The sequence below is a fragment of the Dermochelys coriacea genome, chromosome 16 (genome assembly GCF_009764565.3).
Source record: "Dermochelys coriacea isolate rDerCor1 chromosome 16, rDerCor1.pri.v4, whole genome shotgun sequence".
Lineage (NCBI taxonomy): Eukaryota > Metazoa > Chordata > Testudines > Dermochelyidae > Dermochelys > Dermochelys coriacea.
The window spans coordinates 12871681-12942197 of record NC_050083.1 but is presented as its reverse complement, the minus strand read 5'-3'; the positions used below and the strand labels follow the sequence as shown (position 1 = coordinate 12942197).

The window sequence follows — 70517 nt, the reverse complement described above, 5'->3', positions numbered from 1 at the left end:
CTGTATAATTGATAGAATAGGAAACAAAGCCAATTTTTCAGTTTACAGTAATTTACATTACACAGTAGATTTTCAGATGCTGTAATCAAAAATATTTTCTTGGCCAACAGCCCTTTAAAGCAAAATAGAACTTTATAAAAGTTAATCCACAACAACAGTAGATCAGACAAAACTATGATCAGAACAGAACAACGATCACACACACCATGCGTCACAGGAGAAGAAAATGAGAAATCTTTAATAGAAAAAATTCACAATCTCCACCCCATGGAGTACAAAAAAACCAACTGTTATATTTGTCATGCTTGTATTTGTATTTACGCTCTAGAATCTATACACATACACAGCCCTCAAAACAGGCTGTTTTTTGGCACAAATAAGTCATCACTGCAACAAAGGCAAGCAAATGAAGAAAGTGACTCCACTACATGCATTTCATAAGATACCTGGACTTTGAGTTTACGAAACGATAACATGATGGAGGAATGTAGAGTCTAAAAGGGAGGTGGAAATCAAGATAACATACCACGATCTACAAATGTAGTAACATAGGTCAAACAAATGCAACTTCTGACAAAATATACATTCTGTTAAAGTAACACCTTTCTACTTCCCCTCCTCACCACATGTAATTTGGAATGATTGTTTTGTAAGTGGCTGCATGCAACACAGTTCCCCTGCCCCATGCAACAATGTTAAGAATATCAATAATCAAATGTAATTAAAACAATTGAAAATTGACTTAAGATGCACAATTTTCCATTTAAAAAACATTAAAGGAAAAAAAAATTACAAGTAAAGAAAGTGATCTCACTCGATAAACTACTCTTCCATATATAAATTCATCAGACAGGATGACTTAAAATACAGTCTCAGAAATTAACATGCTTAACAAGCAAACTTTAAATATAAATCTCCTCCAAAATACTTAAATTCACTTCCCATGTAAAATATATGCAGTAAATAAAATCTGTGACTGAAAGTATTTTTTGGGGATTGCTGTTCAGGGATTATTAAGTATGGCTGATGCACTGAATTTTAACATCTTCAGTTCCCTGCATCCCCTAGTCTGCATTTTCCAGGAGTATACTGCAATCCATGATCCTGTACAGGGATAACTGCAGTTACGTGCCTTTGGGTTTTCTGAAGCAAGTGCATAACTAGCATGGCATTATCACAGCTTAGGGTAGATCAATTACAGCAGTAAGAAGGCAGATTGCCACTTTATTTGATACATGGCCAGCAACGGGCACATGGTGTTGGACTGAATTTAGCAGTCTACTTCAACATCATCTGCAATCTGCTCCACCCCATTATTCTGGTGCCTGCTCCAGAGACAAATTGTCGGGGGGAGGAGGAGGGGAAGGAATACTACTATATCAGGGTAAGAAAAGGCTCAGCTTAAAATTACTTGCCCCAGACTGGTGGGCAAGCAAGCAATTCACACCCCAAGAATAAGTCTGATTTTATCCAAAATACATATAAATAGAAGAATAGCATACAAAGTTATTACACAGGTAAAATTAAGGCAATGCAGAATTTAAAAATTATTTTCAGGAAGTGATGAGTGGGATAGTTTTAAAATTGACAGCTTGCAATCGGAGGTGCCAACCTGTCTGAAAAGACTGAGACTGCTCTTACCTTGCTTGTGCATAGGGAAAGATGGTAAACAAGACTTAGTCTGGGATGGGGTTAATACCACACTTTAAAATAAAATGTGTTTGTTAATCTCACCAACTATGGAGCTCACAGAAGCACACCATCTATTACTTTTTTATTGTTGAACCTTGGTTTGACCTTTCCAAATACAAGACTTCTGTTACAACCGAAATGGAAATAAATTACCCCATGCGAGCACTATAACCTCTTATCTTAATTCAATGATTTTACACAGTCCAGTGGTTCCATTACTACACTTATGAACCCTTCACAATGCTGCAGAAGTCCTCCTAGTTTTCAATCCTTTTGTTCGTTCTTTTCGGAACACATTTTATAAACACACTGCTATTCAATGCAAAATTCACAGCAAGGCTGATTTGTTAATTGCATTAAAATGCATAAGACTATCCAGTGATTTTTTGTTTTAAACAACATTTTATTTTGAACCAGTATGAAATTCTGATCAAGGCCTCTCACAAAAAGAAATCAATAGAATCTTCTACCACTTTGGTGTGGACAGAAAACCTTAAAAGGAGCATTCTTGGTTCAGGACACATTTTTAATCAGAGAAAGAGAACCATTCCCAGGAGCTTTTTTCTGCATCCCATTCTTCACATCAACACCCGTCTTCCTGAGCCTATTTAAATCTGAGTGGCAAATTGCTCAGTAGCCATGTATATTTTAAGATCAAATGACTGGAAAGTACAATCATTCACTGAAAAATGGTATTAAAGAACCTGACTAGAGAATAAAGCTATTATAATATTACTGCTGCATCCACATGGACACTTGGAATACCAAACAAAAATAACTGTTTCAAATATTAACATAAATGATCACACTATTTATAAACTGCCATAAGTATATTTTTTTCTTTTACTATACATGGATAAGCTCTATTCAAACAGAACAAACATGGCTGACATTCCCTTGATTTATCAGAAATATGTTATGATGTGTTCCGTAATTGCAGGAACAAGGTGAGAAAGCCAGGCCAAAATCCTGATTTATCTTGTAAAGTGAGCCATGATCCTCCTCTTTCCCCCCTTATGTCAAGCATCTGGAGTATTGCAAAGTCACACATTTGGAAGGAAACACTATCATTCATTTTAGGGGATTAATTTAAGGCTATTTAAAAGCCTTTTCCAGTTAGGATGAAGGATTTTGCTGTGTGTTTCAACCAAGCATTTAAAAATTCTCTCCCGTAACAGTTAAAGTCCAGGGTTATTTAAAAAAAATATATCTTTATATTGGGGAAGAAGTTCTCCAGCCACCGCCTAGAAATCCAGAATCACTCCCTCACTTTTCTGCATCTCCTGACCTTGGACAGGAGATGGGCTTGTGAAAGCTCAGGGAGGGAAGCCATTGCTGCGAAATGGTTATTCCCCACAGTCAGCCTCTCTGTGATCAATTTTTCCTTCTCCAGATTTTCCCCCAAAGCTGGCGGGAGTAATTAGGCTGCAGAGCTTGCTTCGCGGGGGGATGCAAATCTCCCCTGCTCTTTTTGTGGGGAAGGAGATTTGCTGGCACTGTTATTTATCAGGGTGTTTATTCGCTCCTCAGAGCGGTGAATGAAATTCCTGCTATTACTGCTAGGAGCTACACAGGGCGGATCCGCCTCGCTCTTTCACATCCACACAAATCGTCTGTTCCTCCATCCCCAAAACCTCCCTCCCGTCCCGACCCCATCAGGAAAGAGTAACAGAAATGCAGCCACTCATTACACTACTGTCGTATCCGCCCTGAGCTCGCCTATACTCAAGCGAGCCCAGAGAGACCGGGGAGGGGGGGGGGCGGGGAGGGAGAGCGTCTCTCTGCAGAGACTATGTTAATAGCGATGACAAGAAGCGAGCCTGGGAGGAGAACGTCAAACCTCTAAATCCAGATTTTGGGAAATCGAACATTAGCAAGGATCCCTCGGCTGCCGCGAGCGAGCTTAGGCGAGCCCCAGGGAAACGAGAACGTACGCGGGGCGGTGTCGCGAAGCAGGAGAGCTTTCCCGGGTGAGCTTCCACCGCTACCCCACCCATCCTCCGGGAGCCCTGAGGCGAGCCTCGGGGAAGATAGGGATAACTTTACACCTGTCCCCGCAGCGCCTCTATGGCCAATGGGGACTGGGAGGGGCGCACCGCACCGCACCGGTCTCTCGCCACAGGCTAAGGGCCCCCGCGAGAGCCCAGCTGAGCTCGCCTTCAACTGGCCCACCCTGCCGCCCGCCGAAGACACCACCACCCCCCGCCCCTTCCTTCCTCACCAAGTCTGTGCGAAGGGTCCGGCGAGGCGAGCGCAACCCCGTAGCCTCCGCCCCTCAGACAGACTCCCCGCGCGCCGGCCCCGGCTCCCGCCTTTATAGAGGCTGGCCCGGATATGACGTCAACACCGCAGAACGGTCGCTAGCCCCGGAACTAGGCGAATGGCTCCGGCCGGAAGCGAAGGGAGAGGGCCCCACCCCGCGGAGGAGGTGCCCTGTGCACGGAAAAAACCGAGTGAAGCCGAAGGCGCCTGCCGCAGTACGGAGAAAGCCGAAGGGTTCCGGAAAGAGTCGAAAGAGGCCAGCGGAGGCTGGGCTGCGGGGAGCCCGCTGGAGGCGGCAGGGGCTTGGCCGTAGCTTCCCACAAGCTCCGTTTTTCTGCCCCCAGAAGCAGGGCCCGGGTTGGCTCTCAGCCGAGGATTAGTTTAGACCCTTTCATTTGTTGGGGGAGCCAGAGGGGTTGTAAGGAAAGATTAAAAACTGAAAATAAAGGTAAAAAAAATGCATCCACTTTTTCCATCATGGAAGCAGTTTATTTTTGGTCTCTTTGTGCTAGTCACTTTCAGGCTGCTGCCCCGAGAGCATTCCCTCGATACCGGTGCAAAAAAAAAAAAAATTTACATAAAAACCGTAATATTTAGCAAAGTTTAGATTTTTGTACTACTACTAAAAGCAGGCACTTTAAGTTTACATGAATATTAAAGATAATGTAGAGGGTTCCTTTCTCAAACCCATATGTAAGGTAAAAATGACAAAAGATCACAGTTTCAAAAGATTTGAATGCCTGCACAAGTAAGAGGTTTTTGTTTTTAGATAACAGAGCTGGTGCATAGACTAACAACTAAAAATGAATCTTTCTTTAAATAGGAACACTAGGATGGTGTAATTATACCCCTGAAACTATGTTGTATGGAGCCATCCTATATATTTAAAGCCCCAGTGAGATAGCAAATATATAAAATTTCCCATCTAGGAACAGAGTTTTGGTGGTTTTGTTCTTTATTTAAAAAAAAACCCCACAAACATACGTTCTCTTTCAGCTCCAGTGCAAGTTGTTAAAGCAATTAAATAGAATAAAAATAGTCTTCCACAGACATTGCATCAGAACCTGGAGGACTGCAACAGAACCATTATCTCTAAGGAAGTGCATGAGTCACAGCAATTTAAATTGGATCAGGTCATTAATGTACAACAATATTTCATGTCAGATGTTCCCATTTACACTGTATTTGAAATGAATGTGACGCATACATACTTGAAACAAATCCTTTAAGTGCATTTGGGATTATATAAATGCATTCTATTATACTCTGCATTGAGAAGTTCTCCAAATACCCTGGTAAGGTAAGATGGCCAACACTCAAATCGACAGAAATGGAAAAAAACAGTTGTAACAAAAAATGAGACTTCAGTTACATTAGACACCACTAGACACAATTATGAACTACCCCTGGAAAGGTGGTATGTATTACATTTTGATTATGCAAATACATTAAGTGGAAGTGTTTTAAAAAATAAATTTATTGCTATATTTAAATATAGTTTCAAAAGATCATGGCAATCCATTGCAGTAGTCTTTCATAAGTTAGGCAGAAAAACTCAACATCCTTATGGTATTTATAAAAACATACACCTTCATTAATATCCCCAAAATAACTAAAATATACAAAGCTTCCTGCCTTGCATATTGTCATCAAAACATGATCCCCACACATTTTAGAACGTAAACAAAATCTATAATATTTAACCAAAATATCCAATATGACAACAGTAAGTATTAGATATTCAAGATGTAATTAAATACTTCAGTTTGTTCATTATAGCAAGGGTTGCTACCTTAAACATAGGCACAGTGAGAGAAATTTTACAAGGCACTAACAGGACTTGAGTATCTAACTGTCCTTTGCGCTTTTGACAATCTCCCCTTGTATCCTTTCAGTAGCATTCTAGAACAGCTATCAGTATTACCAACTCTAAGCAATCAGACTTAAAAAAAAAAAAATTCTTTTTATTTTCCTTCTTGTATCAGGGACAGTGTTTTTACATGTGCTTCCTGGGAAAGTTCAACATACAAAACTTCAGCTATAGAGATACACATTATTAAAAACACTGTAGCATAAGCTTTATCAGTAGATTACTTCATCACAAATACTCAAAATCTTGTTATAATATTGCTTAAATAGTGTTTGTGGCAGTGTTTTGTGAAACTTTGCCTCAATGGTCATTTCTCAAATACATACAATCATGTTCTTGTCTGAGTTTTTACTTATTTTCATTTAATTTCCTCTCTCTCAAAACTTGCTCTTCACTAAGAATTAAAAACATTTTTGAAGGTCTCAGTGACAAAAAATGCCAATAAAACATAAAAATGAAAAATGCTATTAATTTTGTTTGAACAATCTTTACCTGAACTATTTCTGAATTAAAAGGGTCTTCATCAAATATACAAAGAGAGAGGGAGAAAAAAAAAGAGGAAAGGTCTAGTTGATTCTAGGATACTACTTCAAACAGAGCCCAGATCAACAGCAAGCAAGTGGCTACCATCTGATGGCTGTTAAGTGGACTACAAAAAATGAATGTCCAGCCCAGTTCCTAGTAATTAGGTATCCAACTCACTTTAGCTGTCCCCTCTCACTAAAAGGCTGTCAGACCTCAGCAAAGAGGTCAAAGATTGAACAAGTATGCAAACTGAATTACCCCCTCAATACTAGATGTGGCCCCTCCAGGCTGAAGTAAAGCACATAAGCAGGGCAGTGAGGGAAGGTGGAGGAAGATTCTGGATTAAAAACTAAAATTCCATACTATGTGCAATGATAATAGAAGCATCTCCACAATGCCCCCTTCCCTTCCCCCAACCCACCTCCCTATCTGACCTCCCATAACATATTGGTAAGACACCCATTAAGGATTCCCAGAAACTTACTTGGCACCATTGCAGGCACCCAGAGAGAAGTGAACTGCATCAGCTTTAAGTTAAAAAGAGTCTTAAAATTTAACATTTTTTTCAAAGAAGATTCTAGAATGAACCATTCTTAGAATAATTCACCATTACACTATCTTAGTACAAAATTATTACAGTACTTATACACAAATTGCTGTAAAACTCATACAATCCATGTCTGCCCAAGTTATAAAGGCTTTTTTCTACACAGGTCAATACCACAGTTCAGTTCATCTTTAGACAAGCCAAGGGAACTCTAACTTCTAATTTCTTCATGAGATAGCACATCATCAGAACTGAAGAAGACACAAAGCTGTTAAGTGCCCTTCCACCTGCTGTTTTTTTGTTTGTTTTTTTTTTTATTGGTCATACCGATTCTAAACTAGATTTCATATGGTGGATCATGAATGCACAGTTCCTTCTAGTTTCATAAACCTCACAGTAAAGATATTACATACATACAAAGCCTTTTAAAAAAAATCCAAAAAACAAAAAGCAGTGAGCTGTTCTTTAGCAGCCATCATGTTGCCTACGTAGCTGTAAAAATCAAATCTAACCCAGGTAAATAAGGAATACTGTGTCATTAGGAAAAATCAGTATTTCTAAGTTAAAATGAAAGAGCTGTTGATTTTAAGACCTTCCCTGGGGAAAGATGAAAAGATCAATGCTGTCTCTGAGAACCAACTGACATTTGACCAACATCAAATCAGCCTCGTTAACAAAACCACCACTTTTGCTGCTTTGCACTTTTAGGCAGCCAGATACAAAATGAATTTTCCTATGGGCTCCAATGCGGTTAACAATGAAACAATAACTTTAAAATGCTAGACATATAAAATGCAAAAATAAAGTTTTACAGGATTTTATATTTAGACCTTAATATGACTAAAGTACTGAGGTATTTCTATTTGCAGTTTCATGTAAAACTATCACAGATTGATCAACTCAGAACAAAAATTCCCACCTGAAAGTCATTGCTTACTGTAAGTAAACTCTGAAGTGTAATGGAGCATTTAGACCAGTTTATGTATTTGACACATTCACTGTACTTGTTCAAGATGTGAAGGGGCCTCTTATATTCCATAATACACTGCACAATAGAGTCCATAAAGCTAATCAAATGCAAACAGAATGGCTTAAATTATTTGCAAAATAAGTTAGATGAGAAAAGTTACTGAAGCTCCAAATTCGGTTCAGCATAAAATAGGATCAAAGATGGGTAAAATGTTTGAATTGAAAATGTCCACAGCATCCATGTAAATACAAATGTAAGATTTACATTTCTATGTATTCTTGTCCCTGAATGTAACAAGAAGCCAGGTGAGGAAATTCTTTGAACTACTGTGAAGATGAAAATGGGAAGGAACTGGACTTATGACCTCCAGAAGGAAGAAGGCAGATAACCCTTTGGTAAAGGAATTTCCTTCCGCTGCAAACATTTCTAGGGGAAAAAAAAAAACAAAAAACACCCCAGTCATTTTAGAACCAATGCAAGCAATACCAAACAACCAAAAGAGATTGGCTACATTATGGAAACATCTGCACTCAACAGGACTCAAGTTATACAAGAAACTCTTCCACTGAAAAAGACTGCTATAAAAGCAAGAAAACGGTCCATCTAGCCCAGTATCTTGTCTTCTGACAGTGGCCAATGCCAGGTGCCCCAGAGGTGAACAAACCGGTAATCATCAAGTGATCCATTCCCTGTCCCTCATCCCCAGCTTCTGGCAAACAGAGGCTAGGGACACCATCCCTGCCCATCCTGGCTAATAGCCATTGATGGACCTATCCTCTGTGAATTTGTCTAGTTCTTTTTTGAACCCTGTTATAGTCTTGGCCTTCATAACATCCTCTGGCAAAGAGTTCCGCAGGTTGACCGTGCACTGTGTGAAGAAATACTTCCTTTTGTTTGTTCTAAGCCTGCTGCCTATTAATTTCATTTGGTGATCCCGAGTCCTTGTGTTATGAGAAGGAGTAAATAACACTCCCCTATTTACTTTCTCCACACCTGTCATGATTTTATAGACCTCTATCATATCCCCCCTTAGTCATCTCTTTTCCAAACTGAAAAGTCCCAGTCTTAATCTCTGCTCGTACAGAAGCCATTCCAGACCCCTAATAATTTTTGTTGCCCTTTTCTGAACCTTTTCCAATTCCAATACATCTTTTTTGAGATAGGGCGACCACATCTGCATGCACTATTCAAGATGTGGGCATACCATGGATTTATACAGAGGCAATCTGATACTTTCTGCCTTATCTATCCTTTCTTAATGATTCCCAGTGTTCAGTTTGCTTTTTGACTGCCGCCGCACATTGAGTGGATGTTTTCAGAGAACTATCCACAATGACTCCAAGATCTTTCTTGAGTGGTAACCATTAATTTAGACCCCATCATTTTATATGTATAGTTGGGATTGTTTTCCAACGTGCCTTACTTTGCATTTCTCAACACTGAATTTCATCTGCCATTTTGTTGCCCAGTCACCCAGTTTTGAGAGATCCTTTTGTAGCTCTTCCCAGTTTGCCTGGGTCTTAACTATCTTGAGTAGTTTTGTATCATCTGCAAATTTTGCCACCTCACTGTTTACCCCTTTTCCCAGATAATTTATGAATACTTTGAATAGGACTGATCCCAGTACAGACCCCTGGGGGACACCACTATTTACCTCTCTCCATTCTGAAAACTGACCACTTATTCCTACCCTTTGTTTCCTATCTTTTAACCAGTTACCAATCCATGAGAGGATCTTTCCTATTATCCCATGACAACTTACTTTGCTTAAGAGCCTTTGGCGAGGGACCTTGTCAAAAGCTTTCTGAATATCTAAGTACACTATATCCACTGGATCTCCCTTGTCTACATGCTTGCTGACCACCTCAAAGAATCCTAGTAGATTGGTGAGGCATGATTTCCCTTTACTAAAATCACGTTGACTCTTCTTCAACAAATTATGTTCATCTATATGGCTGACAATATTGTTCTTTATTATAGTTTCAACCAGTTTGCCCAGTACTGAAGTCAGGCTTACAGGCCTGTAATTGCCAGGGTCACTTCTGGAGCCTTTTTTAAAAATTGGCATCACATTAGCTATCCTCCAATCATCTGGTACAGAAGCTGATTTAAATGACAGGTTACAGACTACAGTTAATAATTCTGCAAATTTCACATTTGAGTTCCTTCAGAATTCTTGGGTGAATACCATCTGGTCCTGGTGACTTTATTACTGTTTAGTTTATCAATTTGTTCCAAAACCTCCTCTAATGACACCTGGGACAGTTCCTCAGATTGATCACCTAAAAAGAACGGCTCAGTTTGGGAATCTCCCTCACATCCTCAGCTGTGAAGACGGATGCAAAGAATTCATTTTGTTTCTCTGCAAGGGCCTTTTCGTCCTTGGGTGCTCCTTTGTTTTTAAGTAAGAAAATCACAAACTCCTGTGTCTCCTAGCTTCATATTTATTAAAACTAATCAATATTTGCAAGGCACTTTCAAAATAAAGTGTATTTTACACCTTTGCAAAATATTTCTTCAAAAGGATGCCTATGATGGATACAAAGCTAGATGCAGTTGTGTGAACAGTACATCAAAAGTCTACTCTGAAGGCGATTACCAGTTATTAAACTTATTAGCTCATATGACATCTAGGCTGTACAGAAGACACTATGTGAACAGGCACGTGCCTGAAGAAAGATAGTTGCTATGAAATGCAATGAATTAGTGTAGCCATAGATCTTGAACCTGGAGGTCTCCTCTCACTGCAATATCAGTAATCCATTTAGAACTGAAAGAATTTCCACTGAGAATCACATCCATTACAACTTTTTTTTTTGGGGGGGGGGGGGGACAGAGGAGCAGTTGAGAAGGGAGATGTTTTGGAGTCATAATCATCAAGAAGACTGAACAGACTCAGTAACAAAGAAGCCATGTAAGAACGGAGAATGCATCAAAAAGTCATAATCATGGACCTTTTGCGAATCAGAAGGTAGCATGGGATTTGCTGACTGAACGATACATCTTTAAGAAAAGGGAAAAAATAGAGACTTTCAAGAATTTAAAGAGAATGCTTTACCTCCAAAAATTGCTTAAGCCGCATTAAAGAGCCCATCTGCCCAGAGATGGTGATTGCTTCAATCCTGCAGGGAAATCAACAAGAGTGAGCTCCAGAACACAAACAGAAAAACAGCCTTGTGTTATTTACATGAGGGAGAGCTCATGACAAATCGGGGGGAGGGAGAATTCTCAGGAACACTAATGAACATAAATCTAAGAGGAAATGCTCCTAATTCTGAAAAAAAACTGACAGAAGTTTCTTTGTATAAGGTTTATATATATAGGTGTCATACCTGTGAAAATAGTCTTCTCTGATAAGTAGCAGCATCTTCCAGAACTGGACCTGGTAGTGTTTCATGAGCGCATTGCCACACACCTGGTACACAAAACCATAAGGGTAACAGAGATCAGATTTCAGAACTGGGCCTTGTAATTGAGAGAGAACTCTTACAAATTTGTACAATACAAATGCCTCAAGAACTCAGGCAGTATAGTTTGAACTCTGCTGGCCATCTGCATCTTGAATCACACTCCAGAAATTCATCTGGATTGCCACAGAACAAGAGAAGACTCCAAATCCATTAGAACAGAGAAAAGAAACATCTTGATTTATACAATGTCATGGAATGAAGCGCCCATCACTAGTGACAATTTCTACAACCATTTACCCCAATTTGCAGGTTTTCTATTATATTTATTCATATTCCTGTATTTTAATGCCATATATTCCAAGTTAAGGAAGCTCAGCACGTTCTCTTTCCCACCCCCAACATCATTATCAACACCACCTTGTTTCCTCATCATTCACCCATGCACAGTCCATGGCGCCATCTTTGAGATCTCCTTCTTGTTCAACAATATCTTCTCCTTACCCATTTTGCCAGTCCATTCTCTGGTCATGTCCCACTTTGACTATTATAGCAGTTTCTTTTCAACTCTCCCCATGGAGCTCATTTAAAATGGATCTATCAAGACCACCCTTTTTTTGCCACTCTGACTATACCTCCCTGCTGTCACTGTCTTGCATCTCTCTGGTAGCTTCCACCTTCTTCTGCATGAAGTTCTCTGCTCCACTTTCAAGGCTCTACAGACTTCTGCCATTTCCTATACCTGTCATTTTCTACAGAACTCCTCCTCTTGCTATCTATGCTCCACCATGCTTCTTTACTAGCCTCAACTTGGTCTTCACCCATTACCAGCTTGGTGCCTTATTTACGTACCTTTGTATCTTAGAATCAGTCTCCCAATTAATGTACACGAAGCTCTCTCCCTTTCTTGCTGTAAAAGCCCACCTATTCTGTGAAGCAATCTAATTAGGATGGCCATATGGCATAAAACGTTCTGCACTGTATTGTACCAGCCAGTGTCAGGACTAATTAGTTTGGGCTTGCCAAGCATATGAAGAATAAAAATAAGGAATTAAAAATATTGATGAGCTTAATGTGAACTGCCTCAGCTGCTGAGGGACCAAGTGTAATAAAAAGCCAAACACTGCACTGTGGGAGTCCCAGCTTTTTAAACAGATAAAATTGAAATCATATCACTGAGGGAATTAAAGGACTGCATCTAGCAAGGGTCTCTGATAATACACATAAGCCTCCTTTCAAGAGTGTGGGGAGGGGTAGAGGAGGGGTGACACTCGGGCCATTTATAAAAAACTGTCATGGCTACAGCCAACAGCATCTGAACCTGCTAATATTATATAGTAATGTCACCACTGCGTCTTATGGCACCTTACTGATGAGAGGACCTAGGACCAGACTTTTAGACTAGTTGCTCATCCAACTTATTTATTTTGCTAGTGAGGCTCATGCCAGGTCACATCACTTACCTCTAAGAAATCAAAGAGAAGTGTAGCTGTCACATCAGAGAGAGGCTCCATGTTCAACATTTGAGCCATCCAGCGCCATCCATGGCCCAGCCCATGAGGGTGAGTCTAAAGGAACAAGAAAGCAACTCACTGCATGTTTGATAATCTTGCAAAATATTGCCACCAAAAACATTACCAGATTTTTCTCCAGTTCCACTTGCTCTCCAAGGGACAGTTATTTTGGGACAATACTTTGTGCATTTTCAGAATATTTTCTGAGACTCTTATAAACATGCAGACAAACCCTTTCTTTGTATTTTTAAAGGAATTTTTAAGAACAATTTCAAAACATACTATTTAAAACATAATTCGTCTAAAGCTGGAACTGTTTTAAATTAGTCAATTAAAAAAATTCAAGTTCACAGTCCTTTTAATCACAGTTTGTCTCTATGCACAATGACTAGTTTAAACTCAAGTCTGGATCAGTTTTAAACCACATTTTAAACCAGTTCAGTCAATGCTGTTCCTATCCCAAGAACTAGTGCTGTAATATAACATTTTTAAAGCACCATTTACATACCACTTGTTTGTTTCCATAAGGCCACCGTAGTTGAATGATAGCCGCATAAAGACGGATCATTCCAGACATCCGTTTAAGGAAATTATCCTGCTGCTCTACCTTAGAATCCTTAACTTGATAACCAAGTATCCTATGTATTAGAAGAAAAATACTCTAATATTAATACACCAAACCAGGTTCACTGGTTTCCCAAAGTGACCCCAATTCTCAGCCTTCTTTAACAACTCTCAAATTTAACATCAGAATATGCTAGAGCTGTGCAAGAATTCACATGAAGGCTACTTATTAAACACTGAGCTGAGGAGTCCAGTGTCTTAAACATACTGGATATTATGGACAACACTTTTTATAAGGCCACGATTAGGGCAAACCGATAAACATATATCCCTTCACCAGCAAAATAAATAAAAAGCTGGATAAGCAACTACGCTAAAAGCCTGGCCCTAGGTCCGCTCATCAGTAAGGTGCAACAAGATACAGTGGTGACACCTGAAAGTCAGAACAGCATGAAGGGGCAAACGAATGTTTAGCATATCTGGCAAATAAATACCTTGCAAGGCCGGTTACAACAGTGCCATGTGAATGCTTATCATCACTTTCAGAGACACTAAGTGAGAAGCAGTCAGCATTATCTCCCGTAAATGTAAACCAATTTGTTGGTCTTAGCAATTGGCTGAACAAGTAGGACTGAGTGGACTTGTACACACTGAAGTTTTACATTGTTTTGTTTTTGAGTGCAGTTATGTAACAAAGAAAATCTATATTTGTAAATTGCACTTTCACAACAAAGAAATTGCTCTACAGTACTTGTATGAGGTAAATTGAAAAATACTATTTCTTTTGTTTTATGTTTACAGTGCAAATATTTAAAATAAAAAATAAACAAACACTTGATTTCACTTACAACACAGAATATATATGAAAATGTAGAAAAACATTCACAATATTTAATAAATTTCAATTGGTATTCTATTGTTTAACAGTATGTTTAACAGTAAAACTGTGATTAATTGTGATTAATTTTTTGAGTTAAACACATGAGTTAACTGCAATTAATCAAAAGCCCTAATACTATTTCTTTTCTTTCTTTTTTTTACTGTGCAAATACTTGTAATAAAAAATATAAAGTGATCACTATATGCTTTATATTCTGTGTTGAAATTGAAATCAATGTTTAAAAATGTAGAAAACACCCAAAAATATTTAAATAAATGGTATTCTATTAACAGTGCGATTAAGATTGTGATTAATAGTGATTTTTTTAATCACGTGATTAATCATGATTAATTTTTTTTAATTGTTTGACAGCCCTAGTTGAAACACTATTTTGGGGGGATGGAGGCATTTTCGTGGCCATAGCATCCACTTAACAGCAGACAAACCAGTGACACTGCTTCTAGACATGCTTGGACTGATCTCAGATTTCCAAGTAATGGCAAACATCAATGTAAAGCAATAAGGTTCTATTCTGTACTGGATACTTCAAAACTAGATCAGTAAATTATCCTTTGAGGAAGGGGGAGGGCCAAATGAGGGTTAATGTAAGAAAACATGTATTTCTTCAATTTCCCTACCAGCTGCTTCTCTCAGCCCTTACAGAGCTCCAAAGAAGAAGTTATATGGAGAAGTTACCTCTGATACTCTTCTATGGGAGTCCCCTCCTTGAATGCAGGATAAAATGGTACAGAGTAGGGGCATTTTTTGTGCAGGTGAGCTAAAATGAGATCTCCCACCCTGGGGTGTAATTCCCAGATTCCTGAAGCCACCACAGCAATTGGGAAAGCTGCCTCGTGGTGAGAAGCCACTTCCTCCTCTCCTTGTTTCTGAAAACATTAAAGATACGCCCCCCCTTTCAAGTTAATGCTCAGCAAAGACAACATTTTAATTTATTTTTTAGTTTACATATATGCTTTACTGAAGGCTCCTAATGCTTCTATATGTTCCATGAACACGCAGCTACCCAATATGGGAGGACAATACAATCTACATGTCCTTGCCAGAGAGAGACAGAGGCCCATAAACCCTTCTTCTCAGGATAAAGAAAGCTAGTAAGTGATTAGAGGCAGTATTTACAAAAGCCTGTAGTTAAGGTTACACAAGTATTTTCATTCTAAAGGACCATTTTCATATGCTTATAATTTAACCAAGTTTTACCTTTTGAGCTAGAATTCTGCACATTTGTGGTCAGCACAAAAGCAAGGGTTACTGATTGATTTAAATAGTCAGCAAATGCAGCTAAAGCCATTTGAGAATGGAGAGTAGAAAAACACTCCCTATGAAAAAAAAAAAGCTTAATTTGAATAGCTATAGCCCCTCAAAGGGAAGTGTTGGAAACTTGGCAGGGGCAAAGTCCCTAGATTGCAGATGTGTGTTTCAGCGGCCCAGTGAATTCTTGTTTCAAACTTTGCCAAGTTACAAAGGTTTTCAAATAGTGTATTTTGAGCACGTGCATAGGTTTGTGCTACATGATATACTAAATATCACCCTACATTCCACTGATACTATACATGCCTCTGGTTTGGTTTTGTTTTTAAAAATGTGTAGGGAGTAAGTTGAGGAGTCAACAGGGCCTTGCCTCCTTCCATAAGGTATGAGCAAGTGCATAAAGAAGAAAGCAAAACTCCTGTTTTCCCTGGGCCAAAAAATATATCCCCCTTTTTTCTAATAGCGTGAGCATAGCCTGGCAGGTGATAAGTTCCGAAGAGTTTTGTTTTCGATAGTTAAAGAGACAGGTCAGCATCCCAGAGAACCTCCAGAAGCTTTGGCTACCCTCACCACCCCAATAAGACAAGGTGTCCTCACCACAAATTTCTCCGCCAGTTTGTAATAAACAAAATCCAGACCCTGTGGATGTTGAGTCACCGACACAGTTCGCCCTCCAGACTGAACAGACTTTCCAGAGAGAAGATTATTGATTTTGTCAAATATCTCTCTTAGCTGAGAGCCTGTGAATATATCATCAATAGTGCACGGAGAGACAGAATATTAGGAAGTTGCCAACAAGCAAGCCTCAACCAAACCACATTAGCCTCAGTAAAGCTAGCACCAGATTCTGAAGGGAGGGGGTAAGAGTCCTATTAAATATTTCTAAGGGCTTGGCTACACCTGCAAGTTAGAGCACATTAAAGCAGCCCTGGGCGCCCTAGCTCACTACCTGTCCACACTGGCAAGACACGTAGAGCACTCTGACTCCACAGCTAGAGCGCTCCTGGTACTCCACCTCAGCAAGATTAACGCTTGCTGCGTCGTGGCTGAAACGCCTGGGCGTCAGTGTGAACGAGGTGTTGCATTACTGCACTCTGATCAGCCTCCGGAAACGTCCCATAATCCCCTTAAGTTGAGTGGCCACTCTTGTCTTTGTTTTTGAATCGCTGCAGGAATGCGGATATGCCCTTTGAAAACTCTGTCTCTGACAGCTGGCTGCTCATCTGCTCCGAGACAAAGTAACCATTAGTGTGGAATGCTGTGTGAGATGTAAGTTCAGACAGCAGCAGACAAGACAGCATGCTGACATGCTCTCAGCCCCCAAAAGCCCATTCTCTCTCCCCCCACATACACACAACACACTCCCTGTCACACTCTCCCCTCCATCCCCCATTTGAAAAGCCCATTGCAGTCACTTGCATGCTGGGATAGCTGCCCATAATGCACCGCTCCCAATGCCGCTGCAAGTGCTGCAAACGTGGCCACACCAGTGTGCTTGAAGCTGTCAGTGTGGACAGACTGCAGCGCTTTCCCTATTGCGCTCTCCGAAGGCTGGTTTAACTCAAAACGCTCTACATCTGTAAGTGTAGCCATGCCCTAAATCTGCTCATTAGAACTGAATTGTGCTAAAAATCAATAAGATCCCTCCCAACTGGGGAAAATACCCTCCCAACTGCAAGTAAAGAGTTCAGATAGCAAAGATCGGGACTCCATCCACATTAGCTCTCCAATGTAATAGCAATGCAGAGATACAGCGCAGGCTTGGTGTTCCCCTCAGATATTTAAAGGTTAACAGCATCTCAGCTGGGATTGTTCTCAGCATTTTCCTGACCTGCTATGGACGAAATCTGGCTCACAGGGATGCTGGCTGCTTTCTGGAGATCCATTCTGATATTCTTCACCTGTTGAAGATTGTAAAAAGCTGTTAAAATCACTTCAGACAAGAGACATGATCAAGCCCAAAGAGGCATATCACCACAGGGAAGACGCTTCTCATGAGTGGCCCAATCCTACAAGGATGCAGTCAGCACTAACTCCCACTGATTTTAATAGGAGTTAAGAGCACTCTCACACAAAGGAGGCATTCAGGTCCTTGCAGGATTGGGCTGAAAACGCTGATCAAGTTCGAGCCCAGGAACATACAACAATTCCATGAATTGTACATGGAACAGCTTCAGACTAATAAATGAAGAACTTATTTTGAGACAGCAACGTGCCAGCCTCCTTGAAGATAAAAGGAAGATATGTAATTGGGACTTGATCACACTTCATTCTGCCAGTCAATGCTGTGCATCTTGAAAAGCCAGAGCATGAAATATTTGATTTTCCAAGATAGAAAACAAGTGTATGTGATGCACTGGAAGGACAGGAACAAGTTTATAGTATCTAGGTTTTGCTCTGCTACAGCATTTTTTAATTGGAAATTGAGCAGGTGCTCAGCCCTTAAGGCAGCCAGAAACTTTTCCTGCAGTATTTAAACAAAAAACACACGGTACTAACTGAGAAGTATTAATAAAAAATAAATTCCTGTGAAAGCACAGTAGCTGCTACTTAACATTTTACTGTCTCCAGATTTCAACTTCATTGAAACCTAAGAGCTTCATTGAATCAATGATTTGTCAGTACTCCTCCCACACCTGACATTACTATAATCCGTTTGAGAATATTGCTTGCTGTGGAAATTTACAATTTACATATGTGATGCAAGAGGCACAAGTTGAATTTAAAAAAAAAAGGACCATCCATTTTCTCACCAGGAATGAGAGAAGAGATGCAGAAACAGGGTTGTTTAAAGGAATGTTTTTCAAAATCTTGTGTGGCATTAGCTACTGTTTAAGGACTTCCTGGCAGCCCCAACTCCAAGTTATTCGCTTTTTGGGGTTTAAGCCAGATCACAATATACACAGGCCAAAAATCTGCTCTACGGCAGACTTTCAAAATTTTTTACGCGCCCTCTTAAAGAAAGGGATTTTTTTTGACAGGTGAGTAAAGCATTTATTCATCATAATCTTGGTAAAAGGTGGATGAGTAGGTTTTGCAGGTGGGCTGGTAAGTTTTCAGGGCCATTATGAAGGCCGCTTTACATCCCACTCAAGATAAGAATTAGACAATAAACAAATAGAAAGACGGGGAGGGAGGGAGAGAGTTTTCCTAACAATATTTATAATTTGAATTCATAGAGCAGCCATACCTGATTGTCTTTGCAGTCAGTCAATCCACTAAAGGAAGCAACACACTGGTCAGAGGCATCCTGCAATTGCTGGTACCACTGCATTGTGCTCTCCTCTGCCTTAACCTGAAGTCCTAATACTAGACAAGAAAAGCAGTCACAAGAAAATAAACTATTACCACAACAAAGACATCAGAAATCCTAATGTCCTACAAAAATTGTCAAGACTCAGAAGTTCTGAGCAACTGTTGTTCTTCACAATCAAATTTAGAAAATCAATTATACCTGACAAAGGCTTTGCAAATTGTACAAAAGTCCACCCTTTGAAGACTGATCGCTCCGGTGCCTGGATTTTTTGAACTTCAGTTACAGACAAACAGTAAGCCATTCTAGAGGCCTTTCTGGATAAATGTGGTAGCAGGGGTGAGGAATTAGAAATGGCTCCCTTTAATAATCCACGCACGTAACCTAGCACACATCATCCCACCAGGTTCTCCCCTACTCTATTAACGGTCTGTGTCCCTCCTGTCCCAGCATGATGTGTATTGTCCAAGAATGACTGTTCTTGCTTCAATTAACATAACCAGTTTATGAAACATCAATTTCAGTGTCAATGAAGCTTTCTGCCAGCAATCCCATACTCACATTAGTTCTGTTTGACCTGAAGCCTACCCATGGTAATGCTCCCACAGCCTTTGAGTTTCTGAACCAGTGTTTAGTGTGGCAGTCCAATGGAGCTCAGTAAAGGTAGGTAGGTCGGTCTCACTGGAGCTGAACCTACCTTCCTTCTGCTCTTTCCCCCGTGGATGTTGTGCAGGGACTGGTGTCTGGGCCTTCAGCTGCTCTTGTTTCTGTAACTCCTTCTTTCTCTCTCTTTCTTCTTCTTCATCCCGCTTTCTTTTCTCTTCCAAAGCTGTGGCAATTTCTTGTTGCATGCTAGATATTAACCCTCGCATTTCCTGCAGTGCTCGCTCAGTGTTGGCTACATCTACCTGAGTAGGGAAACCTCTCTGCCAGGAAACAAGGAAAAGGCAAATTAAAGTTCCCCCTACCAAAAGGCCAATTGAGGGCAGGCTGCCTCTAGAACAGCACCTAGATACTTTGTGTAGAAGCTATGAACCTAACGCACATGCTGTCTACTATCCTCAATGTGCAATGGCAGCATCATTCTACTGGAAAGCCCAGACTGCCTCCTCAAGAACCAGTAATTACTTCACACCACCAGTCAAGAGAGGCAAGTTCGTGGCCTTTAGTCACTTCCTGGTACACGACAAGGCAGAATTTTTGCCTCCTACACCTATGTACACTAATTACTGAAGACTTCTACAGTCAAGCTCTAGAAACAGAAAGGGATCCACTGCAATGCAGCAAAATAAAATAAAAAAAAAAACCATCTTACTTATTATAACTAAGGAAAAATAACCACCTTTGCAAATCCAACACAGACACAGAATCTAGCGATGGGGCCAGACAAGACTCTCAATACATTAGTTCCATTAACAGGGTTGGATAACACAACAAAAAGGGATCATGCTAGAGAAGCAAGTCCATGTAGCCTGAATAGCCATTTCCCTTTAACTCCACTGGGAAGAGGGCTATTTCAAATGCCAGCTAAAGCTGAAGTTACAAGACATTTATGATAGACTGGAACTGAGAACTAACCCAGCCCGTGCCAAATTTTAGAAGTGTGTCATTGGTTCACTCTGTCTCCCACCTTTCATATAGAGAAGAGTAGTTTTGTGAGAAAACCTAGATGCTATAGGAAAGCTTGTGAATGCTGGAACCTACTAAACACTGTGCATCATTTAATCTCAAACAATTGTTTGACCACCCACTCCAGTTCTAGCATGGTCTCAGAAAAGAGATATCTAACGTTAACATTTTACAGTATATTTAACATCAAGTATCTCTTCTCCAGTAGAAATCCCCATGAAGTTTATATAAGCCTTTTTCAAGGAAGCATTTAAAGTGCATTGAGAAAAAGATTCTCTTTCTTTCAAGATTAACCAGTGCACAAGAACTGCATCTAAAAGCTCTTCTGTGGCAACATAAGATCTCAAAGCACCTCTCAACTAGCTGACGTAGCGTCTCCCTTCAAGGAATGAGAAGCTAACTTAAAAGGAAATCTAGAACCTCATTACCTCACTAGTGGTGCGAATGAGCCCAGACACTAGCCCGCAGATCTGGTTGCCACGGTTACTGAACCCTGAGAGATCTATCCGTGGCAAGTCTTTATGTCTGTAGTTGGGGTCAATCTGCTGGTTAAGCTGCAGCACCTCTTCCTGGATAGAATAGAGGCGGCGTAACCTTTCCTGGCCTTCTTCCTTGCGCAGACGCTCCAACTCCTCCTGACGCTGCCTCTCCTGTTCTGCTTCACGAAGTTTCAGGTTTAAAATCTGGAGAGGAGGAGGGAGTGACAGTGTAAAAATAAGCTACATAAATAAAGCTTTTCTCACAACACTACCTACACAGTTCCTGCATGTTACCCACAAGCAAGGATGCTCAGGAAAATCTGGTTAAAAACTATGTTCCAGTCACTACTCTTGCTGGCCCTGGTTTAAATCCCCACTGCAGAAATTCTACAAAGCCTTTAACAGCATGAGCTGCACTACAGCATACGGGTGCTGTTACCATAGGACTCAACATTTCTGGAGGCAGCAACAGTCTCAGGGCGAGTTTGAAGAATTCAGTCCAAATATACTCCCCATCTAGAGAGAAAGATTTTAGCAACATCCAAAGGAAGGACAAATCCTGCCTGCTCATAATATACATTGACTGTGCCGAGCAATGCAGGTTGGGACACGACAGTTCCAGCTGGTATCTCAGACTGTTTGGCCAACAAAGGGACCAGCAGCATACACAAAAAGCAAAAGCATATTCAAGTTCCTGATCGTCACCCTGGAATTTCACAAATCAAACTGCAGGTAAAGTTATCAGTACTGCAGCTGGGTAGGAAATGGCTTTTCTGTCCTGAAGGAAGGGGGGAAAAAAAAGATTAAAAAGTTTTTCCCTTTCCACATCAGGATGAAACAGAGACCTTCCAATTTTTTTTTTGTAGAAAATCGGAGAGATCCACCCCAGAATAGCCAATAGCTCATTGGCACATCCCAAGTGAGTTCCCTAACTACCAGGCTCTTTGCTATTGTTGAGTGGGTCTCTCTCAACCTCTACTGTTGGAGCTGTTCCACTTCGTATAAAATAATCATTGGAGAGAGAGAGAGAGACTGACTGAGACTGACTCTATAACCTGATGGTTAGCGCGCTCACCTGCAATGTGGGGAAGACAGGGACTTGAATCTGTGAACCCCTAACCACCGGGCTAACAAGTCAGTCAGACAGGCTTTCCCTATGCCTCTCTCCAATCTCGACCTCAAAAGTCTTCCCAATGAAAGTTTCACTGAACTTTCCTGAGAAGTTTCAGTTCTGACAAATCAGCATTTTCCAACAAAAAATGTTTTACTGAAAAATTCCCCTCCAGTTCTGTGGCTGTTTTGGAGCATTGGTCTGAAATCAAGAAGATGAATCTGAGAAAAGACAAGTGCAAAGAATTTCACTTAGGAAGGAAAAATCAAATGCACAACTACAAAATGGGTAATAATTGTCTAGGCAGTAGTACTGGCGAAGAGGATCTGGAAGTTACAGTGGATCACAAATTGAATACGAATTGTGAAAAAGGCTAATATAATTCTGGGGTGTATTAACAGAAGCCTCATATGTAAGACACAAGAGGTAACTGTCCTGCTGTACACTGGTGAGGTATCAGCTGGAGTGCTGTGTCCAGTTCTGAGCACCGCACTTTAAGAAATACAAGGACAAACTGAAGAGAGTCCAAAGGAGAGCAACAAAAATGCAAAAAGGTTTACAAAATCTGACCTGTGAGAAAAGGTTAAAGAAACCTGGTCATATTTAGTCCTGAGAATAGAAGGTAGAGAGGAGACCTGATAAGTCTTTATAACAGTCCTTAACATATTTGAAGAGGATGGCGATCAATAGTTCTTTATCTCCACTGAAGGTAGGACAAGTAGTAATGGGCTTAATCTCTAGCAAGGAAGATGTAGATTATATATTAAGAAATTGTTTCCAAGTATAAGGATAGTTTAAATACTGGAATAGGCTTCCAAGGGAGGTTGTGGAATCCTCATCATTGGAGGTTTTTAAGAACAGGTTGGATAAGCACCTGTCAGGGAATTGTCTTAGGTATACTTGGTCTTTCTTCATTGCAAGATGACTTATCAAGGTCCCTTCTAGCCCTACATTTCTATGATTTTACAACAACACACATAATGCTTAATATTATTTATTTTACTTTAAATGGTTTTAATGGATTATAGTAAATTTAAGCCATAAAATAGGAGTAATTTCAATTTTAAATCTATTGATTTTTAAAACGAGAAATGTATTTAATTTAAATATAATCCATTGTTTAAAAAATCTGATCAGGACACACAAGAATAGTACACTTCTCTGTTTATAGATTGAACTAAAAGGTTTACTACCACAGAACAAAAGTGAAGGGTGGACAACATCCTGACAAGTTGGGTTACAATGCCTCAATGGCTATGGACATTGTCTTGAATAGTTATATATTAAGGGCTAAAGCCCTGGTCCATCTGAGGTCAGTAGCAAACTACCTTTCATTTTAACTATGATTCAGCCATGAGTGAAATGTAACTGCTTCTATTCCTGCAATGTAGCAGAATGTCCTAAATGATGAACATTTCACTGGAATATCTGCATTCCCATGGGGATGTATCAAGTAGGTGGGTCAGCACTGCAATGTAGTTTTCACTCTACATGTTACGCTAAGCATCACTAAAGCATTTAAATCTGTGCAAGTCCTAGCTTCCAAACACAGGCCAACCACCCTTTCTTGTAATAGCACTACCCTTCCTAAGTTCAGACCTTTGCTCTGTGTCGATGTTCCTCTTTCAACTTCTCCTGCTGACCCTGGGCCTCCCTGGAGCTGAAATACAAGCAGAAGAAAATGAGGGATTGTTCTGTTCTTCAAAGGATTCCCCACCCCCTTCCCTCAAGACATGCTCCGGATAAAGTACAGTCTATGGACACACCAGAGAAGTTATTTTTAAATTGGTTTAAAGGAGGAGAACTCCATCAGATGCAATCTCTCTTCATCCACTTACTGAAAGCTGGAATCACCTGAAAACCACCCTGAAAGATAAATATCAGTAGGACAGTAAATGCAAAGATGCTGCATATGAGATTTTCAAGCATAAATCACAGAAGTGTTAACCCCAGAGTCCTGACAAAATTCCAAAAGATGAATTACACTCTCCATTCTTGAAGTATCAATTAGATAGAACAGTCTTCACTTCCTGTCCTGAACTACTGCTGTGTACTGTTAAATAGATGTCTTTTAACACCTCAAAGTTCCTATTTAGTTTACATAGAGTCCTGTGGAAAAAAATAGTATGTGAATCTGTAATTAAAGACTATCACAACACATTTCCACAAGGGGCCCAAATTAAGGATTTTCTAACTTTTGAGTGCTTTACTTTGCAACCTTAATCGTGTGTGTGTGTGTGAGACAGAGAGAGAGAGAGAGAGAGACATTTCCTAGGTTTTAAAAAACAGCAAACTGAAAAAACAAATATCATCACATGTGGATCATCAGCAGGGCTGGAACCTTCAGATCCACTGCAGTGACCTCTTCCACTTGGTCTTACAGAGTAACTGATAGCGAATAACCATCTACTATTGCTATGTGAACCAGCCCTGGAGTGGGATGAGACATTTTGCCAGCATATTTCACAGATATTTGCTGATGGCAGAGAAACAGTGAGATTCAGGAATCTTGGGTTCCATTCAGGATAGACTGAAATCTTCAGCACAAGGCAGACGCCTGGTATGGAAAACTTCAGGCTAAACAGCTAAAGCTTTGCAAAGTTAAAGCAACTGAAAACAGGATCTTGGAATGGAAAGTGTTGGGCAGCCTTAATAATAGGTAGTGCTACCAGCTCAGCCTCCAACAGAGAATACTTGTATCAACAGATAGTGAGTCAACTTTATACTTTAATACCCATGTGTAAGGCAGCAAGTGACTTCCATGCACTTAAATTCTAAACCATAACGTTACATTAAATTTTCTTTACTTGTAAAAGCCATGTGCACGTTTGTTTGAGCATATGATCACGAAGGATGGTTTCTTGATGTAGGATATTCAACAAGACATACAAAAAGATCTATTGGCTACCAATTAATTCACAAATCTAAACAGAAAGTAGCTTTTTTTTTTTTTTAAAATAGGTTTACAGATCCAAGAATCAAAACTCTCAATTTAGTCAGTCTCCAACAACACAAGTTAGTTGCTGCATTTCTAAGAGGTCACATAAGAGAACTACCCTTACCTCTTCTCCATCACTTCCTGCAGGTCCTGGTATTCCTGATGCTGTTTTAATTCCTTCAGCTCATCAAAGCGCTTCAGCTGCTCACTCGCCATATCAGAAACCACTCTCATCATCTGCTCTTGCTGCTCCTGCCTCTGCCTGAGCCCTTCCTGCAGATTTTGAGGAGAAAGGAAGAGACTTTAACATACACTATGCATTTTGAACACAGTCCTGTGACTTCTAATGAAGGAAGTAGGCTCTGGAGGGCCAGATTTCACATAAACATCCCCACCAGAGACTTTGACAGAGATATGAACTGCGCTACAGTAATCACTGGGATCTGCATACAAGGTAATGCAAGCAAAGCAGCACAAACTAGGCCAAGATAACCCCTAAATTAAAATATGGTTATGGTTATCTGCTTGTCCCACTAGTTTTGGTGGATCATCATCACATTTGGCTACATAGTACCCCAGTGATTCAACATGCCTTGTTACCTTTCCTTTCAACCTATGGACCTCCTTGTACATCCATATGCAGCCTTCCACTTCTGTAACTTTAGAAGGTAAAACAAGAAGATGGACTTTGTGGTCTGTCTCCAGCAGCCTAAGATCTTCATTGCCCTGTATGGACAGCAGGACAAACCAAGTCAGTGACAGATTAGATCAGTAAGTTATGCAGGAAACTAGATAAACTGACAATCTTTCTCTAGAAAATAGCATGCACCATAAGAGACAAAGGACTCAAAGCAGACTACTGCCTATCTAGCGAAGGTTCTTATACATTCCCATCTCCACAGTATTCGAGTGCCTGACTATCTTTAATGTATTTATCCTCACAACACCCTGTGAGGTAGGGAAATATTATCCCCATTTTGCAGGTGGGGAACTGAGGCACAGAGAAACTAAGTGACTTGCTTAAGGTTACATAGGAAGTCTGTGGCGGAACAGGGAATTGTATCCAGGTCATTAAGTCCCCTGTCTCTCTTATATTTTACCTTTAGATAAAGGAAAAGTGACTGATGGATCTCCAAACTATTCATTATTCGATAACTTTCATCAAGGAAACTAAATAGCACAAGTTTAATCTTGCCTCAGTCAGCATTCTTTTTGAGGGAAGGAGACCAAAACTGAATGCAATATTCAAGGAAAAGACATACTGGTTTTAAAATGCCAACTATCACGCTTTTAGCAATTAATGACTGCTATCCATTAAGTATAAAACAGTGAACTGTCCATAATAAGACCTGCCCTGTGTCTTCCCCCCCACCCCTAATTCTCTAAATTAGCTAGCATCTTGCAAAATGCATGCAAAACTCAAATTCATTCCCTGGATGTGAATTACTTTGCAGATATCTGGGTTAAGTGGCAGCTTATATTTTAGATACCTGAATACCAAGCCTGAAATGCTCTAAAAAGATGTAGATCATGTTGCTATCTATCACATTTTCTTGAGTTATAAATATTTAGCTATTAAACAGGACTCCACTCCAGGCCCCAGGGAACCCCACTTATAGCCTTCTTGTACCTAGAGAAATAGTCACTTACACTCATGCTGCTTTCTAACACAAAATAATTTTTAAATCATGGTAGAACTTCATCAGATGCTCAGATCCAAGTGGCATTACTCAATATGGCTTCCTTAGCAAGTTTTCATAATTCTACAGGAGGCCAAGCTGCTGCAAAAAAATCTCCTAATTCAATTTAACTGTAAAGTACTTTATGCACGTTCTCTTTCTCCACCCCATTCTACATCCGGTCTTCAAAACTTAGCTGCTAATTGTCCTATTTCCTCTCCATTCTACCTTGTAACAGGGGCCTAACAGCTGTAAGTAACTTGGAAGGACTTTGGAGAGCAAGCAGGAGAAAGCACAAGATGCACCCATTCATTTTCATTAAAAGCCTAGATTTACACCCCATAGTCATCCTTCCTCCATATTATTAGGTCTCACAGTGACAGCCTGGAGAGCTAACGTTTTTATACTGCCAAATGGAGTTTGGATCTGGTCCAGTAGGAGACATTATTGAAGAAAGATGTCACTCACCCTTCCAACTCACTATTTCCACTTACCCTATCCAAGAAGCTGAGTACGTTCACTGTTAGAACAAATTAACACATTAGTACTAGTAGACCATTGGATCATCCTTGATCAGGCAGATTAAGGCTAAAGATCACCATGCTCTTTCCCTAGCTGCTTATATATGGGTAATTAGTTAACAAGCTACCTTTGATTCACTGGGTGCTGCAGATGAAAGTGGTGAGGAGCCCAGCTCGCTGGCAGGAGAAGTGATCTTTGCAAGGGAGGGCGGCTGGTCATCTGTATGGGGAATGGACTCATTGGGTGTTGAACTTCGGGAGAGAGGTGTTTCCTGTAGAGATCTGGAGATCACTCGATCCAGCACCCAGCCAGAGTAGGATGACAACTTGGGAGGGGACCGGCATCCTTCCAAAATATCCTGGAGAGAGAGAGAGAGAGAGAGAGAGAGAGAGAGAGAGAGAGAGAATGAATTTCTTCTATGAGCATGTAAACACTCTACCAGAAACCTACTGACTGCTATACTTACCTCCGGCTTTCATCCAGACCACATCACACGATCCATTGTCTACAGCCAAGCTCTAAGATACAACTGCATTTGCTCCAATCCCTCAGACAGAGAAAAACACCTACAGGATCTCTATCAGGTGTTCTTAAAACTACAATACCCACCTGGTGATGTGAAGAAACAGATGACAGAGCCAGAAGGATACCCAGAAGTCACCTACAGTAAGACTGGCCCAACAAAGAAAGTAACGCCACTAGCCGTCACCTACAGCCCCCAACTAACCTCTCCAGCGCATCAAGGATCTACAATCTATCCTGAAGGACAATCCCTCACTCTCACAGACCTTGGGAGACAGGCCAGTCCTCATTTACAGACAGCCCCCCAACCTGAAGCAAATACTCACCAGCAACTATACACCACACAACAAAAACACTAACCCAGGAATCAAACCCTGCAACAAACCCCGGTGCCAAGTCTGTCCACGTATCTATTCAAGGGACACCATCATAGGACCTAACCACATCAGCCACACCATCAGGGACTCATTCACCTGCACATCTACCGATGTGATATATGCCAGCATGTGCCAGCAATGCCCCTCTGCCATGTACATTGGCCAAACTGGACAGTTTCTATGCAACAGAATAAATGGACACAAATCTGACATCAGGTATTATAACATTCAAAAACCAGTAGGAGAATACTTCAATCTCCCTGATCACTCAAAAACAGACTTAAAAGTGGAATTCTTCAACCAAAAAAAAAAATTCAAAAACAGACTCCAACAAGAAATTGCAGAACTGGAATTAATTTGCAAACTGGACACAATCAAATTAGGCCTGAATAAAGACCAGGAGTGGATGGGTCATTACAAAAACTACTTTCCCCATACGGTTACTCACATCATCTTGTCAACTGTTTGAAAAGGGCAACCCTCAATACCACTACAAAAGTGAGTTTTCTTCCCTTGGTATTTTACAGTTGAGAATAGCCTACTTCCACTTTAATTAAATTCTCTCTTTAGCACTGACCCCCTTCTCCCCCCCAAACTTAGTAAGGCAACTCCCATCTTTTCATGTACTGTATGGATATACCTGCTACTGTATTTTCCACTCCATGCACCTGATGAAGTGGCTTTTAGCCCATGAAAGCTTATGCCCAAATAATTTGTTAGTCTCTAAAATGCCACAAGGACTCCTTGTTGTTTTTGCTGATACAGACTAACACGGCTACCGCTCTAAAACATCAAAGTAATCTACAAAACACAACAGTTTAACTTTAAGAAAAAAAGCAGATCTTGAAAAAGCTCTGATCAGGTCTCATTCACAAGGCTTCATTGTGCAGATACCAATATTACATGATAATATTGTGTCAGCCTCAATACACCATTTGTCTTCTCCTCCTACAAACTTCTCCGTGCTCATTTCCTTGCTGCCTCTTATGCATGGAACACCCTTCTTGAGCTGGTCCACACAGCCACTTAATCTCTCCTCACTTAAATCACTCCACAGGGTCCACTTCTTCGATATTATGCCTACAAGAAGCCAGATAAGTGTATGTCTACACTAGAAACACTGCAGCTGCACCACGATAGTGTAGAGAGACTACAGTGACAGAAGGCATTATCCTGTCACTGTAGTTAATCCACCTCTCCGAGAGGGCAGTAGCTAGGTCGATGGAAGAGTTTGTCCATTGATCTAGCAATGTCTACACTGGGGCTTAGTTCAGTTAACTACGTTTGTCGGGGGTGTGAATTTTTCATACCCTTGGTCGACATAGCTAGGATGACCTAAGTTTTAGGTATAGACTGGGCCTTAGTCATCTACTTATTTATTTAACTTATCCCAGGAGTAAGTACTCATGTACTAAAGGCAAGGGATCAAATGGTAGGCAGGAGAGATATAAGGTGGAACTGAAACTGGGTATTGTGGTTGGGGATCAAAACGAAGATGAATCAGAGGGGAGAATGCAACATGTTTAATTTGTCATCAGTCAACATTGCTCTGATTGTCTTGCTTGTCTGTTGTATTCTGTTTACCATCCTCATCTTTGTCTTTTTTATATTGCAACATCTTATAGGGCAGACACTGTTTTTTTCTCAGTTTGGAAAGCACCTAGCATAGTCAACGTGTCATTACAATTTAATTAATCTACAGATAGATTTGGGAACAGTTATGGAAAGCGCCAAAGAAAGGTCTTGAGGAAATGTAGTTCAAAAGGAAGTTTTATACACAAGGAGTAGTAACGTTCTAAGGGGCCAATGTACTGGCCACATATACTCAACCAAATCAAAAGCCCCACAAACTAGGATCATCAGCCAGTAGGTCCATTCTTGCATACCAACAAGGGATCTACTCACCAGGCAGAAAATTAAAAATAGATCTGTCTGTAGCTGCCACATATGCAGCAACACCACTTAAGAAAGAAGGGAACTCTGCCGTCAACCCAAGTCTGAGAAGTTTTATTGAATATTGAACAGGGTGAAAAATCTCTCAAGAAGCCCATCTCACTGGAAACAAACTTTGCACTACAAAGAGCACCACCAATGATCTGAGGTTAACTAATACACTGGGTGGGAGGGAGGCAGAAGTCAGCTATTTCATTCATTGCTTTAAAAATGAAGCCAAGTGTAAAGCTGTAATACTTAGGGGGTTTTGGGCAACAATAAGAACTAAGTAGTAATCTGAAGGGCCAGAAGTTTTCAGAGTGAGATCTTTATATAAGCCACCAACTATAAATTACTGCAAACAGGATTTCAGACAGCACCAGTCAGGACACAGGGCACAAAGTAGTGGCTCATGTAACCGCTGTTTACAGCGGCGGGTCTTAGTCTGCAAGTTGACAAACACTTTTGATGAGTGACCTAACAAGAATGGGTAAGAAGTCAAACTATTAAAATCCAGGTGAACAAGTCAGTCAACTGATCACCAGAGCAGGGCTGGCAGGAAGCGGGTCCAGCACCCCCGCCTCATGCATGTGGCGGGGGGGGGGTCCCCGAGCAGGGCCGGGTCCAGCCCAGCCCAGACCTGCCCCTTGTGTGGGGGGGGGGGTCCCCGAGCAGGACAGGGCAGGGTCCCGCCCCGCCCCGCCCCTTGTGTGTGGGGGGGTCCCCGAGCAGGGCAGGGTCCCGCCCCGCCCCTTGTGTGTGGGGGGGTCCCGAGCAGGGCCGGGTCCCGCCCCCCCCCCGTATGTGGGGTAGGGTCCCCGCAGCGCTCCCCCGCTCGGCACTCACCTCACCCCGCAGCAGCCAGTCCTGGGAGTAGCTCAGCTGCCCCTTGCTGGAGCCCTTGAGCGCCTCCAGGGTCTCCCAGCGATACCGCTCCGACGGCATCTCGACCCAGCCTAGGGATCGCCGCCAGCCTGCCCCAGCCCCGCCAACCGTCACGCATGACGGGGCCACCGTGACCTTTGACCCCCTCACACTCCTTCCGTTTCCGGGCACGCTGGGCTCTCCTCCTGCAGTGGGTGAGGAAACGGCAGAGGGGCCCCGCAGCGCCCCCTAACGGCGCGCACGGAACTCCGCAGTCCGCATTGGGCCTCCTGCTGCAGCTCCGCCTGTTAACCCCCCTCCGCGGCCCGAAGCGTGCTCCCGCTGCTAGGGGCTGCCCCACGGGGAAACAACTGCTGTCCGCGCCTGCTAGTTCAAACGCCAGCCACCCACAAAGGTTCAGACCGTAGGACCCAGGCACCAAGGGTGAAATCCTGGCTCCAGGCAAAACTCCAACCAGTCGCAATGGCGCTCGGCTTTCTGCCTGGAGTGACCAGCAGAAGCGACCCCCAGTCCAGTCCAGTCCGGTCCCCCTGCCCGGAGCAGAGCATGAAGAGAGGAGCCCCTGCCCAGGCACAGAAAGCCTCCCATCCATTATATCCCACCTTTTCATTACAAACACCCCGGTTGTTTTATTGCATTGATTACCTGGTCAAACGTGGGAGGCAACTCCTCCAGGGTGGCTCCATACAGACACCGTCCTGGAGGAGGAGAACAACAGTTACAGCACATTTGTCATGACTGGCTTGTGGTTCACATTATTCCCATGTACAAGTCTCCATTTTCCCCAAAGTCAATTTAGTGACTATTGCCCCCAGTCTGTTTGCTGAAGGTTTCTCACGCTGTACAAAAATACTTCACTCTTTAGGACTAGAGCTGCCCCAGCACAGAGGTCGCTCATGTGGATCCAGTTGCCAGCCCCTAGTTTATAACTCTTAAAAGCTAGGAAATTACACATAGCAGTCTTGGCCTAGAAGTGCCTGAGCTGAGTTTTTTTCTGTTAATTTTATGACAGGTTAGAATCTACATATCCTTTCTTACATTTATTTCTCTCTATGCGTAAGGTAAGAGAAGGGTATCTCTACTTAAGGGATAACTCCGTCAGAGAGTGATGCCACTATTGCTCCAGGAAAAAAAGATCCCTGAGGCAAAAGATGACCCATTTGGTATCAAGTATTTAGCCGCCTCCTCCTGGGATTGCACTGCATAATTTCACCTTTGGTAAATTAGAAACAAAGGTCATTCTGTGACAGGTTGACTCAAAGTTTGCCATGGCATCCATTCAAAAAGGTGATAAATGTGCAGCAACAACCAGCCTACCAAAACCGCACACTCAGTAACTGTTTTCAATAGAACTCAAACCTGATGTCTGTTGAAAATCTGTCCTTAAAATATCAAAATGGGAGCTGCTGGGTGCTAACCTCTTGAAAAATTGCCCTCTAGCTAGACATTGCAGATCAACTGTCACTAAAGGAACCTTACAGAGTATGGTGAAAGATGTAGATTAGGAGTGAGGACATCCGAGTTCTCTCGCTGGCTCTGGCACAAGTTTCACAAATGACCTTGGACTAATAATTTAATTGCTCTGTGCCTTAGTTTCTTTATCTGTAAAATGAAGATAATACCAACTGGAGGAAGAAGGCTAATGCTATGCTGAATGTTTACATTGCTTCAAAACTCTGCTGCACACTTCCAAGTGCCTTCCTCTCCCCTGCATTGCATAATGACCCAGGTTTACTTTTGTCTGGAGCATTTGGTATACTTCTATGAGAAGGATATTAAGATAGATAGAGCAGAGGAATTGTCATGTTTCATATTAGCGTACTATCCCTTGTCCCATTCCTGCAGCAGCTTTGTGCCTTGAACTGCACTGAGACCATAGGAGTTCCATGCATAAAATGGATGGAGCATTAGGCTCCTTACCAAGGAGTACACACAAAAGCAAGAAAGAGAGGGATGCCTACATGATGAAATCTAAGGAGACAACCTGGATCCAATGAACTTGGAACAGAAAACTGAACTAACTGTGACAGCAGTGTATGAAAAGTAAAACAAATTCCAACTACAGAACAATAGGATCTCAGATTAACTGCTGAATGATAATGCGATACAGCAGAGGCAGATGCAGTACTTAGAAATCCCACCCCAACTGCTAGGTGTTCCTGTGGGAGAGAACACTGATAGATTAGGGATTCATTCAAAAATAATACTGGGAAGTTTACAGTCATGGAAGACTTCAGCTGCATCAGAACAAGAGTTCTGCATGCTTATAGAAGTGAGCCAACTCAGCCAAGAGGGCTGCCTCTGTATGTCTCTTCAGAGACAGAATGATACAAACACCAAGGAAGCTGCAACACATAGAACGTAAGAAGGAGCCAACATTTTCATTTTCCACAACACAAGAGAACAGAGAAAAACACTGGACCCTATTAAGCTCACAAGACACAGAGCTTTTTTCCTTGCTGCCTTTGGCAAACGTAAAATTCAAAGTCTAGGATACATGGGCAATTGAGACCTTGACACTTCTTGATTCAGAATGACAGGACTATGATATTTTGTGCTGGAGCTAAAAACGGAAAGTTTAAGAACTGATAAAATCAAGAAAATCATACACTTGACTATCAGTGAAGGCTAGTGCAGACTGCTTTCTCCTCCCTTTATTGTAAGGATTCATTTCCCCTCAAGCAACTGCAGCATTATCCCTAGTCTCATGAACAAATGTATGTATTTTAAAGCACCAGTGCTGATGGTTCAAAGGTGTATTAGTTTTGATCTTTAAAATAAGATTAAATTTTTAAAAATCCATGAATTTCCTTTGAGACATTAGCTCCTACAAAACACCAGAAGCATGGAGGGGAACAACAGTGGAAAGACAATGAGGCAATTTACAAGATGAAGTGTCAACCTCAGAAACAACACACATTTTAAAACTTTTGAAGTTTAATAATTTTATCATAGCACCTTTTGGATTTTCAAGTTACACATTAAAACAGAACTCAAATACTGATTAAAAGAAACGTAGAAATCCCTTATCAAACAAACATTCCACTGATTACTGCATTTCATATAAACAGAATTTAAAAAACAAACAAACAAAAAACCACCAAAAAGCCCCCCCAGCCAAACAGCTGTGGTTGAAATGAAACGAATATTTACTATATTTCAGAACAGCTGCTTACTGGAGGACACAGTAGAGCCCACAGACCTTGACATTTCTTCACATGCCAGAGATGACTTCACATCACAGGAGTATGTGAGGCTGACTCTGAGAGCAAAGCCAAGCATCAGCTCTGTCTTTTTATTTTATTTTTCCCTACAGCTGACTCAAAGCTCCCACTATATTTGGACTGGGGTCCTGATTCCAGACCCACTGAAATTAATGTGAATCTTTTCATGACTTCAAATGGCTTTGACTCAGACCCTGGGATGTGCAAGGAATGCAGGATCAGGCTGTTGGGAGGAAAAGGTCATCCAGAAAACATGCAGATTAGAAGCATTAACACACACCAACCACACACTCAAGAATGATAAAGGATCAGACAGTATTCACGAATCAGGTGAGAAACCTTCAGAAGATACAATTTCATTGTTTCCCAGTACAAAATTGTTTATAAGAAGGGTGGATGATCAGGAGGTAACCCATTTTCAGCATGGATTCCAGTCACTTAGTTATCTTTGTTGGGGTCATACTTGTACTGGTGGCACTATCTCCTAATATCCCCATTGGTCAGCTGTATCAACACAGTATGTGAGAGTTAAAAACAAACATGATCTTTGCAGTGTGAGAAAAGAACATAAGGTAGGAAGAGCAAAAAGGAAGAGATGTAACTCTTACAAAAATAAAAAATATCTAATATGATTAATTAAAAAGACCACCAGGTTAGTTACAAGAGAAGCAACCACTGGGGGATTAGGAGATGAAAAGGAAAGCATTCCCCACACACTCCAACCCAGATGTTTTTGGGCATGGCTGATGATGCAGTGCCAATCTCCAGATAGAAAACTATCCCATTTTCCTGTTGTACACCACTGCAGTTCCACCTCACTCAGACAACAAGAATGCGGGGAAGACTTCTCTTTATATGGACTCTGAAATCCCAACCAGTTTTCTGCACAAGATATGGCTTTGAAATAGGGCACCCTTTTTGTACCTCTCAATAGCAGAGGGACAGGGAGGGAACTATTATCATGGAGGAGATCGGGAACGGATAGGTGAGCTCATTAAGGCACTTTCTCCAAAGACATTGGCGTAAGAGGACTTGAGGAACTGGACATAGTTTTGCATGCTGCGGTTGGTGCTTTCAGACTGCTCCAGGCGATCCTTTAAATCCTGTAGACGGCTTTGGTATCGGTGCTCTGACTGCATGAAGAAGACACAAAAACACAGGGCTGAAGGCTAGAGATTTTTCATTCTAATCACGCTAGCCTTAACTCGTCATTCTCTGGGATTTTTAGGAACAATGTGGCACTGCAACACACACCACATAACACTAAAAGTCTATCACTCATTTCACTCAGTCCCAACCCCACACATCAACTTGTATATAAATGCTCAAAATAACACAGCCAATCAGAATAGGAACTTAACATTCTGATTAACTAATGGTTTGAAAACAAAACAAAAGGAACCACTCTCTAGGAAGAAACTCAGGAGGTTATCACCTGCTGTAGGTCAGCCCTCTTCCAATCCCAGGGCTAAAGTAAACAGGGAAAGAAAATGGGAGACCAAATGTAAAAACAAAAATCTTTCCCCTAGCAGGGAAACACTCCTCGGCCCCTCTCTTGTACAGCCAAAGGTGATGAAAGGAAGGAAAATAACTCCCCCACTAAATGTAGCAATACCTGCACTGTCTGGATTCCTTCCGTTCTCCAGGTTTTTGATGTAGTGTTTGTCTAAAAAGTATGGTGGGTCTGATTCTCCCCTCACCAGTGTAAATTAGGAGTAGCTCCATTCAAACTGTTAGTATAAGTGATGAGAATCAGGCCCCATGTATGCGACTTAGATTGTAAGCCTTTTGGGGCAAAAACTACATCTTCCTCCACACTTTATACTTCACCAAGCACACTAGTGTGTTTCACCATCACAGCAGACACAGATACACTGCAACAAAGTTACTGTACAATTTCTTCAGCACACTGATGGGACATGGGATTACAGACTCTTACTGCTGCATTGAGGCTGCTAGTTTATCAACAACATCCCCTCCAAAACACTCACATCTTCTTTGCTCCGACGCAGCTGGTTAAGTTCCGTTTTCGTCCGGCTCAGCTGGGTCTCCAATTCCAACATCTTGGACTGGGCTGCCCTCTCTCTAGATGCTGCTCGGTCCCTCGTTTGTTCCACCTAAAAGTAGGAACAAGGCAATGAAGTTTTTGCTTTGGCAAGAGTGTTGTCCATACAAAATGCTTTGCTTCTGCTATGGTAATAACTTCCTCCCCCTTCACCCTAGAGGAGGGCTGGACATATTTTTGTTTGATTCTGGCAAAGACAAGGAGCATCTGAGTCTAGCATTTTTCCTTCCATTTTTGTGTGCCTACTGGAGACAAAGTACCAACTTCGTTTTTTTGCTTCTGCTTCCTACAGATAATACAGCAAGAGGAAGCAAAATTAGAAGGTTGGTGATGGAATGTAGAGGTATCCCCTTCCACGAGCTGGTAACCTGCTCTCCTGTAGTTTGAGAGTTCCACTGTATTTGATCATTTTCTTACTCTGACAAGGAGTTACTAACCTGTCTTTTGGCATCTTCAATGGCCATCTCCAGCTGCCGAGCCAAGGAGCTACACTCACGGGTTTTCTCCTCCAATCGCAGCTGGGATTGATGGATAGACTCCTCCCTTTTAGCTATGACCTGAAGGAACTCTATGTTCTGTGCACCAGTCGTCTCTAGTTTCCTGGGTTGAGACAGCAAGACAAAGAATTTTATTAATCATTAAATACAATTTGGTTCAATATGCCTCTCCCTCAGGTCACTGGTTGGTCAGGGGACAGATCAATCTTCACCTTCCCCTCCAAAGGTCAGGACCTCTGAGCCAAGCAGAGTTTCACACTCCACTTCTAACACCAAATAATTTCAAGATGGGGGGGCATACTGAGAATACTCATTGACCTGTCCTCACCAATGAAGGAGTGTAGAAACACAGAGATACAGGAAATTAAGGACTGCAATACCTGATCAGACCAGTAGCCTATCTAATGCAATATCCTGTCTCTGACAGTGGTCAGCACCAGATGCTTCAGAGGAAGGTGTAAGAAACTCCACAGTGGACAGTTATGGATTGCCCTTTCTCATTGATTTCAGTTGAGCTCCTCCAAGAGCCAATGGTGTGGGACCAGGCCCTTTGTTCTTGTTGATTTTTCTAGTGTGCCTGCAGAGGACTTCAGAGTGGCCCACACAGAAGAAAATTTCATGAACATTTTTCTTCTTAAGATTACTTAGCACAAAATACCAGACTGAAGACTCAGGGTGGGCTCAGACTCAGAATAAGAGCCAACCTGAACCTTCTTTGATTACATACAAGTAAATCTAATTTTTCCTATGCTCATGTCTCTGGCACTTCCATATTTCAGCAGGGACCAGGAATAACATAGAAAAGGACAGTCACAGAGTATTTCCAACCTGGTCAGAACAAGGAAGTACTTGAAAGCTCATGAGGAAAAAAAGGAATGGGGGAAGGAGTACTCCTTCTGAGGTGTTTTCCTGACTAAAAACGTTAACATTCTCTCTACAGAAGCATTCCAAACTTATACAGGCCAGACCACCTAACTTTCTGATTTAATTCTACAAAGGCTCTTAAATGCATAAAGGCTCAGGGAGATGGAAAGGTACACAAGTAAGCCAGCAGCTGCCTTAGTGCCTTGAAAAAGGAACAAGGAGGGTCAGGAGCACAGGAGGAAAAAAAAAAAAAAAAAAAAAAAAAAAAAAGTCAGGCAAGGAGAGCAGGCCAGTTATATATTCTAACCTCTCCAGCTCCTCTAGCTTCAAGATCAGCTGCTTGTTTTCCCCCTGGGCAGATTGATACTTCTCTCTTGTCATTTCCATTTTGTCTCCCTGGAGCTCAATCTAAAATGACAGAAAACAGACCTTACGTAGGAGGTCAATACAAACCCAAGACCAGCCACCTCAAATGGGTGCTGTTCTTGGGGAGGAGGAAACCCACAGCTATAAAACCTTAATTCACAATTCTGGAAAGCACTGGAAAGGGAAATGGAGGCAACAGTACATGAAACAGCAAAAAGCCACATGTCAAATTTGTGTAGTTCCTCCAGGTAATGTTTAGACCCATCATTAAATAGAACTTTTCCACACCACATACGAGTGGTCAGCGCCATAAGAGCTTGACAGTAGAGCAGCCACCTGCAAGCATAGTGAAGCATACAGATTAGACGAAGCTTGTGCATGGTAACAGGGCCGGGAAGAATTCAGAGCCTGAAATATTGAAAAAGCTAATGACTTGCATGAGATTATCAAAGCAAAGCGCATAGGCCACAGAATCGTTCAAGGCCCCTGTTGGCATGGCATCAGGAAGGAAGAGGAAGAAAATAAAAGCAGAGCAACATTTGTGAGTGGATGGTCATGAGAGAGAGGCAGCCAATAAGTTGATCAGGGTGACAGAAATGAACGAGACCCCATGCATTTTGGGTTCTGCAGTTCTTCAAGACCCAGTAAGACTCTGCAACTAAGCAGTTTGAAAGAAAGCCTTGAAATAGCAAGGAAAGCCACCAGTTAAGTTACTATTCTCCCTAAACAAAGACATGCCACACATCTTTATTTTGCAGTGCAGATGTTTTAATCATTTCAAAAAGAGACGAGTACAGAGGCAAAGACTGAACTTCCTGCGACTAGAAACTCATCTTGGTCCCCGGCTTGCAGACAGTGCAGCTGTGGGTCCTTTCTGCCAATCCCTTACCCGCTGACGAAGATCTGTAATCATGGCAGAAAGGTCCATGTTCTTTTTTTCATAACTCTGCAGCTGATCCTGACATTCTGCCAGCTTTGTTTCCGTGATCTTCAGGATCTCAGGCAGCTTTTCTAGTTCAGCAAGCTGTCTCTGAAACTGCTTCCGAGCCTGTGGTGGTGAGAGGAATGGAAGGACAGAGTGGTCAGTTAAAAACAACTAAACATGTGACCTTATTTCAGACATTTCTGAAGAGTCTGGGCTAATAAATTTTTGAGTTGGTTGGTGCTATCTGTCCACCAGAGCATCTCCGTTTCCCAGTAATAAGGGCATCTCAGATGCCTGGCCAGTGATGGAACTGCTCATTGTAATGCAGATTCCTTCCTCTATTCCAAGACACATTCACTTAGATTCTCAGATTCCCACAGGGTGCGAATGTCTACAAATCCGGGCTTGACTTTTATTAATGTATACGGTATTCTTGAGAACCACTGTTCCATGACAACCACTGAAAGACAGGATGCACAATTTAGAGTTAATGACTCTGAACAACCCTCTCCCCAGCGAAGGGCACCACCTCAAATGGACACTATGTATTTGACAAGGCCCCTCATGGGACATTCTGAAAATTCAATGCACTTGGCAAAATAAATACTAGTTTGCATTTCCATTCTCCCATGAGCTGAGATGGGGGAAAAGGCAAACCTGTCCGGAGGACATCTTTTATCTCCCTCAGAGTCCAAGCATATTTGTTTTCGACTATACCAAGAAAGGAGTGCAGCCCTGAGTGGCTGCCATGTACCAATTTAATGGTCCAGGTTTTCTTAAAGGAATAATTACCAACTCAATCTCCTTGTTCATTTCATCTTTTAGTGTCTTATTCTCTTTGTCACAAAGCTCCAGTTTCACAGTCACCTCATCGGCTTCCATTCGGGTTCTCAATACCTGGGCACAGAAAGAATTGGCACACGACTATGTTAGGGTTTTCAATAATAGATTGCTACACACTGGCACAATTACAATTGTTGTGATCCAGTAGCAAGATTCTTGTGAACCTCTGGACACCCCCACCCCAAGTTGTGGAGCTTTTCCACCTTCGTACTTTTTATAGCCTTCTCACCCTTCTTTGTGCTGTCCTCTGAAGATTTCCCCCTTTGCGCCTTTCCTCCCTACCACCACCACAAAACCCAGATCTCAGCGGGGGCAGCAAAGAAATAGCACTAGCCATGTGGGAGGGCCGCAGAGGGTATGACTAGGATTAGACATTTTACTTCTGGATTTGCTTCTTAAAAGGGGCTGGGAAAGTGACAATTACCAAGATCAGTTCTAGACAATTTATACACTGAGCAAGATCTTTACATGTGGACTCAGCTTCTGCTAACAGAAGGGGTGATCAGAGTGTGCAGAGTGAGGCAAGTTTTCTACAGTCTGGAACAAAGCAGGTGGCTGCCTACAGGCTGCCATTTGAACAGAATAACCTATAAAAGCTTTTGCATAAATAGATTTTGTTTATTAGAGCCATGAACACCAGAAAAGCAAGACGACAGATAGAACAGAGCATCATCTAATAGCTAGCAAACAGAATTAAGGCATGAGAGAATAAACCACAACAGCAAAGGAAGAAAAACAAATTTGTGTGAGGAGGGAAGGAAAAAGGAGGGTTGAATAAAATACCTGAGACTTGTAGGTTTCAATCAGCCCTTCATAGTTCCTGAGAGATGCCTTGAGTTGCTGCACCTCCATCTGAGCTTGGTTCAGCTTCTCCTCCACTGGGACCATGGTAGCCTGAATGGAGAAGACATCTATTCAAGAGGCAGTGCTTGGAGCAGGCTAAGTTGTCCCCATATACATTAAGCTAAGTTAAGAGCAGGGACTGTGAGCTTCACCAACATATGCCAGCAGAGAACATGGCCTTACACCTGCATGAGAGATGTTCCATCATGTTCCAAACACTTTTAAATGAGCTGTGTCCACTAGATCAGGGTCATGCTTGGTTTATTTGGACTGAAGCTTTGTTTAAAGGGATAATCAGGTAGATTACCTACCATACCATAGATGGTTATGTAGGTGTCTGGAGAGAATGTCAGGCATCTTTCTATTTTGGAGGCTGTGGTTCTCCCTAAAGATATGGGTTTTGTTCCCTGTCCAGCTGTATAACTGGATGACACAATATATCATCCAGGATACCAGGCAGGTAAGCATGTCTCCAATCCCACATACTGAATCAGAGGGTAGAAAAAGCCTATTCTTCCCCTCCCCCAACAAACCTTATATGTTCCTCTCTTCACGAATTTCAGCCTACCTCAACCAAGTCAAACAATGGAACACAGGACTGAAAATACAGTCAATCCAGCTACACTTAAGGTTTCCAACGCAACTTGATCTGACATCAAATGGGATCAAAGGAGATAATTTCTCTTTGGACTTACGGGGTAGCAGCTGCTCACTACAACTTCTCCCTTATGCTAACATTTCAGCTACAAAACACCTAGATATTCAACTGACCTTCAGCCTTTCATTCTCCATTTTGAAAGACGTGCTCTCTGTGGCCTGTCGGTGCAGTTTATCCATCAGAGCATCTCTGTCTTCCCGCATTTTGTCCTCCATGGAGGTCTGCTGCTCCAACAAGTCTGTAATACGGCTGCCATGCAGGAGGTGAAATTAACCATTACATGACAAAAAAGAAAAAAAAGTCTCTTGGTCTTTGAAATTCAGCTTCAGGAACAAGACATCCTTTCTTTACTCCCCCTTTTCCCTCCACATCTCATGCATGCGCACACTACTGGTTGGCTATACAAACTTCACTCTGGTTTCCTCTGCTGCTCCATTCCCTTTGGGAAAACAGGCACACAGATGTTACTGGGCTGCTGGCATTTCGTTGCAGTGGCACTGATACATTATATCTGAGTTGTATAGGTAATGCAGTGGTACCCATCCTTATTACACAGCAGGGCCACATAAACCTAAGTACCTCAAGTCTTGTGTGGGCCAAACAGATTCTACGTATTTTAGTAAGATTTCAAGTCACCTGTATTGATTTATAAATTTTAAGTTCAGCTTGTCTCATATGCATTTAGATAGAAACAACCTATGTACAGCATTGTCTATTTACAGACTTGTATACATTAAAATGATGTAAACATGACAACAAAATTGGCCATTAGTATATTGTTTTGAAGCAGACTGCAGGACTTATGAAATGCTCTGGTGGTCCATGTACAGCCCACAGGTTTGGCACCCCTGCTAATATGGTACTTCCCCCTCTTGCTCCTATGCTCAGTTTTCTCTGTGGTAACTGCACTGTGATGATACTGACAATTTTTGCCCCCAGCCCCACAAAAACAGATCAGCCTTAATGAAACTACTTTGCATTTAAATAGACTCTTTCATTGTGAGCCATTCTGAGATCCTTCAAAGAAAAGTAAGTATATATATTTTACAGAATGGGCAGCAGGCACAGAGATAAGTGACTTAATCAACAAATCATTGTGGCAGTCAGGAGTGGAAGCCAGACCTCCTGACTCTCAGACCCTTTCACCACTAGACCACGCTGGCTCTAGCTTTCAACTGAGTACTTATGCTCCAACCTGGAGACTTGAGGAGTCCCTTCTTGAACTAGTATCCCAGCTCCATTCACGCTGGCTCCCCATGCCAGAGCTCTTACCTGTTCAGCATAACAATCTCAAGCTCCAGGTCAGTCTTGTCCTTCACTACTTTGTTGTAGCGGCTCCTCCAGGACTCCAGAGTGGACAGTGCCTCAGTAACATAACTGTCCTGTCCAACATGAGAAAGATGTTGAATGAGAGAGGCAAGACTGACAAAAAAAATCACAGGACAACAGTGATGTGAAAAGGGGAACACACCACGGTACAACGAATATCAAACACTCTGGAGATAATACTTCCACTCAACAGTAGTCCGGTTTGAAAAACAACATTAATTCCTTTTACCACTCCACGTCCTTGCCAAATAACATTTTCCAATGATGCTGTCAGCTCACAGCCATACTGGCAGAGAGAGGAGGGGCTCCTCTTTGAAGATAACAAATGCAGTAGTTAGGAATGCAAAGCATAGCTAAGAACCTGCATTGGCCTTAGACAAAGGAGATAACCCCAAAAGAACACAAATTACTGAAGAGCAGGAAGGGGACAAGTGGTCTAAAATGTATGAGCTTTTCTGGTTTGTCCTAGTCCCACCCTTCCTGCTTTTGCTATATCCTCCAATCCCCTTTCCCCAAAGGCAAATCTAGGTGTCTTATTTATTTATAGTATCTGCTCCAATTGCTTTCCCCAATGATTTCCTCTGCCAAAATAAATTCCCATTTTTTACTCCTACTTTCTTTCCCCTTTGCCACTATGAACATTTTCTTTGTCAACTACCAATTCCATGCATAACTGAAAGCAGCTCAATATTGAACCAGCATACAAGTACAAAGGTAAAGCGAGGCCCTGCAACCTTTTGTCCATTTCCCTCAGCAGGCTCTAAAGGTAGGAAGGAAGTCTGAAGAAGATCAAATCTGCTAGTTTATCACATGCTCTTGTTCAAAGGAAGGAGCAGTGAACAGTGACAGCTGAGAAAAAAGAAAAGGAGTACTTGTGGCACCTTAGAGACTAACAAATTTATTTGAGCATAAACTTTCGTGAGCTACAGCTCACTTCATCAGATGCAACTGAGAAAAAATAGCTTTGTTTTAAAGGCGGTGCAAATGGGCTGAGGCCCCAGTACAAAAATAAATCTGATTAGATAAAACAGCTCTCCCGCCCCGGGGTTGGTATCAGAAATCAAGGATATGCCCACACACAGACAGAGACTCTAAAGGATTCTCTTTCCCTCCTCCCCAAGACCAACTACCTTTTCTGCTAGCTGTACATTCAGCTGCTCTGCATATTCCTCACTGCGCTCAGCCCGCTCTTTCTGTGCGCGTATGGCTTTCTTCAGGGCCTCCTTATCACGCTCCCCCTTCTGCCTCAGCTCTTTTAGCTGTTCCATGATATGTTCCACCTCCGCCTTATGCTGAGCCCCACTGCGCTCCAGATTCTGGAAAGGAAAAGAAAAAAAAAAAAACACAAAAAACACACATTCTATGTGAAATGCTTTATCTTCAATCAAGAGGGTCAACTTATCTCCCAGCAGCCAACGAGAGAGGTAGACATAAGCCATCTATCAATGTGGTCCATCATGGAGCTAGCATAATCTCAGTTCAGTCTGCCATTCCTACTGTAGCTCGGGCCACTTAATTCATGGAATGAGATACAAAATGGTCTTGAAAACCATTCTTGCAGTGGAAAAGGTGGGCTGAGATGCCAAACTTCCAGTCTTAAAAGTAGCATGTAGTGTTGCTACGTGCGGACAAACACAGCTGCCAAATTTCACTCCCGAGGCTGCAACTGGTTCCTCTTAGTGCAACTTATAACCTATGATAGATCCTTTAATCTTTTCATTCACAGTGTTAGCATATGCTAAGAGAGGTGTCTCATTCTCTTGTCCTAAAACCAATTAATAAGGGTCATACCTCTTGGGAAGCAGCTCAGGAATTATGTCTCAAGAGGACTCAGATAGCAGTCATTTCCAATATTTCTAGTCTTAGTATAGCACGTAAAGGTTAATATTACATCAGAACCAAACAAGGTAAGCTCTGAACTCTATTATATTGAAACACACCGAGTCAAATGCAAACCTAGTTTAAGCAAGTGCCATTCTACTGACCACAAAGCTGCACATCCTTACACTAGGCCCAATATTTATTGCTATATGTAAGGACAGACTTTAGCAAGATTATTTTCTTTCCACTGTGTGTGGCATACTTCTGCTCAGCAATGAAGTCATCTTTCCTGAGGCTTTCCTACGTAGCTATAGACCTAGCAACCTTTTGTTTTACATAGGAGTATCTCCTTTCAATTGAAGTGCATCTGCCTTGATAATTCATTGTATAGAAGACATACCTGTATATAGCCTTTTTCTTAAAATTACAGAGATAATTAACACACAGCTTTCATCATGATAACCCAAGGCAACTTTCTTCATCTCAGTACCCAAGAACTGTCATACTGATTCAGACTATGGTCCATCTTGATCAGTATCTTGTCTCTGACAGTGGCCAGTACCAGAGCTTCAGGGTGAGCATACAGGGCAGAGCGGTTGAGGTTCTCCACCCACCTTCCGCTCCCAGCTTCTGGCAGTCAAGAGGTTTAGGGTCACTGCAACCATGAGATTGCATCCCTGACCATCTTGGCTAATAACCTATCCTCTGTGAACTTAACTAATTATTTTTTTTAAACCCAGTTATAGTTTTGGCACAACAACCCATGGCAATGAGTTCCACAGGTAAACTGTGCATTTATATAAAAAAGTACTTCCTCTTGTTTGTATTGAACTGGCTGACTATTACTTTAATCAGATGACCCCTGATTTTTGTATTGTGTGAAAGGATAACACTTCTCTATTCACTTTTCCCACACTATTTGTGATTTTATAGGCCTCTGTCATATTCCCCCTTCGTTGTCTCTTTTCTAAGATAAACAGCCCTAATTTTTGTAGTCTCTCCTCATATGGAAGCTGTTCCAGACCCTTGATCATAGGTATCACCAGTGATACAGTGAAACAAACACGTGTCTTTGCAATCAGCTAAAGAGACCCATGGCAGGAGTTTCTTTTTCCCAGATAGCAAGTTAAATAGTTTCCCATATGTGGTTCAGCAGAAACCATCTCTTTAACATAACTAATTTGAGGGGAAATCTGAAGTAACAAGTAATTAATTGGAGACAATTAACCCTTAAAGTTTATGATTTCACTTCACACGAATGAAAAAAGTATTTTAGTTCTCAATCAAAATTACAGAAGAAAATGTACAGCAATGGCATAAGTGATGCCAGTTTCCGCATTTCGTTATTGGATGGGCATGGCGTGGAATAGTCAGTGACTGCCACTCTCTTCTTCAGTGCAATCAGATGATCAGTTTGAATGGCCTGGTGAATACCAAAAACATACCCGGATCTGAATAGCCAGACGGTTATTTTCAGCTTCTTTATTTCGCAGCTGAGCCTGTAAATGACCCCTCACAGCTTCCATGGATTTGGAGAGTTCGCATGCTGTCTTCGCTTGATCCTAAATATGAAAAAACAAACAAACAAACAGGACTAAGTGTCGTTTTCCCAGGCATCGAAGCAGATGGGACATTTCACACCACTCAACAGTTCAGGCCTCTGCTTCAACAAACACCACCAGCTATCACAGGATCTGCCAGAAAGAGCACACTCAGAGACTCATTTTCTTAGCCATGGGAGCAGGGAGGCAAGCCATGTCAGTCAAATTTGCCCAGTTTAACTAGTGTATGTAAGCTCTGAGGGGAGAGCCATGGCTTGCTGGAATCCAGCAGTTTTGTCCAGAGAGTTATGAGAACAAAATGTTTACAGAAAACTACAGTAATTCTAAGCACCCCAAGAACCAGTATTCTGCATTACGGTGCTGATGAATGGTATATTCCTTATTCCACTACCACAAGCCCTGTCCTTCTCCCCCACTTCCTGAAGCACCCTCACAGATCCCTCTTTCCATTCAAGTGTACCAGGATGGGATCCCCCTCTTTCTAAACTGGCATAGAGTCTAGACCCCACAGTCACCCTGGTTGACCAGCCTGCAAAGATTTGCTCTGAGCCAAAATACAGTCCACCCTGGCCACTGTTGCCATGTGTCCATCTGCTTCATAGGAACCTGGAACCAGGGGGAGGCAGGGCACATTAGAACCTGAGGCCATGGGCAGCTGATGGTTCCCAGCAAAAGGAGATCACCCATCAGGACTTGCTGCAGCAAGACACCTAACTGAGCTCTGCCTCCAAGCCCTATGAGACCCTCCCGAGCAAAGCGTGCAATAGCAGCTTTGGAAAAACCCTAGGAATAGCCAGTCCTGAGGTGACATCTATCATTTCACATTTGTTGCCTGAAGTATTTGTGATGGATGTTATCAATAAATCAGCAATTCCATGTGGGGATTAGATAGGCATCTGCCAGTTCACACAAGAAAGCAGGACCTGCAATGCCTTAATTCAGAATAGCTGCCTCAAATTCTAGACCCTTGTTACAGTTTTGAAGGTTCATGTGTGATCAAAGAGAGTTTGTAATAGAAAAGGGAAACTACCTTTTCTGTCTGTATTTGATTGATGAGCTCTTCCACCTCCTTATCTTTCTCCTGTAGCCTCATCTTCAGATTCTGGAAGACAAACAACACCCAGATCCTAAGTGAAAAAAAGAGACTTTGTTGCTAGCAGTGGGAAAAAGGGGCTGTTAAAAAAAAAAAAAAAAAAAGGCCAATGTAGCTTTCTCCATCAGGCTAAATGGCACTTCTACAATATATATCACAATTAGTCACCCATGTTTTAAAGAATAAAAACTGTAAATCTCATTTTTTCCCCCCCATGTACTGAAAGCATAATTTTGCTCTTGCATTACCGCTTTCTCTGCATCCGAGTCAGACAGTCTTTTCAGCAGCAACCCCTGCTGCTCCATCAATTTCTGTGCATCTTTCTACAAGAGAATGAAGAAACAAGAGCTCATTAAGCTTTTTCCAAAGCCACCCTCAATGTCCTAATCCCAAGAAAATGTGCCTTCCAACTTAAGATGGACCTGAGAAAAATATCTATCTACGACAGCACTCAAGCAGCAGCTCTCAGATAACATTAAAAGGTGTCAACCCTGCCAACAATTTCATTTTCAACCCTCTTCCCCTCGGAATTCCCATCCCAGCAACCCTTCCTCACTCCCATCTCCTTTAACCCAGTCAAAGGGGATACTAAAATACACGATGGCAACTAAGATCTTGCAAATGTATCCCACTTCAGGCAAACACAAACCTTTGATGGTTCCTTTTACTGGAATCATGGGTGGCTGAGGAAGCAGCACGTGTTCAACAAGCTGCAGTAGCAATAGTAATTAGACTGAAGTATTATCACTGTGGCAATTTGCCTAGTACTCAGAGCTGTTAACATCTTCACACTAGGATTCAAACTTTATCTGAGCCTCAAAAGGGAGGGGTAAGGTCTATATTACAGTTAGGAGAACCAAGGCAGAGGGAGGTGAAGCATTTGTCCATGATCACATAGCATGTCAGTTGCAGAAATGGGATTAGAGCTCAGGAGTTCTGACTCCAGGTTCTGGTCTCAGTCCACTAGACCATGCTGTCTCCTGTAAATCAGGGAAAGTTAAACATGCAGCACTGCTCACCTCCCGGTTGTGCTGTTCTTTAAGTAGATCCCGGAGCGTCCTATTGGTTTCTTCAAAAGTGCTTAATTTCTGTAGCAGCAACTCTTTTTGCCTTGTCAGCGTATTAATGTCGGAGCTGGTCATGTGTTTCTCCTAAAAAAAGAAAGACATGGTCATATTTGTCTGCAGTTTAATATCTAGAGTCTGGTATGAGCGATATGTACAATATAAATACAGAGCATAACAAAACAACTTGATCATCAATGTCACATCCACAAAGGGCAGTGGGATGTTAAGATGCTGTCTGATAAACTCCCATTTGTAAATTCAAAATGACTTCAGATTTAACTTAATCTGGATTTCAGTACCTTCTGTGGCCAAAGGCCTATCAAGCACTGAAAGAGCTAGAAAGCTCTCCATTTTTCCTTGACTACCTCTGAACCAGTGATTCTGTGACAGCTCTTGGAACAGAAATGTGGCAGTACAGCAAATGCTATGGTGGAAAATGCCATCACTTACATTTTTGAGTCTCCCAATCGTATCCTTCAGCGCATGAATCTGTTTGGCTGCTGCAGTTCCATCCATCTCCGCCTCAACTAACTTGGACATCAAACACTCCTTCTCATGCTGCAAGTGCCTCTTTTGCATTCTGCAAGAAAAACACAGCTTTCAGGAGAATGGATAGCCAAATGCAATAACCAGGCTGCACTGGTGATGTCATCCTTAAAGGAAGCATTGTAATTAGGATTTCTGATTAGAGGTTAACAGATAAAACCTCCCAAACAAAAAGATAAACCACAAATACTAGAAATGTACCACTTTTCAGTCTTGGAAATGGATTGTGGTGGGGATCAGCAGACCCTACCAATCCTCCTGTACTTGCTGGAAGCTCATCTATCAAGTGGGGAATATCAGAGGAGGCCAATTTTGGGGTTCTCTCAGAGCAACCTCCTCCACCAAACACTAACACACCACAACACCTTTTATCCTGGATATCAATAGTCCTAAGGATCTATATCACCCCAGAAATAAGCCTCCAAAATGGTATCAGCTGAACATGAAGCTGGACATTCTAAAAAACTGGAGAGAACGCAGACAACTAGAACTCAAAGAAACCCTTCATAAAGGGCTCAAAGCCCTTCCCAAGCCTTAAAAAATATTCATAAAGCTCTTCTGAAAGGTTCCGAGATTTATTCTCCATATAAACTTTAGTGTGATGGGAGATGACGACTCTCAATCAAACATGAATGTTTTACTATTTCCCCACTTAGTGAAAATGACTAACAGAATGAGCTAAAACATTACTTGTTTCCAAATAATTTCCTCAGGAAGGCTGAGACAGATTTTTCTACCACCACAATGAGATCCCTAGGCAAAAATAATGTCACACTGAAGAAAGAGGATCTCACTGCAGCATTAGGCAGGAAGCAGATACAAGGAAGGAGAACACCAATTCTGCAGTGCCACTCAGCCCTATACTCCTGGGAGCTAACCAGAATTAAATTTGTTAATGTTTTTACAAAGGAGACAAGTGCTCTTTAAACATCACTATAGTACATGTACACACAGGAGCTAAACGGTAAGTTCTTTACAAAGTAAGATCTTTCTCCTCCTTTATGCGCTCAATGTTACGTCGGAGCAAAGTATTCTCATGTTCTGTCTCCACCAGCTCCTGTGTGACTTCATCTAGCTCATCCTTCTGCTCCTCAAGGAGACGCTTTGCGATCTGCTGTTGTTCTTCCCGCTTCTGTGTCTTGGCCTAAGGAGGACACATCTTATTTTTATGTATATAGAGCTTTACACAAGCAAAGGTGCTTTTACGACATTACAGATAGTTCAAATCCCCCACCACTGAAATGCAGCAGCTGGTCAACAGCACACAGCAATGCTCCTCAACAGTTTAGTAGATGAGGGAGGGACGAGAAGGAGTTGATCAACGTAGCCGGCAGACCCCCTGGGATACCCTTATGGACCCTCAGACCCGTTTGAGAAACGATGCTACAGATAAATTGCTGAAGATATTTAGGAATGTAGACCGAGACCTTACACTGGAATTTAACCAAGGCACCAGACATACTGCCTTTACTCAATATAGAAGAAGGACCTAGTGTTCCCCTGTCTAATTAAAGTTAAAACTGGTGACATGGATGATACTTTCATGTTATATCTACAACATTAGCCTGGTTAGATCCCATTTACATTTAAACCATGTTGTAATTGGTTTGGAGGACAACTGTTTTGTAATCATAGCACGATAGGACTGGAAGAGACCTCAAGAGATCATCTAGTCCAGTCCCCTGTACCATGGCAGGACCAAGCACTATCTAGACCATCCCTGACAGGGGTTTGTCTAACCTGCCCTTAAAAATATCCAGTGATGGAGATTCCACAACCTCCCTGGGCAATTTATTCCAGTGCTTAACTACCCTGACAGTTAGGAAATGTTTCCAAATGTCCAACCTAAACCTCCCTTGCTGCAGTTTAAGCCCATTGTGTCATTAACACAGTTTGCGATACACCGCCGGTCTAGCCGTTCAGGGCAGAGCCCTCACTTTTGTGTTCTTCCCACTGTATGTCTCCAAAGCCAAGGGACCGGCTCAGCCCTGTTGTCCTCAGCTGTGATTATTTGAGTTTAGACATTTGAGTTAACCTATCATGTAAACTGACTTTTGTTTTCAGAGCATAGACAGGCTTAAACTATTTATGATGATAACAGTCTACGTAACTCAGAAGTCCCGTTTTTGATTATAGGTTTTTAGATTTTTAATTAAAACCACACAAAGTTACATAGTAATATAATTGGGATATATTGCCTGCTCTGGGGGAAGCTGAAAGAAAGGAAAATGCCTGTGATCTGCCCGCACCACACTGGGCCTGTTAGAGGGTTTGGACATCACATTAAATCTACACTTTAAAATTCTGTATGCGGACTCTCAAGGGACAGCTGTTAAAATATTGACAAGTACTTGAAGGCCATTTAGATTACATGGGATAACATTGCGTCACTGAAGCGCAAGTTCCAGTAGTGAGCCACGAGGAATATACTGTTCAACAAGACAACCCTGAGAGCCTATGGGTCCGTGTGGTAAGACAATACTTTCACCTTTAGGGAGGAACATCTTTTAGGTTTAGGACCTTGGCGGGAACAAGACTTTACACATAGAAACTGAGGCAAAGCATCATCTTGTATGACAAAGTTGTCCATGTTCCATGATTCATTTTAATATAAGTAAAAAAGCCTCTCAATCTGTAGTTGAGATACAGCTAAACTGAATGAAAGCTGAAATCCAACTTGCTAGCAGACAACGCAAGTGTAAACAACGCATCAGAGTAGCTAAGCCCCTTTCAACTCATTCATACTGGCCTCTAAGAAATGTTACAAATGAGCTGAGCATCCATTTGCCCTTCATCACTGTATCCCAGTCTTTAGCATCCTCTTGCCAAGTTTCCTCTTTCAGTATCACTTTGCAAGCCCCACACTATTACCCCCTGTGAGCCTTTAGTATGGTCTTCTCACCTCATTCTTCAGTGTCCCCACTACATTCATCAGGCTATCTATCTTCTTCTCATATTTGTTCATTTTGCTGTGGATAGCATCCTCCTCATCTGTAGAGAGGTCACTCAGACGCAGCACCGAAAGCAGTTTTTCTGAATCTGGAGGAGTAATTTCCAAGCGATGGGTTGGTCCCTGGTGGGGATGTAATAGGCATGGCTTTTTTTTAAAAGGTACACGCAATGTTGTAACCTTAGCATCTCCAAAACCAATCTAGGACCGAATCACATCTCTGAAAAAATTCTAATGATTTGAATTAGATAGGGCAAGATAAAATATCCAGGCTATAATCCTCTCTACTTCAACCTGTTTCAGTCAGTTATAAAAGGCTCTTGATGGGGAAAAATAAATACTCCCAAATCCACCAAAACAGCACATGTAGGGATTAGCTTGATTCTCTGATTGTCATGAAGGAAAATCAAAGTTCAAATTCCAAGCCAGTAGGAGCCGAGAGTGGGCAGCTCATTCAGCCCTGGTGGGAAAGGGAGCATAATACACTCCTTTCTAGAAATCTTATGACAGACAATAGTGGCCTGTAAAGTGAACTGTTCCCCAAGGTAAGGTCTTTTAGAGAGGGAAATAGAAAAGGGAAATAGAAATAAATGAAGGGGGATTTCTCCAGCCTTGCAGTATCAGGGGGGGAGTGGGAAAGAGGAAAGTGACAGATAGCTGTAGACGAAACAGGCACATGATGAATCCTCCATTCAGAAACTATTTGTACTAATAAGTTTCCAAAAGCCAGAGATAAATATTGGATGTTTAAAATGACTGCCAGGTGATAGTGGTCACCTTAATTACAGTCTAGTACCCTCCTCCAACCTGCTCCCTCCAATCCCACAGTAAGATAAAAATCTAGTTTTCTCTTAGTCCAACCCATCCAATTAAAAAGCAAATCAGCCATACCTCCCACTTGTAGGCAGACTCCCGGATGGATGTTTTGCCTGGGGGCATCCAGGGGACCTTGGTTTTCACCCGAACGCTTCGGCGCACGTTCACGGTATCCCCTTTCATTTTCTGTTTGTGTTTCGGCTGAAGGAGAGAGAAAAACAAAATAAACCTCATAAGACTTTTAAAAAAATCATTTAAACCTTTAATGCTGTTAAATTTAAATGGCAGGATGTCATTCTTACAATAGTACCACAGACTGCTTCACATGGTACATCAGAGAGGAGAGTCAGCAGCTGGAGGAACAAGGCAAAGCCAAGCACAAGAAAAACTTATTGAATAAATAGGAGAGCATATAGCCAAAATGAAAGCATTCTTGCTATTTGTCAGACAGGGCCTTTATGACATCACTTGTAGCTCTGCCTCTTGTGATGCAATGAGGGCCTTGGTTACCCTGTGAAAATAGATCTAGCTGGTGTTAAAGCAAGTCTGTCCTTTTTTACATTTTGAGGAGTTTGCTTGCTTGCAAAATTTTACATCAGGATTTGAGTGACAACCTACTTTCATTTCATTTCTTTGGTTTATTTAATGTCTTAGTTTATAAAGCACCAATATTAAAAACAGTACCTGGAATGCTGGACATAACAAACATGAAATAAATCAAACTGGGCCCAGTGACAACATTTAAATCAAGAGGACTGGGACAAGAAGCATTCCAAGGATTAAGAGCATAAGAAAATAAGGCCAAGACCTTAAACCAATCCTTAAAGACAGCCACAGAAGGACATCAGATATCACAGGAATTCAGGGGGAACAGAGGTCCCTCAAACAAGAATCTCCTGTTCTTAAGCCCAATTCCAATTAAACCTCAGGCGAGAGAGCCTTGGGTGGCCTAAGGGGAAGTATGCTAGCGGCCGAGTACCCCACCCAGATGATTATAATTTTACATATAGTCCAACTCAGAAAAAGCCCAACTCAAAGAGAATGACGGAAGGGAGAGAAGGGAGGTCAAGGTTAGAGAGAAAAAGGTAGTATTTCTGGGTAAGAGAGGACACACACAAAAGCACTGCCACAACATCTATTTCTGTGCAGGAAGAGCAAAGTAGGAGGATCCTCCATATCCCCCAGACCTGATTCATAAACAGGAGCCAGGATGTATTAATGAGGGATTGGGGTGTGGGGGGGATTGATCTATGAAGATCCTAGAATCACTTTGCCTGCTTTGTGACTAACAGGTATTCTCACTCCTATATGGGTTGATCTTAAGCTTCCTTATCTAAATGAAAATGCAGATGCTTTTGCACAATTCTGAGGCTTGATCAGAAAGTCAGGTGGTCCAAAAGCAAACAAAGCATATAGCTGAGTATCATCAGGCATACCCCATTAAAATATTCACTAGTGGCATCATACACACAGTTAACAACTCAGAGAGGGAAAAAATATAACTGTTGCAGACTCTTAAAGAACAATAAACTAGCACTCACCACCTTTTGGGTCTTCCATTTCAAGAATGATCTTGACCTCGGAAGAGGATTTCACCCACTCCAAATAGGAATTGAAACCTAGCCACCATTATCAGCTAATCAATTATATCAAAGGCTACTTGCTAGATCCTCTCGGCCAATGCTCAAGAGAAGATAGTCCAGACTGATAAAAGCTGTCTGTGCACCAGCAGACGACTTCAATCGAGTCTTTTTAAATCTAATCTTGCATTTAACCTGATCCAGGTGGAATTAGAGATGTCCAGCTACCATCTTCCTAACAACCCTTCCTCGAGACAAAGGGATGATCAGAGAATGGGCAGTAGCTTGACAAGATGTTAACCCAGAAAAAATATGTTAAGTTGGGACAGGACTTCTATAGACTTTATGGACACAAGCAGGATACTGCCCCAAGTTAAAATGTCTTAGGTGTCTAAAAAGCAACTGTATAATACAGTATGGTTTTCCTCAGCAAAAAAAAGGGTGTCAGGAAAATCTAGCTGCTAGAGAAAAGCAATGTGTTTTACTCCTGGTTCCGTCATGACTGATTGTATGATTCTGGACAACCCACTTATCTGTGTCTCAGTTTGCCCATCTGTAAAATGGCTGGTGTACTTCCACATCTCATGGCAGAGGGAGGGGTAGCTTGTAACTTAACTGTTTGTAAAATGCTTTAAAGACCATTGGATAAAGGCCCTAAAGAAGTACAAATGGTAACCCAACTATACATGTAAATATAAAACTAAATCACGTATATTACCCATATTAGATACAGTTTCAATTTCTAAGATTACTTAAAAATATTGCTGAAAATTCACATTGAAATGAATGCAGTTAAGAAGTCAATCAGTCTTATTTCTCTAACCTTCTATCTATTTATTCAGACCTCAAGTGGTAGAAACAGACCTTGAACATTCAGTGGCACTTCTAGGACCCTTCACTTTTCTGGTTTGTAGCCCTTACAAACACCCAACTACACACTCCTACCTGGCTTTTTGCAGGTGTTGTTTTCTGACCCTTTTTTATATGGACATGGACAGGGGTGTTTTCATCCACATGAACGTGCAAAGGGGGAGATGAGGAACGGTTCTTCATGGTTCTTCTCCAACAAACGGGAAAGGGCAATACAATGAAAGGAAACCTGTGAATAAGGAAACTGGAAATAATAAAATTTCCCTATGCTCCAGTCAAATTGGACAACTGCCTCTAGCCACCTGTCCCCAGACAGCTACAATTGCTGAGATGAGTCAAGGTATTTAGGCCACGGTTTGAGCTTCCTTTCAGTAGCACCTGCCGTTTTGGATCACATGCAGCTTTGGTGTAAGATCTGGAATAACTCCATAAGCTTCTATTTACACCATGGCTGAATCTGGCCCTTCATTTTTGTTTGGACAAGGGATGGTACAGACAATATAAAGATAGCGTGGTATTGGTAGAGGGTGTCTGTAAGAGTCACCAGAGTTCAAGGTCTTAGAGCATGCCAAGGGCTCTGATTAGCAACACCATCTGATTTTGAGCAGAAATTTTAAAACAGGGCCATTACTTTGACTAGCAAACTAAAAGGAATCCATCAGAGGTGCCATATGAACCTGATCCTGCAAACATTCTTGTGCTTAATTTTAAGCATTCTGAATAGTCCCCTTGATTTCCATGGAACTACTCACAGTTCTTAAAGTAAAGTAAACATATGCAAGTGCTTGCAGGACTGGGGCCTATATTTGTCTCTGCAGGTTATTTCTCATAAATGATGCATGTATTTTATTTCCACATGAATTATATGCCTAACACGCAATAGTAAGGTATGAAAACAAATTCAAAAGTAATCAATGCACAGTTTAAGTGTAAAAGTTTCCTTCTTATAAAAGTAGCACCACTAACCTGAGTACAGCAAAAAGGAGGGTTACATCATTCCAACCCCAGTTACTTACAATTAGCGTAAGATTATCAGCTTCTTGTGACACTTTTCTATGTGCTGAGATTGCAGTTCTCTCGTTTTTGATGGAGGGGGGACACCTGATGGCAGAAATATGAAATAGATTACTAACAGGAGAGGATGCTAGTTTCCTTAAGGTTCCCATTCCTTGAGTAGAAAGGTAACATCCTGACTCAAACTTGTTAAATACCTAAAAACCACTCTATAATAGAGTGTGCCTTAGTGTTCTTTGCACAAGAAATGTTAAAACAAAAAGATTAAAATAAGTACTTTGATTTTCAGGTATGATACACACATTATGCTAGATAATGAATTTTAAGATGCATCACGTGTAAGACACCTGATTCTGCAGGGTTGATTGACCGTAGAAGAGAAAGAGTTTTTATTCTTTCTGACCAGTGGTTTGGGACCAGTGCTTACCAGATGTTCCTGATCCTGAAAACAATATGCACTTTCTTTTTCCAAAATGTTACTAGCCCTCGCATGTCACAAACTATTAGATCTTCAAGTCAAATCATTCTGATCATCATCTTGCAACTCCTGCCCTTGGAGTCTGACAATTTTAGCTACTGCTGTCTCAGGAACTGCTACAAACCAATACTTCCTACTGTCTAAATGCTCATAACAACAGCTTTTCAAATGGTATAAAACAGTTTCATATAAGCAAAATAACCATTGCAAATAGCAAAAGACAAAATGCATCGCACTATTGACCCCCTATGCTCATTATTGCAATTTGGTGGGAAAGAGCAGCAAAAAGCGAGGATTACATGGATAAATGGCAGGAAAGAGAATAATAAATTAACAAAGGTTCTTATAGGTCTGTAGAAATAGGATAGATAGTTTTTCTTAATAGATGACATTTATTATGGGTTAAGATAACTTGGAAGCAACACAAATGAAATCAGAAAAAGACACTCATATTACAAAATAAGAGTGTCTACACAGGGAGTCACAACAATATTAATGTCGTGGTATAGTTATAATTATACCGTTATAGTTCTGCCAATAAATTTTCCCATGCAGATGAACCCTACAAATAGTTTTAGCAACAGTTCAGTATAATTGACATTATAGAATATTGCAGCATAAATGTGGTAATATCCAAAGCTATTAGCCAAACAACAAGCAGAGTCCAAATGCCCAGTGATCATCAAAGGTAAATTAACCTTGATAAGATTTCCATCATCATTCTGAAGACACTGAGATTTTTCAGGCTCATTAAAATGATTAAGTTTGCAGAGTGAAAGTGTCTGTTGAAGAAGAGTAAAGAAAACAACATACCAGAACAGGTTTCAGAGTAGCAGCCGTGTTAGTCTGTATTCGCAAAAAGAAAAGGAGTACTTGTGGCACCTTAGAGACTAACAAATTTATTAGAGCCTAAGCTTTCGTGAGCTAAAGCTCACTTCATCGGATACCAGAACAGTTTTAGCAAAAATATTTTAGAGAGACAGGAGAAAAAAAAAAATCCTTCCAGCCTGGGAAGATATGTATTTAGAAACTGAGACAGACTTTGCCGAAGTGAGAGAATTTCTCCAGCTTCTTGTTAGATAAGTGACTGTAAATACAGTTGGTTGGTTTGGTTATCTCAGTCTTGATAAGTAACTAAACCCTATTAATGGGCAGAAAACCTACATCAACTACAGTGTAAAAGAATGAGGGAATTCAAAGCTGAACCTTGAAAGACTAAGAGCAATATTAATATTCTCATTAGAGCCAGCACATTTTGTTTTCGCCAGCAAGAACAGATATTTTAGAAGAATAAAGGAGTTTTCCTTGTCCAACACCAATCACTATTACTAACTCTTGTTACTTTACCTCACAGAATTTCTTTCCTAAAGCCCCAGCTTCTGGAGTCATGTTATTCCACAAGAATCTCTTTTTAAGAAGTAAGTTTATCTAGCCTTGCAGAGAAGGCGATCTGGTTTATCTGGTTGCAGAGAAAAGTTTGAAATTAACGAACCCTAAAGGCTCAAAGAAACAAGACAGCAACGCTGAAGCCTGGATACAATATTGTAAAGGCTCCCTGACTGGTAAAGCCAATCTCCTGATTTCCGAGCGGGGCGAGGACTGACTCGTTTCTGGACTGCCTGGGGAACTTCACAAAGCCAGTCCTTAGGGGGCGGATGGACGAAGTCACAAGGCACAGGGCACGTCCCAGACACCACAGAAACCCACCCCTGAGAGGCAGCCCTGAAAGAGCAGCAACAGCCCGCGGGGTGTGACCCGCTGCGGCGCATGGGCTGCGGGGACCCCCCGTGCCCCTGGCCAGTCCACACTACCCTGGGGGGCTCGGGGACCCCGAGATCCCACTTCAGCCAGCGTCATCGTCGTCCCCCCGGCTCCCCAGCCCCCCTCACCATGCAGGGCCGAGCCGGGTTCGGAGCCGCCGCCTCAGGATCTCCTCGAAATTGGCGGCGAGGCGGCGGTAGCTGCTGCTGTTGCTGCCATGGAGACCCCTGGCCCGGGGCAGGGGGCAGCAGCAAGGGCAGGACAAGCAGCAGCAGCAGCGGCGGCGGGACCCACCGCCGAACTTCCGGGTCCGCTTCTGGGACGCTGCCCGCAGCTCCCCCATTGGGCGATTCAAACCCCCCCCCGAGCCCGGCTCGCCGCCGCGATTAGCTCCCCAGGAGCGTCGGGGCGTCACAAGAGCCCGCCCTCTTTGGGGCAGGTCACTATGGGAACGCCGGGCCACGCGGGAGGGCGGGGGCCGGGCCACGGCTGCGCTAAACTGGGGGCGGGGCGGAGATGGGGGCCGGAGGAGGGAAGGGCAGGGGGGAGAAGGCCTAAACCCCACGGGCAGGGGCGGAGGGGCGCTGAATCGCCTATTCCACAGCCCCCTGTTCCAGGTCAGCCCTGGCAGACGTTCAGCTCATCAGCCCCCCCTTACACAGGCAGCAGCATCCCCGGGGGAAAGCCGGTCCCATGAAGCCCCCCTCTAGGCAATTGCACAGCGTGGGTAGGGGATTGGGCCCCTGGGAGAGCAGCTGAGGTAACCTGCTCCGCCTGGTGACAAATCCTTCTTCGCTAGGCCCCCGGGTAGTTCCGAAGCAGCGATGGCTCATTTATGTCCCATCCCTGCCTTCGGGCCCTCAGAGTGCGCCTGGAGGATGGACAATTGTTAAATATTTTTCTCCTGACAGATTTTTTTTTTTTTTTTTTGGACAGGTTTCCGAGTAGCAGCCGCGTTAGTCTGTATTCGCAAAAAGAAAAGGAGGCCTTGTGCCACCTTAGAGACTAACAAATGTATTTGAGCATAAGCTTTCGTGAGCTGTAGCATCCCATGAAGTGAGCTGTAGCTCACGCTCAAATAAATGTGTTAGTCTCCGAGGTGCCACAAAAAGAAAAGGAGGACTTGTGGCACCTTAGAGACTAACAAATTTATTAGAGCATAAGCTTTCATGAGCTACAGCTCGCTTCATCGGATGCATTTACAAGGTGTCACAAGTCCTCCTTTTAGATTTTTTTTTTTTGGTTAACTTTATCAGAGATTTAAAAAAAAAAAAAACCCAACCTTTTAACTGATCTAATCCATCTCCCCCTTCATACCCACAGGTGCTCAAACATTATATGAAAAATAATCTGTAATTTTTAAACACTAAAAACATTGTACTGTTGAACTATGGTGTAGCTGTACTTAAAGATAGCTAAGTGCATAAATAAATGTAGCCAGCCAGCGTAGCAACAGTTTGTTTTTATTGCAAATACTCTCTTCCTCTCCCACTACTACTCATCTAGTCCATACTAGAATTTGCACTTCATTTTCCTTCTAAAGTATCCATAGATACAGTAGGTTCTGGACAATAAAACACACCTGTATCACACACTGATACTTATGACTGATAACAAAAAGCAGTCTTCAGCTAACACAAAGTACAAGTTTCTGCCTTGATGACAGATGTCATCTCCACCATTAATTTCCCAGATAACCAGTTTCCTTGAAAAGTGCCCATGATGCCATGGAAAGGATTGTTAGAAATAGATAAGAGGGAAATTAAAACCTAGGACCATTCAGAAGATCTCTCATCCTCCAACCTACAGCCAGAAGTGGAAGGATTCCCTGCATCTTAGCTCACCAAGACAGGTACCAACTGGCATTTCCACACTGCACTAGTATTAGCCAGAACTCAGTAAGGAAATACTAGTTCCAATAAGTTCACACTGTACAACGTAGCCTACAGCAATGGCTCCCACGCCACACAGCAAAGCTGTTGCTCTTGCATTACAGAAGCATCTAGAGAGCCAGAGGACTGCAGAATTCATTAGCACTCACTCAATAACTACTGATCATATTGACAGGTTTCAGAGTAGCAGCCGTGTTAGTCTGTATTCACAAAAAGAAAAGGAGTACTTGTGGCACCTTAGAGACTAACAAATTTATTTGAGCATAAGCTTTTGAGAGCTACAGCTCACTTCATCGGATGCATTCAGTGGAAAATACAGTGGGGAGATTTACACACACACACACACACCCCATGAAACAATGGGTTTTATCATACACACTGTAAGGAGAGTGATCACTTAAGACGAGCTACTACCAGCGGGGGGGGGGGGGGGGGGGGGGAAGAAAACCTTTTGTGGTGATAATCAAGGTGGGCCATTTCCAGCAGTTAACAAGAATGTCTGGGGAACAGTGGGGGGGGGGGAATAACATGGGGAAACATCAATGTGATATATGCCATCATGTGCCAGCAAAGCCCCTCTGCCATGTACATTGGTCAAACTGGACAGTCTCTACATAAAAGACTAATTATAACATTCAAAAACCAGTCGGAGAACACTTCAATGTCTCTGGTCACTCAATTACAGACCTGAGAGTGGCTATTCTTCAACAAAAAAACCTTCAAAAACAGACTCCAATGAGAGACTGCTGAATTGGAATTAATTTGCAAACTGGATACAATTAATTTAGGGTTGAATAGAGACTGGGAGTGGATGGGTCATTACACAAAGTAAAACTATTTCCCCATGTTATTCTCCCCCCCCCCCCAACCTCCCACTGTTCCTCAGACGTTCTTGTCAACTGCTGGAAATGGCCCACCTTGATTATCACCACAAAAAGGTTTTCTTCCTTCCCCCCCTCCCCTTCCTACTGGTAATAGCTCATCTTAAGTGATCACTCTCCTTACAGTGTGTATGATAAAACCCATTGTTTCATGTTCTCTCTCTCTGTGTAAATCTCCCCACTGTATTTTCCACTGAATGCATCTGATGAAGTGAGCTGTAGCTCATGAAAGCTTATGCTCAAGTAAATTTGTTAGTCTCCAAGGTGCCACAAGTACTCTTGATCATATTGAGTATTTCCAGGAACACTTTTCATGTAACTCATGCTAGGAAGTTTTTTTTTTTTTTTTTCAAATAATCATTTTGCAATAATTCTCTCTTCAGCCTAGGTTGTGCTCTCTGGGCCTCTATCTACTGGTAGACAAGAAACCTTAGATGCCATATACTGCATAGAAAGAAGAACTGAGCCTGTATTGTCACTGACAATCCAGAATCACCTGTTGAAATAGCAGTTTAAATGGAGATCACCCTGAAGATTGGAAGCACATGGCCTGCAGACAGCAGGATCTTTTCCATCATGCAAAGGGATGCTTTCCTCAGGGCTGCTGATTCTCCCATTGCCCTCAGCGCTGTACTTACAGGATGCTATTGCAGGTCAAACCTTAATGCCATTTAAGAGTTATACAGTACTCAAATAGTTAGGAAGACACTCAGGACAACTTGGAAAAGAGGAGATACAGCCTGAAGTCAACCCTGGACAGACCTCAAATATTTGCTTTTGCTCCAGGGTCCACTAGCCAGTATAGTGGTTTCTTTTTAACATATACTCTTAGTATGGGGCTCAGCAAGAGAAAGTCAGTTTGCTGCACTCTGCTATTTAAATCAGAACTTACCCTCCTCTCCAATGAGGTCCCAGGTCAGCACCTTTTACATGTTCCTATTATGCTAAATGTCATATGTACTTAGCTGTGCACACCTGTCCCCTCCTGCTCTCTTCGTCTCACGAAGCCCCTTATTAGCTCTAAGCTGGACAATCCACATGCTTGCACATCAGTCCAGGGGGAGAGGCCAGTGCATTTTATTTTTAAAACAGAAGGTCTTTTCCTTTTAATGTTTTTCTGTGCAAGAATTTTAGTAAGGCGGCTGCAGTAGTTGCCAGTTCGTGACTTCGGCCTCCCCAATAGCCTTCTCCATGCGATGGTACCAAGGTTGAATCTTTGTATGAGTCATCATGTCATCATAGGCTTCCAGCCCTTCCATGACATGGAGGACCCCATACACTGCCTGTGCCAAGAGAGGAGAGAGAGTTTGGAAATTAACATAGATAACATTAACTCTACATCTGGAATGGATGTAACTTCAGATTTAAGTGTCCCAAAACTCTACTCCCTTCCCAATCACCTATTCCACCCATCTGATTAGCAGAAATTATTGAGACAGTCACAGACATCAGATGGATAAATAGGCAGTGCCTAACAAAATGGGCAAGATTTTTGGGAGATTGAGTAAAATGAAAAGTGATTATACGATCTGGTACAGTATCCAGCTCCATATAAACTCTTTATGGAGATATTGCTTCAGATTAAAACATAAACCACCATCATTATTTATAATGAGAGCTAATGATGCAGGAAATGGTTTAAAATTCAAATCCTGAAGTCTGATCTATGCATGCTAACCTTATGACCCTGTCCACTGATGTCAACAGGGCTTATCTCCAGTTGCAGAAGTGGAAGCCTAGTTTGTAAACTGCTTTTGTCATTACTTCAGATTGATAATGTCCTACTCTGGGAAGTCATGATGTTTGTAAGGTATGTGCTTGGAGTATATTTCCCAGTGGAAAGGTGATTGGCTGGCATGCTTTCTACACACACAGCCAATACAGAATTGGCTGAACTATCTCCATATTGTACAATAGAGTAAACATACTCACCCTGCACCTGTAACACACTATCTGACAACACAACTCTCACCTCCCACATAAGACACTCAAATGATATATCTAATATACAGACCAAGAGGATATAGTACATATTTTATACATAATCATAGTCACACCTATACCATACTATGTGCATGATGGATGATAAATTAAAGTACAGAGACCAAGAGTCCTGACCATTACCAAGTCAGCGAGATTCGGCTGGCTGCCACCCATGAATGGTCTGTGTTTGCCAATAGCTTTTACCCAGTCATTGGCTGCTTTGTACAAATCTTCTCGGACATTATCCTGGAGATGGTGCCTGTGTTAAGAGAAAATATGGTGTCCTTTAACTGGTTCATTTCTCTCTTTAATTTTCCCCTCTCATTACTCTTCCCATGGATTGATATATGGCTGGGGACAGGGAATGCATTTCGGAGAGTGAATTGAAAGGCTTGGGTATTTTTAAAGATGACTATGAAGTAACTTGTGTGCATAAGCATCTCTTTCACTCAGAAGGTTAGAGGGCTCAAAGAAGTCCAATAAATACTTAAAGTTGATTAAGTGGTTAATGAGATATTTACTCTAGTGGTTAAAGCAAAAGGATCAGAATTCTAGAAATCATGGACAGTAATTCTCTGTCAGTCACTAACTCAGTGTGTCACACTAAACAAGTCAAGTCTTGACCATTCCTTGGTTACACCAATTGATAAACTGGATTAAAGAAGGCACTTCTATTGGAAAGACAGCAGAGATATAAAAGGGAAAGATCCCCCAGTCCTACTACTATTCAAATTGTGAGGGTACAGTGGAACTAGTTCCACTTGTAGTGATCATTCATTCAGTTCATGGGAATAAAATATTATTTCCCAAAAGCCAGTTTCTGATTGTTCTGATCAGTGGAGATTTAAGTTGCACAGATCAAACAAGTATAAATTCCTTTGATATTTTCAAAGATAGGAAAGGATTTTGCACCACTGAATGGCATTCAACTGTACAAGAACATAACTGGTGCTCCCATAAACTTTAATAACTGGAGTGACGTGCCTTGGAGCTAATGTTAAATTAAAAATGTGTCCTTACAGAAATGGAGTTTTTGCCTCTGCATGTCTGATTTGAAAGTTGTTATGGTTCCACATACAGTGATCATTCAGATACAATGATCAGAATGGGGGGAGTTTTCAAACTGATCCTTAGAACAGAACTGCATTTTATTTGCAAGGAAAATGCCTATTAAAATGTGTTTGAGACACAGAATTTTACTGTTTGAAGTTCATGGCTAAGGGTGGTTAAAAACCAATGGGACAAAGACATTCCCTTGCTGTGTGACTGGGTCAGTGGTACCAACCTGCTTTTCAGCCTCTTGCTGATGAAGAACATGGCAACAGCCCCCACGTACTTGGCAAAAAAACCTTCCACGGTGCCAAACTTGCCCTCATGGACAATGTAATCGAAAGAAGACAGGGCTTCCCTAGGTGTGCGGTAAACATTGGGGGAGATGAGGTGAACAAGCCAGTCATCTGCCCATTTTCGCCACTTCATTTCCTCCCTGTAGACATCCCAAGAAAGTAGTTTAAGTGAACAAGGTGGAAACATTGAATCAGAGGAGGAGGATGCAGATGATAACAGAATAACTGTAGCTGGAGCTTCTGCAAAGGATGAGAGTGCAACATAGTTCCCATCCAGTCTGCTCCATTGGTAATATCCCTGAACTGTGGTCAGGGGGGATTCCCCCCCCCCCCCACTGAGCTGCTCTAATGCCAAACTCCAGCTGGATGAGACAAACTAAAGTTCTAGATTCACTTTCTATTATTGCAAGCAGGCTGGATGGCCCATGAGGAACATGTGTCTCATAATCATGGGTTTTTCCCCAACATCAATCAATCCCAAGTGACCCTTCCAGCTAACTCAGGAGCCTAAAGGGACATCACTCTCTGGGAAGAAGGCAGGGAGGAGAAAAAGCAAAAGGAGGAAATTAGTGCAATGGTTGAGGCTCAGAGTACACCGGGGGGGGGGGGGGAAGGGGAAGGGATTTCACATAGAAGTATTACATTTTGCAAGTTAAACAAATAAATTACTTGAAACAAAACCATTCCAGTTATTTATGGGTGTCTGATGTGTATCATGTCAAGAGCAGCATTAGGAGGACTCTGTTTGTGTTCTCCAAGATGATACAGGAGGGGTGCTATGAAACCAGCTCAGAGACCCCTAGCACATGAAATGCTTACACCCTAGCTTCTTTGATGGGGTACACATGCTGGGTCTCCATTTCATCCAACATGAGCCAGTATTTGTTCCCATACTCAGTCACCTCCTTGCCCCGCTCGTTCACAGCTTTCATAGGAGGATAAAATGACACAATCTCTTCTAAGCTCTTCTTCCTGAGGGGAAAAACAGTGTCAGAATCTGAATGGTCTTCTCCACATGTTACTGAAAAACAGTTGCTATGAGTCCTCTTTTTGGGGCAACAAAAAACTGACTGCTCTAAAAATAGAAACTTCCATAATGAGGCAGCTCAGGGGCTGTAAATCTAAGGGCTATCTCTGTGCAGTCTGTATTTTCTCTTTTAGAATTCCTCTCCATCTTGAGGTGCAGTTAGTCATAACAGTGACTGTAAAAAAAATTGCTGATTTTAATAGCACTGTGGAGCTGATATAGCTGTGGGGGAGCAAACTAGAGCCTATGGCACCATAAGGAAACCAGATTCCAATAGTGGAATATTCTATTACCGTTGATAATGTAAGAGAAAAAGATCATGGCTACATTTTTAGGTCTCAGGAGGAGATTGGGTGTTGGGGGAAATAAAAAACAAACAAACACCAGCATAGTGAGCAAATATACAGTTAAAATACTTGTCCTTTGGTTGCAATTCTTCCCCCACAGCGTAAAAGTAACTTCCACTGGCTTCAGTGCAAATTGTTTGAATCCTGTATGGGGGTGGAAGCAATAATGCCAGTGGACTTTAAAGTCTCACTTCCCCCCCTCAGTATCCCTTGACTTTCAAGAGCTGAGCAAGTTTGATCTGGAATCATGGATGGAACATAAATGTGTCATTTTTAGAGTGGTTTCAGTCTGAAAGTTGACTCTATACATGCCCGTTATACACCTTATTATCCCAGATATATCTTTACTGTAATGTATAGTAGTAATGTTGCAGTGTGTGCATGGATGCAAGACTAAGAGGAAAGTGCACTTAATATATATGAAAAGAAAACAGTAAAAACACACTGAAGCCACATATGTTAAAATGCACTACTATGAAACAACTTAATGTAAGAAACTAATGAGAGAGAGAGAGTACATGTAAGTGTCATTTCAAATAACCCTCAGTAAGTATTAACCCGACTCCAGAATAGTCAGCTGCAGCTAACAATGTCTCTCTTATGGTTAAATTTCTATATACTGATGTTCTCTAAATCACAGGGGGAAAAAAAAGGAATAAAAGTACAAGTTGTCCTAGATACAAGACCCCCTCCTTCTCCATTCCTTACTTAAGCTCTTCATAACCTGGATCTAAAGAACAGGCTACCAGAGCAGCAAGTTGATTTATTTCCAGATATTCTGACTCGCCAACAAAACAAAACAAAACAAAAATCACAGGAAGGTTTGATTCATTTCATTTTTGGACTAATTTTTAAGTCTTCTTTGTGCGAAGGCAGAATTCTGAATTAAAAAACACCTGAGCTCTAACACACACACACACACACACACACACACACACACACACACACACAAAATATCCATTTCTCGTACCTGGAAACAAGATAGGTCTTTATTGCACTGATGATCACTGAAGAGTCATTCAGTTGCTGCAAAATAGAATGAAAATAAACTTAAAAAGAAGAGATGTTGATGGAGTGAGGAGGAGGAGCTCATAAGAAGCTCTGCCAATTGAATCCCTTTGGGGCTTAAGTAGTCCCCAAGTCCCTTCTTCTCTAATCTTCCGTTTATTTCCATAGGCAAATCTGCCATACTACAGCCATAATATATCTATTATTCTGCTTGTTCTAGACCGGCCAACAGCGGAAACCAAAGAGGGTTTCAGTCTGAGCTATTGGCATTCTAGGGGGCAAACCAGCATGGCAAGAAAATATACAGTTAGAACACTTGTCCTTGGGTCATAATTCTTCCGCCACAGAGTACAAGTACCTCCCACTGACTTTTGTACAAACTGTTTGAATCCTGCATGGGGGTGGGAAGAATAAGACCAGTGGACTTTAAAGTCTCACCTTCCCCCAAACTCCCTAGCAGCAGCATGGCTTGTCACTGCTAGGGAACATTGGGCATTGTGAGTGTTCAGCAAAATAAGAGTGAGGCTAAGGAAGAGGTAGCTAAGTATACAGCCATAAAATGAGGAACAGGATGCTAAGCAACCTTGGAAATAAAGTAGGCTACACCTGCACTGGGCTAGTGACCCAGTGCTAGATGTAAACCCAAGAACTGTGGTTATTTGAGAAGCAGAGACTCACCAGAGCGTTTCCAGCGTTGGCTAAAAGGATGGGCACCTTTCTGTAGGAGGAGAATTTGATCTCCTTCCTCATTACTGGGTTCACTTCCACAATTTCATAAGGCACCCCATGGTAATCAAGAAAGGCTCGAACCTTACTGCAGAACGGGCAGGTTTTGTATTGGTACAGGGTCAACTGCAGGCTGCCTGCAGGGAGCTGAGGGAGGAAAATGCCAGAAGTTTCTATGTTCAACTTAAATATCATCTCCTCCCCCAATCGATTTATCTTTATTTTAAAATTGCTGTTGCTGATATTTGGTGTTCAGATTATAATCTGGTCATCCAAATCAAAGCTCACACCCCTGGTTTACTAGCATTTTCTTCCAATGACATTATAAATACTTAACTTTTTTGTATAATGAATATCTAATTTTCTAAATATCCCCTTATCCCTTTGTAGTAACTCCGATCTCTTATGAATATATGGTTTTGCCAACTGAATCCTATAGGTTAGGGACCAAGTCATCATAAAAATGACATTCACAACTCCGCTTTCTACACAAAAATCCAAACCATCCAGCCTAAGAAAATTAAACAAATTAACCTTAAAAAACAACAAAAAGTAACCCCCCTAAAGTAATAAAATCCACAAAAATCAAAACCAAACCCATTCCCCAAGCATAGTTTTTATGCTGCAAAGGAAGAGGTGTCAGAGATTCCATGAAGTCCACTAGAGACTTTGCTATTATCTATTTTATGTGGAAGATGCTCAAATTCTACAGCAATGGACAGCAGTATAAAACCCTACATTCAACATTTTATAAAAAAAAAAAAAAAAAAATACCAGTGACTTATACCAGGAAGCAATGACTTTTTTTTTTTTGGTAACAGTGGTTGCAAGGTATTGGTTGAGAACATATAAACTCAGAATCTGATCTTGCATTGTTTGCACACCATATCTTCACTGAGAATGCTGGGTGCACAAGGAATAAAGCATCAGCACAATGCAATTACACAACAGACATTTAACGTGCCTTGCTTATTATTCATACATTATAAAACACATGCCACCATTTTACCTTGTTTCTCACTTCCATAGTCCCTCAGAGTATTTGCAGGAAGTCATTAGTTGATGGAAAGCCCTATGTAAGCGTACAGAATTGTTGTTTTCCCTGTCACTTGACAACTACTTTTTTTTTTTTTAAATTCATTAAAAGCAATTTGTATAGTTACTCAAAGAAGATAATGTTGGGTAATTTAGGCCTAGATTTTAATACTTTAAATGTTGCTTCCTAATAACATCTAATATTAAGGATATGTGTGTGTTTCGATCAATAGAAAAAGTCTGCTATTCGTATTTAAACCTTTTCTTGAAGGGTTTGCCACCCCCAAATACTGCAGCATTATGCTAGTGTATGAGAACCAGAAAGTGAACAGACTAAAAGCAAAATTGAAACGAACAAGACTATTTTCTTTCTATTGACTAAAGTTAGGTATGTGTGTATGTCTTGCAAGATCAGGATCTATAAGTGTTTAGTTTTAATACACAAGAGTTATTAGTAAAATTGGTAGACATTATTTGTTTAGGATATTGCAATCTGATAGCATCACTTAGCATGTAATTCATCCATAGGCAGGGAAAACATTAATTAGCTAATTATTTTTAAAGTAGCAATTAGCCTAGTCAGTGAAAGCTCCAAAAGGATTTGCAGACAGTAAATAGAAAAAGCAGCCACAGATCATTTGAGAGACTTTTGTAGCCTTTTAATCTGGAGACTAGGCTAAAATATTATCTGAAAATGAACAAAAATAGAAACGTCATATAGGAGAGAAAATCTGTGAGGGGGTGAGGAAGAAACCAATTTCAAGGTTCTTCCTAAAAGAAAAGGAGTACTTGTGGCACCTTAGAGACTAACAAATTTATTAGAGCATAAGCTTTCGTGAGCTACAGCTCATTTCATCGGATGCATCCGATGAAGTGAGCTGTAGCTCACGAAAGCTTATGCTCTAATAAATTTGTTAGTCTCCAAGGTGCCACAAGTACTCCTTTTCTTTTTTGCGAATACAGACTAACACGGCTGCTATTCTGAAAAAGGTTCTTCCTGACACCCCCTTAAGATTTCATTAAGGATGGGAGCCACGATCTCAGTGTGCACCCCAAAAATGGAAGATATTTGGGAGGCAATATAATTGCACGGGAAGGACCATCATTTCAGAATCATTTGTAAGAGGGGGATGGGAAAGCACCATGGGACCCGGTGTTCCTTAGGGATTGCAAGGAGCTTCTGGATTTCCTGCAGTACTCTTAAAAATGGGGGAAGAGGGAGGTTACCTTGGCTGCCTGCTGCTCTGCAAGGTGCTCCTGGGCCTTCAGGGGATACTGGAAGCTCTGGAAGAGGCCAAAGGTGCCCCCCAGGGCAAAAGCAGCCCCCACCAGCATGCGACTGCCCTTCCGTGCCCGGCCCCGTGCATAGCGTCCCGTCCCAAAGGGGATACAGTAGCCCCTGCTCTGGGCCCGCAGGAGCCCCACCCCAGCCGCCTGGCCAGCAGCCCTCAGTCTCCACGGGAGCTGCCCAAGGCACCTCCAGCCACTGCAGGCTGCTGCCATCTTCGCTCCACGGGGAGAGGGGAAACAGCGAGGGCGGGCCTCTCCACCAAGCCCCAGAGGCTTTAAACCAGAGCAGAGGAGGCCTTGAGGATAGAGCGCCTCTGCTGGGCTTGTTTTTTGATGGGTTGGTTGGTTTGCTGCGGCATCATTTCTTCCCAGAGGCAGTATTGCACAGGGGCCAGCAGCCACATACAAAACTGGGGAGGGGTGGGAAGCAAGCCCGGCCCACCGGGGGAGAGAACATTTGCCTCCTCAAATGATTTTCAAGCCCCCCACCCCATCATTGCCAGAAAAGCCAAAATATGTACAAAGCTGTACACTGTTAAGCAATAAGCAGATGGAAGAGATTTCATTTGTTAGATAACTTACAGAATCACAGAAAAATGCATCCGATGAAGTGAGCTGTAGCCCACGAAAGCTTATGCTCTAATAAATTTGTTAGTCTCTAAGGTGCCACAAGTACTCCTTTTCTTTTTGCGAATACAGACTAACACGGCTGCTACTCTGAAACCAGAAAAATGCTGACTCAGTAGCCACAATTTCTTTTTAAACTCTTAAAAGTCCAAGTATTTCTAAGGGTCTAATTACTCCTGGAAGGTTGTTTTGTAAATAGTGACATTCAGGGGCTCCAAAATACCCATTGGCCCCTCCAGTAATGGGAGCCTAGAATTACCCTGTTTGGAAATGGTTGTAAATGGCATAGGTGGGCTGAAAAAATAATCACACTGTAGCAGATTTCAGAGTAGCAGCCATGTTAGTCTGTATCTGCA

The 70517-nt window shown here is 41.9% G+C and overlaps 4 protein-coding genes and 1 long non-coding RNA gene across 23 annotated transcripts in view; 1 reads left to right on the top strand and 4 right to left on the bottom strand.

Annotated features, from left to right (window-relative positions):
• The window catches only part of SPTAN1 (spectrin alpha, non-erythrocytic 1), an 86761-nt gene extending 82653 nt beyond the window's left edge, over positions 1 to 4108 (bottom strand). For all 9 annotated transcript variants that reach the window (XM_043498641.1, XM_043498637.1, XM_038375095.2 and 6 more), the window contains exon 1: positions 3914 to 4108. The gene's annotated coding sequence lies outside the window, so the exon portion shown is untranslated. The remainder of the gene's footprint in view (positions 1 to 3913) is intronic.
• Positions 4109 to 4894: 786 nt separating this feature from the next.
• Positions 4895 to 31602, bottom strand: GLE1 (GLE1 RNA export mediator). 4 transcript variants are annotated; one of them, XM_043498646.1, is made up of 16 exons: positions 31473 to 31602; positions 27239 to 27469; positions 25511 to 25636; positions 25035 to 25183; positions 23572 to 23632; positions 20811 to 21065; positions 19451 to 19679; positions 18691 to 18809; positions 17332 to 17401; positions 16098 to 16240; positions 14928 to 15118; positions 13296 to 13425; positions 12737 to 12841; positions 11199 to 11281; positions 10925 to 10988; positions 4895 to 8292 (listed from the first exon to the last, which is right to left on the bottom strand). In XM_043498646.1, exons 1-16 carry the CDS (start codon positions 31554 to 31556, stop codon positions 8224 to 8226), a joined length of 2109 nt encoding a protein of 702 aa, XP_043354581.1. In that variant the 5' UTR covers positions 31557 to 31602; the 3' UTR covers positions 4895 to 8223. The 4 variants fall into 4 exon arrangements, with proteins under 4 accessions (XP_043354581.1, XP_038230185.1, XP_043354582.1 ...); XM_038374257.2 differs by lacking the exon at positions 31473 to 31602 and adding an exon at positions 30789 to 31081; XM_043498647.1 differs by lacking the exon at positions 31473 to 31602 and adding an exon at positions 27521 to 27655 and having other exon boundaries at positions 27239 to 27482.
• Positions 31603 to 33798: 2196 nt separating this feature from the next.
• ODF2 (outer dense fiber of sperm tails 2) lies at positions 33799 to 58398 on the bottom strand. 6 transcript variants are annotated; one of them, XM_043498643.1, is made up of 22 exons: positions 58128 to 58184; positions 55763 to 55847; positions 54822 to 54975; positions 52372 to 52497; positions 51433 to 51603; positions 49508 to 49674; positions 48435 to 48564; positions 47937 to 48068; positions 47166 to 47240; positions 46855 to 46926; positions 45708 to 45824; positions 43572 to 43757; positions 42385 to 42494; positions 41226 to 41361; positions 40395 to 40505; positions 39561 to 39665; positions 38733 to 38891; positions 37785 to 37885; positions 36554 to 36716; positions 36043 to 36168; positions 35487 to 35519; positions 33799 to 35184 (listed from the first exon to the last, which is right to left on the bottom strand). In XM_043498643.1, the coding sequence occupies exons 3-22, from the start codon at positions 54927 to 54929 to the stop codon at positions 35011 to 35013; spliced, it is 2502 nt and encodes an 833-aa protein (XP_043354578.1). In that variant the 5' UTR covers positions 54930 to 54975; positions 55763 to 55847; positions 58128 to 58184; the 3' UTR covers positions 33799 to 35010. The 6 variants fall into 6 exon arrangements, with proteins under 6 accessions (XP_043354578.1, XP_043354577.1, XP_038230182.1 ...); XM_043498642.1 differs by lacking the exon at positions 54822 to 54975 and having other exon boundaries at positions 58128 to 58357; XM_038374254.2 differs by lacking the exon at positions 35487 to 35519.
• A 3427-nt stretch (positions 58399 to 61825) lies between these two features.
• PTGES2 (prostaglandin E synthase 2) lies at positions 61826 to 69831 on the bottom strand. 3 transcript variants are annotated; one of them, XM_038374258.2, is made up of 7 exons: positions 69472 to 69830; positions 67162 to 67356; positions 66446 to 66501; positions 64921 to 65073; positions 64041 to 64241; positions 62897 to 63014; positions 61826 to 62055 (listed from the first exon to the last, which is right to left on the bottom strand). In XM_038374258.2, the coding sequence occupies exons 1-7, from the start codon at positions 69745 to 69747 to the stop codon at positions 61903 to 61905; spliced, it is 1152 nt and encodes a 383-aa protein (XP_038230186.1). In that variant the 5' UTR covers positions 69748 to 69830; the 3' UTR covers positions 61826 to 61902. The 3 variants fall into 3 exon arrangements, with proteins under 3 accessions (XP_038230186.1, XP_043354571.1, XP_038230187.1); XM_043498636.1 differs by lacking the exon at positions 64041 to 64241 and having other exon boundaries at positions 69472 to 69831; XM_038374259.2 differs by lacking the exon at positions 67162 to 67356 and having other exon boundaries at positions 69472 to 69821.
• On the top strand, positions 64241 to 69547 carry LOC122456865. Its single transcript, XR_006275989.1, has 2 exons — positions 64241 to 69008; positions 69235 to 69547. It is a non-coding gene; the product is annotated as an uncharacterized LOC122456865 (long non-coding RNA).
• Positions 69832 to 70517: the final 686 nt, after the last annotated feature.

Bases quoted from the DNA above. Each gene is read 5' to 3' on its own strand.
- GLE1 (XM_038374257.2), bottom strand. From the start codon at position 30,887: ATGCCGTCGGAGCGGTATCGCTGGGAGACCCTGGAGGCGCTCAAGGGC. The intron at 25,637-27,238 runs GTAGCTTGTTAA...CTGTCCATACAG, and splicing joins CAGCACCCAGTGAATCAAAG to GGCAATGAAGATCTTAGGCT. The intron at 21,066-23,571 runs GTCTGAACTTAG...CCTCCTCTCCAG, and splicing joins AACATCGACACAGAGCAAAG to ATTTTAAACCTGAAACTTCG.
- PTGES2 (XM_038374258.2), bottom strand. From the start codon at position 69,747: ATGGCAGCAGCCTGCAGTGGCTGGAGGTGCCTTGGGCAGCTCCCGTGG. The intron at 66,502-67,161 runs GTGAGTCTCTGC...TCTATTTTGCAG, and splicing joins CCAACGCTGGAAACGCTCTG to CAACTGAATGACTCTTCAGT. The intron at 63,015-64,040 runs GTTGGTACCACT...CTCTTAACACAG, and splicing joins AGCAAGAGGCTGAAAAGCAG to GCACCATCTCCAGGATAATG.
- ODF2 (XM_043498642.1), bottom strand. From the start codon at position 58,342: ATGGGGGAGCTGCGGGCAGCGTCCCAGAAGCGGACCCGGAAGTTCGGC. The intron at 40,506-41,225 runs GTCAGTTGAATA...TTCTCCATTCAG, and splicing joins TGGAGAATGAAAGGCTGAAG to GCTACCATGGTCCCAGTGGA. The intron at 36,169-36,553 runs GTTAGTAACTCC...TCCTACTTTTAG, and splicing joins TTGAAGATGCCAAAAGACAG to GTGGAACAAACGAGGGACCG.